We start from the raw sequence: 72089 nt of genomic DNA on the forward strand, positions 1-72089 counted from the left end.
TAGGCCTGTAGATAGAAATGTCATTGGATTTTCCTCCTTTGTGCAGAGGTAACTGACCTATTTATTTTTTACTTATGGGTAGAATTACTATAGCTTAATATATTCAGCTGGTATTTTATCTGAGACAAGGGTGGCAGGTTTGAGTTTAAGGAGTAGCTTCTCAATTGTAGCAGTAGATACTGGTTTAAGGTAAAGATCTTTGGCCACTTTGTGGTTTTGTGGGAGGAGTTGTGGTATGGTTGGGTGAGGTGTTAATAAGAGAGGCAACTCTTTAAAATGAATGGGGAATTGGTTAGCAATGCTATTTGTTAGGTTGCCTAAACATGGGGTAGGTTGTAATGATTGGCCTGGATTTAGGAGATGATTTATTTGCTGACCAGATGGATTTAGAGTTACTTTGGTTACTTTGGTTCTCAATTTGTAATCTAGTATGGTAGTTCTTTTTTTCAGTTCTGTACTTTTGATAGCATTTCTTAGTTACTTGTATAACCGAAGACAACAGAGGTTCCTGACCAGGAATAAACAGGGTCTCAAACACCTATCTTATACAGATAGGCTAAAACCCCTGTCCCTCTACTCAGTCTCGTACAAACTGCTCAGAGGTGACCTATGTCTGGCATACAAGGCCATTTCAGACCCTGCCTTGATGGAGTTACTGCATATCCATAAGTCAAACTCCACTCGAGCAACCTGCATGCAAGGCCTTAACCTGGTCTGTGACATTAATAGAACTTGTTGGTGGGATAGACTTGTGTCCCAAAGACTCCCCTATCTGTGGAATAGACTCCCTCTCCATGTCAAGCAGAGTACCTCATTAGCCCTGTTTAAGAGGAACCTGGATGACTGGATGTCCAGAAAATGCATCCCTGGGATCCCACCTGTGTCCCTGCTGGACAGGGGAAACAGGTGCTGACTTTGTGGGAACATAGGTGAAATTCTTGGCTAGGCTTATAAGGGCCTCTGGGCCAATAGCCAAGTATCATCCTATGAATCTATAGGTTCATAGGTTCATACTAGGCTATCTGCCCTAGGGCATTTATAAGCCTAGCCAGAATGTGTTTGGCTTTCGCCACCCATTTTAAATTTATTTTGCTATGCCCTTTTTCGAGGTTAGTATACTGTGCCTCTGTCTAACAGTGACACAGAAGTGATACCCGGGGTAAACCTACGATCTCCCATCCACTCATCAAGATTCCTCTTGAAGAGAGTCAGTGAGGGACTCTGCCTAACCTGGACTGGGATTTTATTCCAGAGTGAAGGGAGCCTCTGGGTCATGAATCTGTCCCTCCAGCATGTCCTATTTATTTCAGTGCTGAGGTTCAAGTCTCTCGAGCGCGTAGCTCAATGGGATTTGGATTTTCTGAGGTGCAGCATGTCCATTAATTCCGGGTTGGACATGGCTTTATACGTCAGGCACAGATCGCCTCTGAACAGGCGGTATGCCACTGAGTAGAGCTGGAGTTTCTTTAACCGGGCAGCATATGGCATCTGTTTGAGCCCTTTGATCCTCTTGGTGAGGTACTTTTTGGGTCTTTCCAGTTGCTGCAGGTGTCTGGTAAGGTACATCCCAAAAGGGGCATTGTACTCAATTATGGGCCTGATGAGGGATGAGGGATGAGTAAAGAGGCACGATGACCTCCCCTGATCTAGATGTGAATCCCTTCATTATTAGGTGGGCTATATAAAATGTTTTTCTAACCACTTTGGCCACGTGGTTGTCAAATGAGAGATTGCTATCAACTTGGGTCCCCAGGTCTCTAATTACTTCTTCTGTACTTAATGGATTACCACCTATGTGGTAATTTGTGGGCAGTTATGAAGCTATGAAGACTGGATTTAGTACTGTGCTTCCTCCATGTTTTCTATGCACTATCCCATTTTTTTCATTAACTGTTTAGCATCTTTAGACAGCAATGAAGCAGGGCTTGTCTTAATTATTTTAACTGGAACAGAAGTGTGACTGTTCAGTATATTCATTAATGTAGACTTAAATGGGGCTATGGCTTCATCCAGGTGTAAAGTTTGTAGTAACTTCCAGTTGATTGCTTTCAGGCTGGAGATAAATGAGTCAGGCTGGCAGGAGGAGATGCTGTGAGAATTATTGTATCAGTGCTGTTGCCCCTTATAGCACAGATGGGGAGATAATCACTTAGGACATCTGGAAGGGTATACGTTTTGATAATGTTTTGGGGTTGTTGGTTATTATTGAATCAATCATTATTGCTTTGTTTGTTGGTTTGTTGTATCAGGTAGGGGTTGAGATGAACTAAGTGAAGCCATATAGATTGATGGCATTTTTAGGGGTTTCATTATGTATGGTTAGCCAGTCAATGTTGAGACTGAGCATTATGATGGTTTCTTCCCAAATATTTGATGAGGCCCAGGACAGAAATTCTTCTATAGTGTCAATATTGTTACCGGATTGTATGTATATTCCTACGATACACAGGCTTTTATGTATATTTAGTTTAAGTAATGTTATTAGGATATCTGATTTTTTTTAATTTTTGGGGTACTGAGATGGGAGATAGGTTGAGTTGTGTGTGAGTTGTGTTTTATAGATGATGAATATGCCACCATATTTATTTCTACTCCCGTCTAATCTTACACCTTATCCTGGAGGAATAGTTGCCTCATCCTTGGTTTCTTGGGTTAGCCATATTTCAGTTATGACTAGAAGATCAGGGCAGTATTGATCTTTCCTGGCATGTACATCTGGCTATTTATTACAAATACTTCTAAGGTTGGTGGCATATAGGTGTAAGCCAGATGTATTATTTGTGGGTCCATGTGGATTGATGGTAATGTTATTTACGTTTGAGAGGCCTGAGTTAGGATGTATATTGCCACATAGGTGTAGGTGGTAGAGTATAAGGGAGTGTGTGTTGGGCCACTTATATTTCAGTTTTAAGCCTAGGCTTAGTCTGTTTGGTGGAAGTTTCTGGATACCAGTAAACATTTTGAAGAAGTGTGTGGTTTATGCTCGAAAGAGAAATGGAAATATACTAAAGTCAGAGTAGGATATATAAGGTAGATGAAAATCTGAGTAGTGGTTAGTTTTAAAAAGGTTAAATGCAAGATTTCTGATAGGAGGCAACATGGGCTAGTGATATGAGAGGTAATATTATAAGTATCAGTAAGAGTATCACCTTGGTAAGTATTTTTTTAATGAGAGGAGTACATGAAAAAGAAATAGAAAATAAGGAAATGTGTGTGTTTGTGTGTGTGTCTCTCTCTCTATATATATATATATATGTGTGTGTGTGTGTGTGTGTGTGTGTGTGTGTGTGTGTGTGTGTGTGTGTGTGTGTGTGTGTGTGTGTGTGAATTAACTATCATTACAGCTTTTGTATTTAGGCATTTTATAGATTCATACTAGGCCATTCTAAAGATTACCAGGGTCATTATAAGCCTAGCTGTGCAATCCAACCCAACTGTATCCCTATGTATCATGGGGACAGACCCAAGGTGACTTTGTGATTTCCCATCCATTGCTCAAGGTTACACTTAAATAGTGTTAGTGATGTACTCTACTTCTCGTGGATGGGGAGCCTTTTCCTGGGCATGGGGATCCTCTGAGAAAATGTCTGTCTCACTAACATGTCTTATTTATTTTACAAGGAAAATTTAATTCCTTGGATCTAGCAGTTCCGATGCTGTTTATTTTGTGGATGTGCAAAAGGTCAGTCAGAGTTGAATCTCAGGATGCCTTGAATGGAAGGCATAGATCAGCTCTCAGTAAGCTGTAGGAGACTGAGTATAAAGATAGGACTTTAAAGCAATGCGTATAGAATAATATGTTTATATTCTGGATTCTTATAGTAAGGAACCTTTATAAGCATTCCAACTGTTGCATATGTCTGGTCAGGTACATGCCGATGAAGGCATTATACTTAATGATAGGTCTGATAAGGGCTGAATAAAGGGGCACTATGATGTCCTTGGACCTGGATGCCATGCCCTACTTATAAGTTGGGAGACACAGAAGGATTTTCTTACTACCTTGGCCACATGTTGGGCAAAGGTCAGATCACTGTCTAAATGTGTTCTCAAATCCCTGACTACCAGGTCAACTCTTAGGGGTGTTTTATTGAAGAAGTAAATAGCCTGGGTGACAGTTTCCCAAAAAGGCACTATAATGCATTTCTTGGCATTAAGTTTTAATCCATGACTTTGGCACTAGTTATTTTTCTGTGTTAGACTTCTTGTTAAATGGTTGTGTCATGGGGTCTATATCACTTCGGTGAAAAACCTTTCGAGCAAATGGCTCTTTTTCAAATGCTAATTGTTGAAAGCTTGCTCCATCGAACAGCCATTTTAGCAAATTTTTTCCTAGGGGAAAAAACCCTTGGCCAGGGTAAGAAATGGAAAAAACTTCACAAAATTTAAAACCCGCCAAGGTGAGGGACTGAGGTCCCACACCCCCCAGTGTGGAAAGCTGTACACCCACACCACCAACTAAATATACCAACTTTGAGATCACACTACAGTGGGGAAAAGGGCAAATTCCTGATAATGGCCAAGCATTTTTCTCCTAGGAAAAAATTCGCTAAAACGGCCATTCAATGGAGCAAGCATTCAACAATTGGCATTCAACAAACAGCAGTTTGCTCAAAAGGTTTTTCGCTGAACTGAAGTAGACCCATGTCATGGGGAATCTATGATAGCTCCCAATTTGCAATCATCTGTGAATTTGGTAAGACAAAGACCCTTGACATTAGCCTTTACCTCTGAGATGTAGATGCCAAATTGGAGCAGTTCCAGCATGGAACCCTAAGGTACCTCGCTTCTGACCAGCTTTTTAAAGGAGGAGGTCTCACCAATCCTGACATCCCAGGTCCTGTCTGTGAGCCAGCTGGCAATCCAGTGAGTTTTGTAGGGGGTTATACACAGTTTGTTGAGCCTGTCATCTATACCCAAATGGGTTACAAACACCAAAAATACAAACTGACCAGTCGACACCTTTAACCAAGGAGACTATGTGAAGAATGACTCACTAATACAATTAGTACCTGAGTGGAGTATTGCATCAAATGCCTAAACCAGGTCCAGATAGGCAATATGCACTGTTTTTCCTTAATCCATTGCCTTGGTGACCTCGAAGAAGTCCACTAGATTTAGTAGGCATGACCTTCCCTTGACAAAGTCAAACTGGGTTGGGTCCAGTGTCTGAAGGTTACCTATGTCTTTGTTGATCATTGCCATGAGAATTCATTAAATGGCTTTGCATATTAGAGTAGCCAGACTAATAGGTCTGTATTTTCTGGGGTCAGTTGATGGTCCACCCTTGTAAAGTGTGATAACTGTTGCAGTCCACTATTCTCATGGTACAAAGCCTGTTTTGAGGCTGTAGTTGAAAAGTGACTCAAGTTGTCTTGATAGGTCATGTTTCAAGTTATATAGGAGTTATCCTGGGATACTGTTTGGATCCATTGAGGCTGTGTTTTTGACCTTAGCAAGTGCCACTAGGACCTGCCCCCTGCTAATAGATGGGGGAATTATGCTAGTAAGGATTTTATGGAAGGTGGCATGGAGGAATGGGGGGTGTGAAGTTTGAGCTGAATTTGTCAGTAAGCAAGTTTGCTATGTCACTCTGCTCAGTGAAGGTGGTACCACTGACCACCAGTTCAGGACACAGATGTGCACTGCCTCTGACATTTCAGACATAGCTGCCATTCGACTGAGCAAGATTTTGACAATTAGCTATGATGAGGCTATCTTGACTTGTAATTGGCCTTGTTAGACTTAATTAGTCCTCTTAGTTTCCTATTTATTTTAATTTGCGGGCTCCTATCATTATGGAATTTGCAGTTCCTGACTGCAAAGCTTAAAACTCTATTCCACCACTTAGCTGATTTGCACATCACCTGCCCCCCCCCCCCCCCCACAACTAACAGGAAGTTAAAAATAATTATCTCTTTACTTCCCCATGTCTAACCACCTCCCCATATCCCCGCTCCTCTCCTACCCACACAATTTGCATGTGGATAAATTCCAGGGGATTGTCTTGTTTAACCAACCTAGAGTTATGCTTGTTACCAATATATATTGAGAGTGCTCCAGCCTTTGTCCCTGTCCATGCATCTGATGGTGTAAATGTATGGAAGACATTGAAGTCTTGCACTGCTGGAGTACTTTCTGTGGATTTAAATTATGTATCTGTAATGGTACTGATGTCTATATTTATTGTCCATGGTAAGGAGAACTTGTAGGGTGTGGAGCTTCTTGTTTACATTTTTAGCACTGAGTAGTAACACCTTTAGGTTTCTTTAGGTTTTATTTGCTATACTGGTAGGCTTGTCAATTTGGCATTGCCTAAAAAAAGCTCTAATGGTGAGATAAAGTTTTAGCCAGTATTCAGTAGTCTAGGGGAGAAAGGTGCAGGTCATCATTTGCAAGGCAACATGGTTTGTTAACCATGTCATCCCATGCTGACAAATATTAAATCCCTCTGACAAGGCACCAGAAACTAATCCAATTATTGAAGTCAGTCATCTTTTGTTTATACTGTGACATCATCCTTGGTGAAGGTAGAATGCTGCTCAGTGCAAGGCACATACCTACCTGAGACACGTATTCAGAGAGATCAAGCATGTCTCTGTTCATATAGTCCAGAGAAGTACAGTGCAATGAAAAAGTATTTGCCCCCTTCCTGATTTCTTATTTTTTTGCATGTTTGTCACATTTAAATGTTTCAGATCATCAAACAAATGTAAATATTTGACAAAGTAAACACAAAATGCAGTTTTTTAGTGATGATGTTATTTATTAAGGTAAAAAAAAATATCTAAACCTACAGGGCCCTATGTGTAAAAGTAATTGCCCCCTAAGCCAACTGGTTGTGCCACCCTTAGCAGCAACAACTGCAATCAACTGTTTGCGATAAGTGGCAATGAGTCTTTCACATCGCTGTTGAGGAATTTTGGCCCACTCTTCTTTGCAGAATTGTTTAAATTCAGCCATATTGGAGGGTTTCCGAGCATGAACCGCCTTTTTAAGGTCATGCCACAGCATCTCAATTGGATTCAAGTCCAGACTTTGACAAGGCTACTCCAAAACCTTCATTTTGTTTTTTTTTAAGCCATTCAGAGGTGGACTTGTCGGTGTGTTTTGGATCATTGTCCTGCTGCAGAACCCAAGTGCACACCAGCATGGGATCATGAACTGATGGCTGGATATTCTCCTTCAGGATTTTTTGGTAGAGAGCAAATTTGTGGTTCCATCAATTACAGCAAGTTGTCCAGGTCCAGAAGCAGCAAAGCAGCCCCAGAACATCACACTACCACCACCATGTTTGACTGTTGGCATGATGTTCTTTTTCTGAAATGCTGTGTTACTTTTATGTTAGATGTAATGGGATGCACACCTCCCAAAAAAGTTCTACCTTTGTTTCGTCTGTCCACAGAATATTTTCCCAAAAGTCCTGGGGATCATCAAGATGTTTTTTGGCAAAAGTGAGATGAGCCTTTATGTTCTTTTTGGTCAGCAGTGGTTTTCGCCTTGGAACTCTGCCTTGCATGGTATTTTTGTCCAGTCTCTTTCTTATGGTTGAGTCATGAACACTGACCTTAACTGAGGAAAGTGAGGCCTGCAGTTCTTTAGATGTTGTTCTGGGTTCATTTGTGACCTCTTGGATGAGTCATCGCTGTGCTCTTGGGGTAATTTTTGTAGGATGGCCACTCCTGAGAAAATTCACCACTGTTCCATGTTTTCTCCAGTTGTGGATAATGGCTCTCACCATGGTTTGCTGGAGTCTCAAAGCTTTAGAAATGGCTTTGTAACCTTTTCCAGACTGATAGATGTCAATTACTTTGTTTCTCATCTGTTCCGGAATTTCTTTAGATCGCAGCATGATGTCTTCCTTTTTGGGATCTTTTGGCCTACTTCACTTTGTCTGACAGGTTCTATTTAAGTGATCTCTTGATTCAACAGGTCTGGCAATAATCAGGCCTGGGTGTGGCTAGTGAAATTGAACTCAGCTTTCCCAAAAATGTGATTAACCACAGTTACTTCATGATTTAACAAGGGGGCAATTACTTTTTCACATAGGGTCATGTAGATTTGGATAGCTTTTTTCCTTAATAAATAATATCATCACTTAAAAACTGCATTTTGTGTTTACTTGGGTTATCTTAGTCTAATATTTGTCTAATTTAAATTTGTTTGATGATCTGAAACATTTAAGTGTGACAAACATGCAAAAAAATAAGAAATCAGGAAGGGGCAAATACTTTTTCATTGCACTGTATATCTCAGGTCATTAATGCCTAAATGGACTTGTTAGAATCATACTGGTACATGTGGTGTAGTGACCTTAGTGTGTGCATAACTTGGCAAATCCTGGCTCCAGATAAGCAACAAACTTTTCTTCTTGTTCAGTTTGGTGATTGGGGCATCTATGTGCTGCACAGTGTAGTCCCCTATGCCAAGAGTCCTGGAGCAAAGTGTTTGCTTGCCTTATGGGCTTTGCTCTTGGGTTGTACGTGTACATGTGATGTTGCTTTTGGTGAGTGCTTTAGAGATTGCTTAGGATAGGTGTTGTCATTTATAGGCTTAGGAGGTCTTTGAGGTTTGGGAAGATTGCTCTTTAGTGCCTCAGCATAAGTTGGTCCATGTGAGTGGTGGACACTACGTGTGGCGGATGTAGTGCATGCTTTCTTGACAACCTTGTCCGTATGCCAGATTCATGCCTCCAGTGAAATTGTGTATAAACATCTTTTCCTTGTTTCTTTAAGGATTAAATGGTTGTTTGTGAATATGAGACCATTGTTACATTGTCTCAGGATGCCCATAGCTACCAAGCTGGCCACAGAGACATTTGGAAATTGCATGTCCATGTTGTCCAGACCTGTATTTGGGTGGGCTACTATAGGTCATGCACTAGGTTTTACAAGGTCCTTGGGTGGTCTCTGGGGTTTGGCACTAGACTAATTTAGATTGTGCTAAGATTTGACAGTAGTGCTATTTAGTGTGCAAACTTGCTGCACTAAACTTGTCTCCATGCAGTGGCTTTGTTTTAGCCACACTAAGTTACAGGTTTCAGTTCTAATTGCAGTTTTATGGATAAAATATTACTTTCTGTTTGTGTCTGTACAAGATACTGTTAACCTCTTGATGTAATACACCAAGAAAGATTGCTTGCAAGTGTAATGCTATAACAAAATTTAAATAAGACAATTTCATGTATTAAGGACCTTTAGAATGATTTAAAGTTGAAATAGCAAATAAAACAAAAATATAGCAATGGCACTCTAAACAGTTAATTAAAGTACAAAGCAAAAAAATAAATATACATACATACATACATACATGCATGCATAAATAAATAAATAAATCACTTATCTGCCAAGGATGAAGCAAGATTAACTCAGGACCCCATCAAAGTGTGACAAAGCCATGAAGCACATGTCATCTCTTCGCAGTCAAAATAGCAGCACCCTGTCAGAATAGATATATTTGACTGTGACAGATTGTCAATGTAAAGGGCTGAAACTTACAGCTATGATATTTTATGAATATAATGAAGACAGAACCGACAGTTTGAATTTCTGAGTGTTACTCTATTATCGTAATTTTATAGCATCATAGCATCATCAAACATGCATATTTGTTTTCTTCACTTACACAAGTAAACAGATATGACATAAGCTCATATCAAACACGTATTGGTGCAATCTAAAATTTTGTATTGTACCTGGCTTCCAGTGGGGGGGGGGGGTGACTTGACATCACTTTGCAAGTGAAGCTTCAGTCTGGAATATATGCATAGCAATTTGTCATTTATCAGAAATACAATTCATATATATTTCTCCACGTAAAATATATTTTAGTCACTAGATTTATGCTTCACCCCCCCAGATTTAAACTCATGTAGTGATACTATGTGAAGATAATCTAGACTATCCCCCGGATTCTCGAAAGCTTGCATGGCATGCAAGAACGGTGCAGGAGCTCAAGCAGGCAATATGTCTGCCGTACGATCCAGGAACAGCCTGCAGGGGCGTGCATGAGCGCTCCTACATTAATCCTGCACGGACGAAGCCCTTTTATGCAAATCACCCCATTTGCAAGAGAAATCTATGCAAATTAGGTGATTTTGCAATCCAGGACGCTTGCAACCGTCCGTGCAGAACTAGTGCTATCTGCAGAAATGTACTCGGTTAGTAACCAAGTACATTTCTGCAAAATCCAAAACAGAGCTGTGACAGCTCCAAATAAAGGCTGCATATCATGTAGTAAGCATGCCAGTAGCCAAGTATAAGGCCATTGGCATTGCAAACATTAAAAAAAAATACAAAAATCAACTTTTTTGTTTTTTTAGCCATTCTCGGCTGTTTAAGCGTAGGGCAGCAGCGTGCAAACGGGATCAGGGGGAAAATAACAAAATGAGCCTAAATTAATCATTCTGACTAAAATCAGTATTCTGCCATGCAAGTCAATGGCAGGCAGAAGACAACACGGCCAGTGAGTAGTGGTTGCTAAGGGGGGAGGCTCAGTGTGAGACATGTAACTATGCATTAGCAGGCAATCATATGCAAATGAGGGGAAGGGTAGTGAATCCCAGTTTTCCCTAGCTTGTGAGCCAGGTCCCAACAGTGTAAAAGTAGGAATAGCTTGGTGCAAGCCTAAGACTTAGGTGACATCATGGGGGGGGGGGGTCAGGCATACTGTAAGCGGATTGGAGCCCTGTGCTCGGGTTTGCGGGTGTGTCCAAACCTGCTTACCACTCTTTACAAAGCCTAAGCGGGTGTTTTACAGGAAGAAAAAAGAAGTTAAATCAGGAAATAGCAGCACTGTGCACATGTGAGCACTGTGTTTGTGTGGCGTGCACCTGGGCTTAAACAGGAAGGTAATGGGAAGGGAAAACAGCAGTAGGAAGGTAATCAAGGAGAACAAGCTTAGCTGGCAGGTGAAATGTATCAGAATCAGCCAATTACACAGGCAGCAGACCAGCCCAGCCCAGAACACTACTATAAACGATGCAAACACCTTCACCTCTGTTTTTTCCCACACTCTGCACAATTGGTGTATACAAGCGGGGAAATTTTAACAAACAAACCTACAAAATGAAAAGGGCTGCAGCAGACAACATAGAACAACATGTGCAAGAGGCTGAGGGTGTTGAGGATGTGAATGCTGCCAATCAACCCACAGTGAGGAGATGGAGAAGAGTGTACAGACCCAAGGTAACCTACCAGGGGCTACGAGCTGGAGATAGTGGAGCGCTATAGGGTGGACAGAGACCTCCAACAGCAAATTGTTGAGCTCTGCCGGCCACACCTGACACACCAAACTGACCGAGGGGAACCCATCCCAGTGGATACCAAGGTATGTTTAGGCCTATGAATACTAGCCACAGGTACCTCCCAAAGCTCAACTGGGGATATCATGATGATCTCACAGGCATCAGCATCCAGAGTATTTCACCAGTTCCTGGATGCCATGTCCGCACATGCCAGTGAGTACATATATTTCCTCAACACCCGTGAGGTGTTGGCCAGCAATATGCATCTCTTCCACCAAATAGCAGAATACCCGGAGGTAGTGGGTGCTATAGACTGCATGCACATATGCATCAAAGCATCACCTAGTGATCAGGGCAGGGTCTACATCAACTGCAGGGGCATCCCCTCCACCAACTGCTAGGTCATATGTGATGCCCAGGGCGTTATAATGAATGTGTGCTGGCTGCCCTGGAAGCTATGATGATTTCCACATATGGCATCTGACACAGTCACCTAGTGGGGGATGCTGGTTACACACTGGAGCCGTGGCTGATGACACCCATCAGAAATGCACACACAACTGAACAAGAATGCCATGATGAGGCACACGCACAGACCAGACTTATAATAGAGCATGTGCTTGGGATGGTCAGGTCACGGTTCCGGTGTCTGGACACATCCGGTGGAGCCTTGCAGTACTCACCAGCTACATTTACCCAAATTGTTATGGTATGTGTCATGCTACACAATATGATCCTGCAAAAATAGCTGCAGCAGGAACAGCATGGGGCAGGGCCACACAGCCCCCCACCAATGCCAAGGCCTGCACAGATACAGAGTGACTTGGAGGAGGAGCAATCTGAGCCTGCCCCATAGGCAGATGGAGGCATGCTCAGTATGCCGAGGCTGTGGCAAAGAGACAATGCATAGCACATACACTGACACAGTGGGGACCCAGGGAATGACACCTCTCTCTGACTCGCACATATAGTAAAAGGGATGCCAAACATGACACTACCTGTGCTCAATCACGTATAGGGAGTGCACTATGTGCATCTGACATAGGCAGCCCTCCAGCACCATCTGCAAGTCTGGCACACCCTCAAGGTAAGTCAATCAACCTACCAATTGCCAAATGGAGTAGAATGTGTCGTTACCTGTATCTATGGTATGGATGTGAGCATTCAAGGGAATAGGGGGGCTGAATGTTATGGCAGCAGACAGTAGACACCCATAGTGGCACCATGACATCTGTAACACATACTGGAGTCACCATAGTAGCCAGTACGACACAGGGTGACAAAAACCCACTGCAGGAAATGTGCTGAGCATCATGTGTCTCCATATGACCCACACAAGCCAGTCAGGGTGGTTCACATACCCAACAACAGTCTCAGCCAGCAGGACAGGTGTAGACAAACCCAAACAGAGCCTGTGCTATGGCCCCTGAATGATGGCTATGGTTAACCTCCCCCCAAGGCCTACAGAGAAAAACTACAGCAGGTCAGGCAGTGGGATATTAGTTCTGAAGGGTAGGAAGTCAGACACTAATATGTAGAGCATCCAAAGCTACGATCTGTAGTACACTGGTATGCCTCTAGTCAGCATGATAGGTAGGAATACAGAATGAAATGGAGTACCTGACATACCAGTACAGTCAAAGCAAATGTGTACAAGTGTCAGGTGTTCCCCCCATCCTATGTAGTAATGTAATAACAGTCAGGTGTGCCACCCCCAATCCTGTGTAGAAATGTAGAAATAGACAGGTGTACCTCCCCCATCCTACGTAGAAATGTAATAACAGTCAGGTGTGCCTCCCAACCCTGTGTAGAAATGTAGCAATAGATAGGTGTGCCCCCCCCATGTAGTCATGTAAGAACAGTCAGCCATGCCCCCCCATCCTGTGTAGAAATGTAGAAATAGTCAGGTGATCTCCCCCACCCTACGTAGTAATGTAATAACAGTCAGGTGTGCCCGCAACCCTGTGTAGAAATATAGAAATAGACAGGTTTACCCTCTCTATGTAGTAATGTAAGAGCAGTCAGATGTGCCCTCCATCCTGTGTAGAAATGTAGAAATAGTCAGGTGAGCCCCCCCATCCAATGTAGAAATGTAGTAACAGTCAGATGTGCCCCCATCAATCCTGTGTAGAAATGTAGAAATAGTCAGGTGAGCCCCCCATCCTATGCAAACATGTAGGAACAGTCAATGTCAAATGCTTGATGGATACCCTGCAGAAACAGCATGCCACCTGTTGGTGTACAACACAAAGGTCAGCACTGCAGTACAAACTACCTGGAATCAATCCACACATTAAATACAGATGGGCATACTGGGCATGTTCACACACTTAAACACATGAAGGCCATGTCTGCAAACACCAGTGGGCCAGACGTATCTGGCAGTCGCAGTTGTTAGTGCAGACACTCGTCAGTATGCACCACTCATCCCTTGCACACACAGTGGATAGGAATACAGACATATATGTAAGGACAACACACTATGATAAGCCAATGGTAGACATACATAGATGTGTGGAAGAGGGTGACTGTGACAAGGAGCCATCCAGGCTTGTCCCACCCAGCACACAGCCAAAGAGTCCCAACCACATGAGGGTCAGATGTCACTCACTGCAGATACTAGCCACCAGTATCTAAAAGTATTACAGACTATGAGGTGTGCATGCCAGCTGTGCAACATGACTGTACAAGGAAGTAGTCATCTAGCAGCTGTATACATGTACCTGTGAAATAGGACCCTGTGTGCATGCATGTGGCATGTCAACCTCTAGATGAATGGGTCATGGCCCATGCACACACACTGCCCTCCCTATAGCCCTACTATGACAAGCCTGCTGAGGTCATCCACTGTGAAATACACCTTTGGGAGAGTTGTAGCCCAGTAATCTCCATGGCGTGTCCCATAACTTCGTACTGCTGTAGTGTGATCAAATAAGTAGGAGTTCAAATCCCAGACATGGCAAGTGTGTGTGTGTGTGTGTGTGTGTGTGTGTGTGTGTGTGTGTGTGTGTGTGTGTGTGTGTATGTTTGTGTGTCTGCCTGTCTCTGTCTGTGTAGAGAGCAATGCTTTTTAGGGTAGTCACACTCCCTACAATTCAAATGCTCAACTTTCGCACGGCTGCTGATGTCATCCACCTAGAAATACACCTCTGGGAAGGTTGTAGCCCAGTAATCTCTGTAGTGCGTACTGCTGTAGTGTGATATATTAGTTAGGTAGCTGTTCTAATCACAGACTTGGAAAGTGTGTGTGTGTGTTTGTGTGTCTGACTCTGTCTGTGTAGAGAGCAATCCTTTTTAGGGTAGTCACACTCCCTACAATTCAAATGCTCAACTTTCGCAAGGCTGCTGATGTCACCCACCTAGAAATACACCTGTGGGAAGGTTGTAGCCCAGTAATCTCAGTAGTGCATCCTTTAACTGTGTACTGCTGTAGTGTGATATCTAACTCAGGTATGGTTCTATTCCCACACATGGCAGTTCTGGATGTTTCGTGTGTGTTTCAATGCCTGTGTAGGGAGCAATGCATTTTAGGCAATCCTGCTGATGTCATTCATTGTGAAATACACCTTTAGGGAAGGAGTTCTCCAGTAAGCCCTGTGGTGTGTCTTATAACAGTTCCATGCTGTAGTGTGATATACACCACTGTTAGAGGTTCTATACCCACACATGTCAGTTGTGGATACTTTGTGTGTGTGTCACTGTCTGTGTAGGAAGCAATGCATTTTAGCCTAGCCACACTCACTACAGTTCGACTGTCCTACTTTGCCAATCCTGCTGATGTCATTCAATGTGATATACACCTTTGGGGAAGGAGTACTCCAGTAATCTCCATGGCATGTACTATAACTGCGTAGTGCTGTAGTGTAATAAACTAGTTAGTTAGGGGTTCTACTCCCAGACATGATAGGTGTGTGGGTGTGTGTGTGTGTGTGTGTGTGTGTGTGTGTGACATCTGGGCCCAATGTGAAGTGGGTTTTGCAAATTTCTTATACGGTGGCCCTAGTATATATCATAATGTCCACCATACAGGGATAACAGATGTGAAATAGCCGAGAGGCTGGGGTGCAAATCCATTCCCATACTTGACATCAAGGCCAGGCAATCACAGTTAGCAACCCCAGTATTACCCAGAGCACTCTCTCAACCCATGTCTCATACACACACATGCCTAGGCAACAGCCAATATGTGGGTAGTACACTGCATATTGGCCACTGATAGTAACTATTGAGTGATTGCAGTGTGCTACAGAGGGCATGGCACCCTGTATATCTGTCTAATAGGCATGTACATGCAGACAGTGCACATTCCCCACTGGACACCTGCAACACCTGTGGTGCCATCACATGTGACCCACAAATGGCATACCATGCCTGAAAACATGCCCTGTATGGACAGATGCCACTGACACCAGGGAATGCCATTAGCATGCTATCAATGTACGTGCAGGGTAAACCTGCTGTCCATTACCAGTTCCCGCCACAGGTGGCCAAGACTGGCACATCTGATAATAATCTGTGTACACAACATGGGCCAGACATCCCAGGTACAGTTCCACATGTCACTGTACATGCATGTGGGAGGTGTGCTCATCTCAGACACCGTCCATGTCATGGACTAAGGAACACATACATGGCAAGCGATGCACAGCATTGGCCACACACAATAGTCACCCAGGTGACTGGATGGAGGATACAATACCCACCTGTGTGAGCAAATGCAGAAACTACAGCCCTGAGCCACAGTGATGACCATTGTCATGTGGCCTGATGCCAAGGTATACCCATCACCTAGCCTTGTATAGCAATCTGGCACAGTTGACCACCACACACCTGTGCAGAAATGCACCCATGCATGTCACTACTGGCACCCTGTGTGCTTGTGTGTGTGTTGTATGATGCGTATGATCACATCCACACTCACTACAACCCCCATTAGCGTATTGAAGCATGCTGTCTGATGTCAGACACCTCCCCATACCCTTTGCCCATATCACCTCTTTATGACCCCTGTGGTGCATGTGATACCTGCCCAGTAATGTGTTGTGGCAATATCACTAGTGATGGGTTGTATTCCTGGCCCTGCCAAGTGTGTCAATGTGTGTGTGTGTCCCTGTGAGAATGTGGCTGTGTTGACACTGACACCTGTTCATGCAGACAGGCACGTGTACTACACTTACCGTATAACTACCATGTCCCTGTTGCAGATGTCACTCATCATCACATATATGTTCTGAGGGCTCCACAACATGTAACCTATGTGGCGCATCGAATAACTGCATAGAAATGTGATAGCACTACATAGTTGTCAGGGGTTTGATACCCTGTGCTGGTAGGTGTGTGACACAAACATGCTTAAGTTTTACTCTCTCACCCCTCTCTGACTTGTCTTTGCCTCTGTATGCCTCTCTCACTCCCTCTCTGGTGGATATGGAGACCTACACCTTCTTTGCTTAGGCAGCAGCATGTGTATTTTAAGTGATGGTCATGATCAGCTGGTGGCCTCTGCACGAATTGCAGTTCTCCCCTAGCTGATTGCATGTGGAACAGCTGTGGTAACATTCCCATAGCCAGTTGCATGGAAACACACTCCAATATCTAGGAACATCTTGTTGGTGTTGGCCCTTTTCATTTACTGTGAGCAGGAACTAGATCTGTTGCTTGGCAAACAGCATCTCAGATGGATTGGGGATTTACGTCTAACAACATACACTGTGGAAACAGGGCAACACACAGGAGGGGGATGTGCCTGACCTGACTACAGACTGTAAGTGCTGCTAGCTTGCATTTGGAGTAATGCTGGTTTAACAGTGTGTGTGTGTGTGTGTGTGTGTGTGTGTGTGTGTGTGTGTGTGTGTGTGTGTGTGTGTGTGTGTGTGGATATGGCTGTCCTACATGTTTTAATACCTGCCATGTCAGTTCTATGTTTATGAGGAATCCCCATCTGTAGGGTCATTTTCAGACTGGGCAGTGTGTTGTGCCTTTGTTTCATGTGTTACCCACAGCGCATCTATGTGTGAACTACAGAAGGTAGTGTGAGGATTGCAGTTTGTAGATGGTGAAAGTTGTGACAGTTATTGACTTCATATCCCTCATAGGACATATGCTGCAACAAACCCTGTTACAACAGTAAATGTATGGGGTTATCACAGGAACATGTCAATACTGGCCCTGTGTATGTGCTTCCAGCCACAACTCTGTCAACCTTTGTACACATGTCGTGCATTAAGAAGTGCATATGTGCTGTACACCATCATTAGTGTCATCATATCTGATAACAAGCCAGTGAGATATCAGACTGCTACACATGTTATGTACAGTAGGGGTTATATTTGATGACATAACCTGGATATTCTGTGTTTGTTTGTACAGTACTGAGGTATGTGTACTTATGGTGAAAGTCGACAGTGTGTGTATTGTTAATATGTACTTTAGCCTGTATACAGACTGTGGTAGATGTCATTGTTCTAGGTCCCCTCCTATCTGATGTTACATGCTGCCCCATTGTATGTTACTGTAGTGGCTTACATGTTTGTAGGGCCATACACACACATGTCCCATACCACAGACAGCCATCAGACCAAACTGTGTAGTAGCCCAGTATATGTAGGGTTAGTCTGTGAGTGGCATATATGAAGATGGCGTTGAACAGATAGCCCATATACTGTAATATTATGCTAGCTTACCATATGTGGCTGTGGCTGTGTACACATTGGTTGTGGTTATGCAATTTCACACAGGTGTATCTTACCCTGTGCTGTGACATGCCTGTAGAGCCTGCTATATATGCAGGTACATGTGCATTCCCCCATAGGAGATGTAGGCCAGTGTTCAGCCAGTCTGCCTGTAGCCTGCATAGTGCATTGTTACATGCGTAGCAGCTTAGTGTACATACCCAGTGAGATGTCATGTGCAGATACATGCCAGATGTACTGCTGCCGGGCCTCCCTTAACAGTCACGTATGTCAGACTGAGCAGAGGGATGCTGTACAGATGTATGTCAATATCTAGTGGGTAGTATATGGCCATGGCACCCCTGTACCAGTGGTTATTATGTGCCAGACCAGACAGGAGTGTGTGAATGCATAACCTATGGTGGCATATGTATACCAGTCAATATGTGTTATACCGATCTACATGGCTGTTAACATCCATATTGTCAGGGATGGTGCACATGTTTTGCACTAAGGGGTTCTGTGTATACCTCTGGACTATACAGTGTGTCAGAATGTCCACATATATTGCCCAATATCTCTGCTGCAGTCCACAGGGGCATTACGTGCTAGCAGCAGTACTTTACTATGATGTCCTTAGGATGTCTGTCAGTAGCCAATGGCACACATGTGAAAAGCAGATGTGACCGCCCACACACACCATGTCTGTGATGACAATCCCAATTACAGTAGCAATAGTCTACTAATATACCTGCTATACATACCTGACATCCCCTTGCACTATGAAGTTGGGACCATAGGGGCTGGGGTAGGACTACACTCCATGTCCAGGACATATGGTGAAAATATATGTACATATAATTATCCAGATATCTATATATATGATTACACATATACATATCGACATATATAGGTGGGTATGTATATGTACATAGATATACATATACACACCCAGATATATACATATACAGAGCAATATATGTCTACACATGTACAGATAGTGATACATATGTACATATACGTATGGATATCTACAGATATAGTGACAGTAGTAGGTATATCAGAATAGATATGTATGCAGATATAGTTGTAGATCTCTCTCTCTCTCTCTCTATATATATATATATATATATATATACCAACATAACTAGGCATATATGTACGCATAGGATGTGCATACATATATAGCTATATACCCATATATCTATATGTACATATACGTGTACCTATATATATACACATATGTATATATACATATGTACATACGAAGAGATGTACACATGGCCATATATATATGTAGCACTATACAGATGTATATACAGACATATGTATGAGTATACATGTGTATGTACATGTAGACATATATACACCTATGATATGTATACAACCATATTCCTGTCATGAGTAAACGTCATGGTTGTGTATACTCTCCCACATGTATCTAAACGTATGTATCTGCTATGTGTACATTATGATAAAACAACATATGTGATGCAACAGTCATATTAATAACAAGGACTACACAATATAGAAAGTAAAGGCAATTGTTCAATACTACGCAATATGTGTATTGACAGCTATATTGGTAAAACAACAGCTGTCTCCACAGTGATCATGGTGTAGTGGCTAAGTGTTGTGACTTCAGAGTAAAGGGTCCTGGGTTCAAAATCTGCAAGGGTTGTTCATTTTGTTGCTGGGCAGAACAAGGACTGTCAGATACGGAGTGGTTAAGGCAGGTTTGAGCAGCTTTAAGCACATTTGCACAGGTTTGTGCAAAGCTAAGCAATGCTAGGCTATGGGTAAACGTACGTGCACTTACACAGTGTAGGCAGCGCTTACCAGTGTGCTAATCAGCTTAGCTGTTATATTGCAGTAATGTTGATATTGCTAAGCATAGCTTAGCCCTGGTAACCAGGACACACAACCCAGTCTGATAACCTGTAATAAGTGTATGCAATGCCATGTGTAATACTTGCACCTATATGCTGTTATTACAGTAGCAAGGGGTATGAGTGTCATGTGTGGGACACAGACATATATGAGGCCTGTACAGCACTAACTATGTGAATGTGTGACATACAGGTGTAGTAGCCCAGGGTATCTACTGTCACACTGGCATGTAATGTATCATGGCAGTACTACTGTTGACAGTGCTAACCCAAGCAAGAGCAGAGTGCTTAATGTAGTACTGACAACAGGCACACCTGCGAGCATGGTTGGACACCAACGACTCCCTGTCATATTCCTAGTGTGTGAGCTGTGTCACAGTATATACCCCTTACTGCTCTGTCAACGCACTCATGCTACTGCATAGCTAGCTGCCTGGCTGATGACTGTCAGCCCCTGTACAGATGTCCAGATGGCAGGTATCCTGCTGGGATATGTACAGGCAACCTATGCCTGATTGACACCCTACTATGCATGTGACATATGCATGAGTTGCATATCCCTGTAGTATCAATGTTGGAGTATACTATGGGTTGTATCGCAGTCACGGCCAATGTGTGATGGTGGGTATGGCAGAGTGTCATCATGGGTTTCAGGGAGTACAATATCCAGTGGGGGATGTGGGTGCTGTGTACATTGTTATTACACCAAGGTACACCAGCTGTATGTGCCATGTACCATGTTATGGTTACCACTGTCACCATCAATCATACAGGTAACTGTTACCACAATCCAAGCCAGTTATGCATGTGATGTGTGCAGCCTACCTGTAACACATTGGGGACACGGCCAAGGTAGTTAGCAGCGATAGGCCCTGGCATCTCAGATGTGTGTCTGGCTGTTATGTGTCTGTAAATATGTATATGACAGTATGCCACACTACATATCTTCCAAATACACACATTACATCCCCATTAGCATACTATACATGCCATGGGATGTTCTGCATGTACCATGTAACCTGGAACACACCTCACCCTAAATGCTGTGCAGTGTGTGCAATGTAAGCCACACACATCAGTATCACAACAGTTATAGGTAGGGCTCTAGTCCCAGTGTTGGCAAGTAACAATGTGCGTGTATGTGGATGGGTCTACATCAGGTTGCAGGGTATACATGCCTCAGTGGGCCACCTGTCTATGTGGCACAGGCAATAACCAATATATAAACCAGTGAAATGTGTTCAACTGTACCCCAGATATGTCACTGCCATGGTGTCAGCACAGTGACACACCCCATTGTGCAATATGACTGCAGACCATCCTCGTGCTGACACATGTACACCTACACCAAACTTAGATAACATTTTAGGGACCACAACCAACCTGTGTTGCTAACAGCTATAAGGCATCATTGCTGGATGGCTACACTACCTGTCAAATATGCCTCACACTCTATTCCCTACAACATGTTACACTGCAGGACTGGGGTACACTGTTGTACAGTCACTGTGTGCATCAGAACCATATCAGCCTGTCCTTGCATCGATGGTATGGATGACAGGGATGGGGCACAGGTATCATCATATGCACAGGGTGTGGTGTTGGTTTGCCAGAGGCCAAGGGTGGGCCATACATTTGACACCATGTGTGTGGGTGAGGGATGTACTCTGGGGAGCTGGCTGAGGTGATGTGGTGTGTGTAGGTATGGGATTGCCCTAGGTGTGGTTGCATAGTGTGTGGGTATGCATGCACACAGTTCTGCCATGTGACTGTCCTACACAGGTGTTTATGGACAGCTGCAGACCATACCTGGCAGGGTGTGCAGTTCTCTGCCTCCAGCCATGGACACATGGACTGTGCCTGCCAGGGGTACTGCGGGCACGTCCAAGTACAGGTGTTGATGTGCCACTGTCACCTGCTGATGACATTTGTACGCTGGTACCAGGTCCCTCCTGGGACTGGCCAGAACCACATGCACATGGCCTGCTGTGGTGTGGTGTGGACAGCACACCCCCCTGCACTGCCTGGGCTGCTACTGCCACTACGGGAGCCCATTGGTGTCCTAGCACATCCACGTTGACTGCCAGCTGTTGGTGTTGCTGGCCCACATCCACGTGGGTTCACCGCATCCCCACCAGATGTTGAAGCACGGACACACCACAGCCGATGAGGGCCATCATGCCATCTATCCACTTGCTCAGTAGAAGCATGGATGGCACTCGACAGTTCACGGAGGTTGTCACTTACAGATGTGAGAGCAGCCCTCTCCAGCCTAAGGCCCTGTCTGGTGTAATGCTCAGTACGTGCTGGCACTGCCATTACAGCCTGAAACATGGTTCTGCTGGTAGCAGCTATGTCACCTCTGCCAGGGGCATGATGTCCAGCGGACCTACCACGAACACCCTGGGACATCTGCCTATGTGGCAGCCTGCTAGACATCTGGCTATACCTGCTGCAACTGGACACAGTAGGCATGGTTACCACACTTGCTGTGCACTGCCACTGAATGGCAGCTGTCCCTCTGCTATGGCCACTGGTGATGGGGTGTGTATAGGCACTGAAACTGTGTGCGGGGGTGAGGCAGCTAAAAGGGGGATGTCAAATGTTGGTGCAGTGTCAGCCCCTGTCAACTCCACCTGTGCCTCAACATTATTATCATCATCATCATCGGTGTCTGTATGGACACCTACATCAGATTTCATGCAGGAGGGACCCTGACCCACTTCGCCACCTGTGGGGGAAAACAATAAACACACTTTAAAACCTGTACAGCATTGCCTAACAGTACACACGCACACACACACACACACACACACACACACACACACACACACACACACACACACACACACACACACACACACACACACACACCTCCATAATACCTACCTGTCCATGGCTTTATAGACAGTCCCACATATATGTCCATGTGTTACCCCATCCTGCATCACACTTGTTAGCATACACACATTGATACCACTCATTAACATCACAGTCCTCTAAATGCCCACACAAGCAGCCACAACACAAGGCCTGTTGCTACTTTACCTGCCTGACCTGTTTGTAGTGAATTTACAAGACCTCAGTGCTGTCATTCAGTGTGCACCCTCTGTATGGCTGGAATGATGTTCATGGCCCCTAATATGTGTGGGCTACTATGTTGTATCCATAATAACTCCCAATGGTGTGTCATGTATATGTAATGCTCAGTACATGCCAGATATGCTGCTCCGTCAGCCCATCATGTGACACCTGTAATATTTGGATACACTCCCTGGTGTTGACTATTACTTCCCAATGCATCTGTAGAGCTTCATACATGGGTTGTAGGTGACCTCTCTGCTGACTGCGATAGTAAGTGTGTACCTGGAATCTACCCTCCCTCTGGATGTCTGTTCCATGCTGTAGACCATATTATACTATTTGTTGTCCTGTGATTACACACATGACAAGTATTCCTGGTGTGTAATGCGGTAGTCCATGTCCATGTACTGCATGGTCCCAAAGGGGGGTACATGCCGTATGAACACCCCACAATCACACATGTACATACATGGCCACACACACAAACACACACATGCATTATACGTGCATCTAACTCCCACCACTTCACCAGAGTGACCCTGCAGGCAAACTAACTAACCACCAGGATGCACACACACACACACACACACACACACACACACACATGCAGGTGAGATTGCACAATGATCGTACAAACAGTCCTCCTATTACCCATCTACCAACATGCAGAACATATGGTACAGAAGAGCATGCAGTTCAGCTATAGTCAATCCATGCTAGCAACAGTATACATGTGTGTGATGCATGTGCTGTGACTAGGTGATGCCCTTCCCCTAGATACCACTGCATCCATGTACACAGTATTGCTGTGTACCTGTTCTGCACCCTGCCATGTACTGTGCACCACAACTCACAGGTGTACAACCCATTGTGGAATGTGTAGTACTGTGTCAGTTATGTCAGCTTTACTTCTCATAGCCCCTATATTTTTCAGCATCACATACCTGGGAGGATATGTGGACTGTTGTCATCGGTGAATGCCTGATGCCTGATTTACAGCTGTCAGCATCAAGAGACCATGTATGACCACTGCAGAAATGCTTACACTGAAAACCATCAGAGCATCCCATGGCTATGTGGGGTGTACACACCTTTATTGATTTTACACAAACATCCTTGATCTGCCATGGGACCACAGCACCACATATCTTAGCAGTACACAAGCCCTGTATGTGACACATGTCCTGGACTTTCACATGCAGTGTCTACAGTCTGTGTTAGGTGTGCGGCTGCTGACCGCAATGCATACACACCATGTGGGCATATGTGTGCACACCCTTATCATGATGGTTTATCACACCTTTTGTTGTGTGTACTACAGCAGTCACTGCTCATGGCAGGGTTATACCAGTGTGGGCCTTCTGCAATTGCCAGTGTATGTTCAGTCCACCCTACACATGTCCCCCTATTCTGCATGATTGCAAGGTCTACTCATGTGCACATCCCACGGTGTTCACACAATGCCATCACTATTGCAGTGTGGGTAGGGTTTTGGCTGCCACAGGTCCTGGACCTGACTATATGCAGATAGAGCCATTCCTGCCATCCTTAGGATCCCTGCTGTAGTGCACTGGTGTGCCATGCTAAGACCCCCCCTCAGCTTTTATGCAGATGCATGACAGGTATGCCCTACACATTTGTGTCACTTTGCAGTGTCCCATACACTGAACACCACATGTTGAAGCCTAGACCCAGCTAATAATGTGGACTACTGTAATGCCTTATGCCATAGTGTATCTCTGCAGCAGTTGGTATTGTCCTACAGGTATATACACTGGTGTTGCACTGTATATGGATGTTGTTCAGAACATGTCAATACTGAAGGCCATGTCTACCAACAATATGTTACTCCCTGTGGACACATTCCACAATGACAGGATGTTAGTTGTAATGCAGGTGTGTGACATACCCTTTCAATACCCCATCATGGGCACCCCTGTGAGACTGTGCATTTCACAGCAACAATGCATGCACATGTACAGCATGCATTCAGGGTAGGTGTGTTAGATGTGTGCATGGAATATACCATCACCATCACATGCCCGGTGTGTTGGCATGCATCTACATAAGACATACTCATCAGCTACAGGCTGCTGCCTAGTTGTTATCCCGGAGGGACCTACATAAGCGGGTGAGATATGCAATGTCAGTGGCCACACCTGTGGCAATGCAACAGGCTGGGTGCAGTACTACCATACATCAACGGTAAACTCCCACAATACTACCACATCTGGACATCTGTTTATCACTACAATGCAGCAACACAATATATCTATGACATGTCAGATATGCATGATCTACCTGTACCACTACAGATATTTATACAACAGTGGTCTGCTGATGTACCATGTGCCCTTACCTGCATGCTCCTCAGCTGGTGTGTGGGTAACACCCACCTCCACGAAGGGGTCTAGTTGTTGTTGATGTTCCGGACGAGCAGGTGCCACGAGGCTGGCCAGGAGCTCCCTCCACATGTGTCAGGGGGGATGGATGGCATGGCCCCCCCTGTAGCGAGGTGATCCCCCTGGACTGCAGCAGTACACTGATGGGCATTGCGAAGAAGGTCGCTGCAATGATGCCGGACCTGCTCATAACTGCGGTTATGCAGGCTGACATCATTGACCCTGTGGACTAGATCATTCCACAGGGTGGTCTGCTCCTGCTGCTCATGGGCTGTCCTGCCAAAGAGCACCTGGTAGTGCTGTACCAGGTGGTTGATGATGACCTCATTTTCATCCGCTGAATACACAGGTAACCTGCCATGTCATGTAACATCTTGCCTGAAAGACATAAAGATGGAAACAGGTCTGAGCAACTCATACAGCAAGGTTACCACAGTTCATAATACACATCTCTGTCAACCCCCACCATATCATCTTCAACAGACTGTACACACAACTCAGTATATATAGCTACACCTTAACTACCATTTTGGCAGAATTTGTATTGTACCACACCTTCTGTTGTGTGATTGTACCCACTATCATTGCTGGCCTGTTACAGACTATTCACCTCCATGCCATTTTCATGGCCACTATGGTTACATATATGTCAGTGGTATGGCTGCTCTGAGATTGCTGCACATCTGACAGTCTGTGATATTGGGGATATCTATGCATGTTGTTGGACATGTACCAGGGATTGTGTAGACTATCACTACCAACAAATGATCTATAACAGTGACACAATAACATGTATATGTTCTATTGGCCAGCTGATCCACCTCTCCACACCCATCTGCCCATGATACCTGGCCACATCACATGTGTGTGCCAACCTGGGGCCTCCTCGTGTACTGCTACAGCAGTACCATCAGGTGGAACCACCCAGGGGATGTTGCCCCCCCTCAGGGTACACACAGACATGTTCCTGTCCCTTGAGCTCAGGTCTAGGGTCTGTTCCATACCAAGCTCCACAGACACATGTGGGATGTGCTACATCAGTCTGAGGCACCCAGTACGCATTCACATGGCCAACATGCTCCTCCTGCTCAGCCTCCAGACTAGGCAACTTCAGGACGTGGACTGCTGTTGTGAGTGGCAGTGGGTGGGAGGCTTGTTCCCCATTGTGCCCATATTAGGGACCATGGAGCATCCACATCACAGACCACACACACCATTCTTGGTGTTTACCCACCACATGTGTCACATACCACCCCTCTAGACTGTCCTCTATATCTACCAATCCTGACCACCTCCACATGTGTACCCTGCCATACTTCCCCATATTCCCATTGCATACTTCACAGACAGGGGCAATGTGGTGCCAAGAAGGGACTAACATGTGACATACCCATCCATGGTGCACACACTGCCAGCTGTAGATATCTGTGTGTATTGCTATGTGTGCTGCTGCCTCACACATAGCACACTTTACTGTGGTAGTGATATAGGGGACATGCCTTTACATACATATATGTTTGTGTGTGTGTTTGCACATATGTAGACATGTGCATATAGGTATATATCTATATATGTGATGTCATATATATGTGCACATATATGTGTCTACACATGGGTATATGTATATTTCTGGACATACATGCTGATATACAAATATATCCTTATATATTATATATGTGACATATGTACACATATGCATACCTGAATGTGGGGTACATTCAGACATCATCTCCACAATCTCACAACACCTTCCTGCACAGCTGCACTGTTCTACCTTGCTACAACACAGACAGGTGCCACATATGGACACGGCCTGACATTAGTGGGGTATATGTGGGACCTGATTGCAGGTAACCCTATTACACACCTTTGGCATTCTGACATGCTACATTACAGATTCACCTGAGTATCCTGCCAGTGGTGGGCCATGGCTCCCACATGTCCATCATAATAGCATTACTTCTACCACCAGCTATTGGCCACATCATATACATGCTTCCCATTACACAACACACACCCTATGATGGCTTACATCTTGTCTGTCAGTGCTGACCTGCACAGTTAACAGCTATGGCCCACTACCCACAGGGACAGACACTATTGTCCACAGAAGTTGTTCAGTTGAACATCATCACAACAACACCTGATGGCACATATAACTCATTCCAAATCATCTATCCCATTATGATGGACCAGGTACTACATTCTAATACATGTACATATACTTCACATACCTGTTGTGGAAATGATGTATTTATGAATGGCAGCTACCTAAATGCCTGCATCTTCGGCTGTTAGTTTCCTCTTTTGATATATATATATATATATATATATATATATATATATATAGATATATATAGATATATATCGTGAATGGATTGAGCTGCTTTGAGTAGATTGCAGCCTGGCTTTAGTAGGTGATGGCCTCTGCACCAATCAGTGTCCTACACTTGCTAACTGCATGCAGCTTGCTGTGTAGTGCTTCCAATTACCACTGTCATGGCAACCACCTACTATAAATCCTTATATCATGTGGGCATGGTCCCTTTACATTTCCCGTGAGATGGACATCCTTCCTGTGTGTGGGCATCAGTGTTACAGACAGCAGATAGCAATAACTCTTACAGGAGAACTGGAACACTCAGGCCAGCTACATATTTGTAGGAGGTTCAGGAACTACAGACAGACTGCACATAGAGTTGTGTTATGCTTCGTATAGTACTGGTGTTACAGGGTGTGTGTGTGTACATACTAGTTTACCTTGGAATGCAGTCTGTCTGCATAGCTCTCAACTGTAGGCCTATCATCTTGGTGGCCAGAGGTGTGCCTATCATGTTTTGTCTGTCCACCACACAGGTCCTGTGTCAGATATTTTACTGGCAGTGTATGTGTTAAGTGCTATCAGTACATGGATCCATCCATTTATGTTTCTAACTTCAATTCCCTGACTAAGGGTATGTTGCAGACTATCCTGTAACACCAGCAACTTGCTTAGTGTATGGCAACAGTTTTCCACATATGTGCCTGAGTTCCAGCCTCTGTCCTCCACCTACATACCAAGTCTTGCACATATGACATGCTGTCAGGGGTTGTTCTGTAGTGGGCTGTGAGTATATCACACTGCCATTGCTGCCATCAGTCCACTGCTGTTGTATCTCCCACACATGCGGTGGGGCTGGGGCCATATATGTGTGGGCTTCACCTACACAATACATGTGTGCCCTTATGCACTCCAGAGGCCAGTGTATGTAAGAGTGATATATGGCCCTGTATTATTGACTCCTGGGGGGGTGCACCATAAATGACCTAGGCTGTTACAAAATGTGGGGGTATTAGGGGTGTGCTGCCTTGAGGTATCTAGATGTACAGTACCATATAATTCACCTATATTTACATTACTTACATAAATTGGGTTAATGCAGGCCTACTGCCTCCTGTCATACAGACTGTTCTGTTTGTCAGTGTGCTTGTGATGGTGTCAGTTATGCCCTGTTATGTAACAGTAACATCCCATTTGGTCAACTGAAGTCTTTACCACCTAGTAATTTTGTACAGAGTGTAGATAGAGGCTGCTGAACTATACACCTGCATTACACACTGTTGATTGTTTGGTATCCTGTGGCCCAGTTTGTCTTTACTATTGTACAATTTGAAGGGCTTGGCTTGGGCAGCAACAGTTTTGAACCTTTCCTGACTACTGTATTAGAATAACTGTTTCACATTTGCATTACTCTGTTTATATGGATGTCAGTGTCTGAACAGCTATATGACATGGCATATAGAACTGTAACAGTATTCAAATAAAGGTTTCCTATTTCTGCAAATCTGTGTGTGGTGTTTTTTCCTATGACCTCTCTGTGGGTATATGTTGCAGGTAACAATTCTCATTTGTATGGGTGGCCCATACAGTGTCCAGTTGTTTAGGTGCTAACTGTAGGCACAGTGGCTGTTCCATATTGTGTGCACCTTCTACATATGTATCTTACTGTACATATCTCTGCATGTGTATGTGTAGTCATATGTACATCTATCTGCATATATATGTCTGTGTATATATATCCTGGGGATGTTGATATCTTCCACATTTTGCATTTCCTATGGGAGGCAGACTGTACTGCATGATATGTTCCCAATACCAGCCTGACATCATACAGGTGGGATGTAGTACTGTTAACATCTTGTGCCCATGTCTTGTCAGGTCATGGTTATGGGATCTGCAACACTTGGTAGTGTATTCCAGGGCAGACGTGTTTGGCTGGGGGGGGTAATGCCTATTCGTACAAGATGTATATTGTTTGGGGCCTCTCTACCCCATTAACGGTGCATGTGGACATATTTGTTTTTGTTACTCTACCATTACAGATGTATGGCCATATATACCTATATATATATATATATATATATATATATATATATATATATATATATATATCTGCTTACATATATATAAAACTATGTCCATATAAATCTACATAGATAAATATCTGTGTACATATATGTAACTTGCTGTGTATATGTAGACATATAGGTGTAGACATATATATGTGTCGATGTAGGTATTTGTATGTATATATGTTCATATATACTTATACATATTTCTAAAAAAAATATATATATATATATATATATATATATATATATATATATATATATAGATAGATAGATATATGTTGTATCTGTTTAGATATTAATATATTTACACACACATATACATCTAGATGTTGGTACACATTCTCCGTACTGTTGCATGACTGGGCTGGATGATATGTTTCTGAAAACATCAGATTTTTCATATCTGGCATGGCTTAGTGGTAAATCACTTTGGCTATGGTGTGCAGGGTCCTGGGTTTGAGCCTTGCAGAAGCTGTTTATTTTGTTGCTGGGCAGAACATGGGCCATTGGATATAAAGTGATTAAGGCACTTTAAAGCAGTTGTAAGCGGGTTTGCACATGTTTGCTCTGAGGTAAGCACTGTTAACTTCCGGTTACAGTTTCTTATACTCAGGTAGCTTCTAAATTGCTTAATTTGTGTAGGCAGTGCTTACCCCTGCGTAAACAGGCTTAGACCTGCTTACTGCTGCTTAAAAGTGCTTACTCCTGCTTACCCCCGTGCTAATTTTTTTAAAAAGAAAAGAAAAAAAGGTTGATAGGAAAGTGGTAAAAAAGGGGCACAAAGAGGAAAAGACAGTAGGGAAAATAGCTAGGGATGTGCAGACAGGGTGGAGGGAAGGTCCATAGCTGCCCATTTCTTCTACAGCAACAGCTGTGCATATACACTGAATTTGGAGGTAGATTTGGACACTCAAACCCCTGGGAGAGGGGTAAGAACAACAATAATAAGTTGTGATGCCAATTAGACCAGTGGACATGTGTGTGAAATGGACAGCTATGTATGGGGCGAGATATTTTGTGGGTACAGACTGCCCTGTTTTTTTTTCAGGTGAGAGTGGGATGTTGGGGAGGGGTATTAGGTATATTTGGGGAGGTAGGTTGGGTAGGTTAACAGACAAAACACACAAGATGCATACAGGGGCAGTATATGACACATGTGGGGGTAAACACCTTGATGGGGTGGGGTGTTGGGATATCGGAAGCCTACAAGCCCCCTAGTGGTAACAGTGGGACTAAGGTCCCCACCTATGGGCAGTCACCACTGCACCTTCACTGCCCCGAAGGTGACTGTGCTGGGGGCTGAGCAGCAGAGCCAGGCTGACTCTCTAATCGCGACACACGGCCCTCGAGCTGGTGTAGAAGATCACTGAATTGCTCATTGATCGCTCTATGCACCACGACTCTGACCTGGCGATGGGTGACAGGTGCCTGTCTGCACCCACTGCCAGGGGGACAGCCCCATCCCCTGAGGCGGTTCCACCCAAAGGTGGTGCAGGACCAACAGACAGGGAGGTCCGGGGTTGGGTCCCAGACATGCTGGTGCCCGGTGCCTCTGCCAGCTGAGGTGGGACAGGCGGGACTGCTAGGACCGGCCTTCCCAAGCGTGCTATAGTGTTTAGAGTTCATCATCATATATGGGTTACTAATAGTCATCACATTCCAGGGTTAGGTATAACAGCATGCATAGATATTCCCATTAACCCAGACACCAGATATGGAAAAGTTGCATAGCAAGCAAAACACATGCATATATGGGACCACAGTGGTAATAAGAACAGCATGCAGGTACGTTGATGGCACCATGCCAATAATGTTGGAATAATTCAATATGGCACATGCATGGGAACCATTAAAATATTTATTAAACAATTGGACATTATCCGTCAGTACATACCAGTTGGGGTGTGTATGTTGATTATTGTTGGAGATAAGGTGGGGGGGAGATGTCAATTAACAAGTAGTATATTCCTGTACTCCACATTACTTTCCTAGTCAGTGCTGTTATCTGTACCTTACAAGTCTTATTACACTACACTATAGACTTATATTGGACACTGATATGGCTGTCAACATCATTACACATGAACTGGTATTACCTGCAGTATACACCTCTTACCTGGTATACCTGTGGAGGGAATGTTTGTCAACCCTGACTAACTGTTTATACACATACACCCAGATTCCAGGTTGATGTTTTGCACTATGCTATCCATCTCTTTCTGCACAGACTCTGGCCATGTGTTGACCACATGCTGGTATGCCTGGACATATCTAGAATATTGCACTCTTCCACCTTTAGTAACCTGACACACTTATATACATACTTTCCTACACAGTTATATTATGTAGCACAATGTGGGTAACAGTGACTTGTAATACTTTATTATTCAGAGAAACTGCAACACTCACAATTCCCTACAATACCAGGGTGGACGGTACCAGTACAGGTTATATTGGTCTGTATTTCTCAGCACAGTGTTCATATCCAACGTACCTGTGGGAGCAATGTTTGTTAGCACTACCTGACTGTTGCCACACAAGGTCACAAGGTTCCAGATTACACATTAGTATTATGCACATACATCTCACTCTGTTACTGTACACACTCTGGTCACAGTTTGACAACATGGGAGTGTAGATAGGACATACTTGAAATATTACTCTCCTAACAGTTTCGGGGGTTGCTACAGTGACAGGTGTGTTCTCATGATAGTTGACAATCACTTGTATTCCCTGTTTGCTGGCTACACATCTGGGATCATCCCACAGACTTACCAGGGGGACAGGCAGCAAATATGGGCACATATACTGGACATCCTGGCATCATGTGTACAGTTGTGGGGTATGAATCTGTATGCAGTCTAATTCCACTCCCAGGAGTCAGATCATGACTGTGTCTGCTACAACTTACACACGGTCCATCACAGTTGTGTCTGCTATATTGATATTGCTGTATATCTCCAATCTGCTTTCTGTCTTATTAATCCCCTGTGCTTATACAGTCTGACCTTGTATAACAACACTCTCATACAGATTTCCTAGACAGTTATATGTTGTGGAACAGTGTGGGTGGCAGTGATGTGTAATACCTCATTATTCAGAGCAACTGCATATCATTCTTGTATTTCTGGGCACAGTGTTGGTATCTGATAGACCTGTGTGAGGAATGTTTATTAGCACTACCTGAATGTTTCCACACACAGTACCAGGTTCCATATTACTATTATGCACATACATCTCACTCTGTTACTGTACACACTCTGACCACAGTTTAACAAGTTAGGGTGTAAATGGGACATACGTGGCTTCTTAGTCACACAAGGTATTGGGGAGTTGCTAATGTGCCAGGTTTGTTGTCATAGATGTGTGTCAATCAGTTGTATTACCTGTTTGCTGCCTATACGTCTGGGATCATCCCACTGATTTCCCAGGGGAACAGTTTGATAGGTAATAGATATGGGCCACATTAATATACATTCTGGAGACATCTGTACAGTTATGGGGTATGATTTTGTATGCAGACTACTACCACTGGCAGGATTCAAACCGTGGCTGTGTGTGCTAAAAAAACAACAGTTCTCATCTCAGTTGCATGTGCTATTCGGCTTTTGCTGTCTGTATTTTCCCTGTTTACTGTCTGTGTCTCTTAGTTGTACTAAATGGCCTCTGGGGATTACACCTGTCATATACAGGCATTCCTACACATTCAATTTATGGTGCATGGTGTGGGTAACAGTGCTTAATACCAAAGTACTATTACATGATTGCAAATCTAGAGTACCATATGATACCAGAATATACACATGCAGTCCAGCAGTTAGACTTGTTTTGTCAGGATATTACACTTTTATTGCCATACAAACAATATGAGACTTTTCCTGCCATATTCTCTAGTGTATGCAGTACTCGTCTTGAACAATACAGGTTTTATACTAGCAACTAGTTTACTGCTACTTTTATTTTTATTTCCTATGACAGTAAAAGCATGAGTTTTACTGACCTACCTCGCGACGCAACCACGCCAGGTGGCAGATGTGGGCCTCCTGGTTCACGGCCCACTCCATTGCAGCTGTGGGGGACATAAGAGGAATATTTAGTCATACCTATCCATGATATACCTGAGCTGGCACTTATTACACACATACTGGGGTGATACTTACATCTGGAACATCCCCTGATGCTCTAGCCTCTTGGAGCCACTCCTCCAAGAGGTCCCCCTTCCGCCGCTTCAGGTCGGCATAGTGGTGCCTGACCTGCTCACCAGTTCGGGGAATGCCAGTGGCACTGGTGAGGTCTCGGGCGAGATGGTCCCAGGCCTCCAGCTTATATTGGGAGCCCTGGTACTGGCCCTGCAGCAGTCTCTGTGCATGGTCTTTAACTAGGAGTCTTGCCATGACCTTGGACTCCTGCATGTATCAGTGCTGCACCTGGAAGCACACTCCTTCTCCCCTTACTGCCATAGTGCATGGAAGGGGAAGCTACAACCAGTTATGAGCTGTATTCCCTCCTCTTGGGTTTAAGTAGGGCCGATTTCCTGTACGTTTCTGTGACTGGCCGGTTTTGAAAAGGCTAAGCTATGGGCAAACCTGCTTACCTAAGGTTGGCATTGTTTAAAGGGGTATACCACTGGGCACAAAGAGTTAGCTGGTCTACACATTGCTCACACCTCCTAAGCTGGCCTGTGCAATGCTTAGCATTGCTTACATTAGACCTTCATTATAATGCCTTTTTTGGCATTGTGTTATTATTCATTACATCTTATATGTATGCCTGGTATCCTTGATTGATGTGTATGTGCACTCTGTGGGGTCCTTGTGTTTTATTGGGGACTTCAACACTCTATTACAATTACACCTCACTTCTGGGCTTACTGCTGTACTCCAGTTCACATATTTATGTTATGTAGTGGGTTATGGCACATATGGGCGGCACAGTGGTGCAGTGGTTAACATTGTTGCCTCACAGCAAGAGGTTCTCCGGTTCGATTCTCGGCTGGGGTGCCTTCTGTGTGGAGGTTGCATGTTCTCCCTGTGTTCGCGTGGGTTTCTTCCGGGTACTCTGGTTTCCTCCCACATTCCAAAGACATGCATCTGGAGCATTTCTCCCCGGGCCTCCGCTGAAAACAGGCTCTGTGGAACCTAGTCGGACATTCCTGGTCAACAAATGTTAAATAAATAAATGACTGTATACTGATGCCTTTCACAGGTTCAGTTTGGTTATACTATGGTGGCGACATGTTTACTACTACCTCATTCTTCTGTACTTCTGTGATGGCTTGGTGGATAACTACTGGGGCAATGGTGTATAGGGTCCTGGGCTCGAGACCTGCACGGCTGTTTATTTTGTTGGTGGGCAGAACAAGGCCATTGGATACAGAGTGATTAAGGCACTTTTGAGCAGTTGTAAGCAGGTTTGTGCAGCTGTAAGCACTGCTAACCTGACATTACATCTGCTTACAGAGAGTTAGCTTTGGAATTGCTTAGCTAGTGTAGGCATTGCTTACCACTGTGCAAACAGGCTTATGCCCGCTAACTAGTGTTTAATTATGCTTACTACTACTTATCTGTGCTTAGACTTGCTTACTAGTGCTTTATTCATTATGATACTGACACCTCACATGTGCATTTACTGCAGTACTCCATTTCATATGTTATTTAGTGGGTTATGCAACAAAAATATTGGTCATAATATGCTTTGTCATGTAAAACAGAATGTGCTGCAGTGGGACTTGAACTGGGAATGCCTGCACATTAGGCAAATGCTCTGCCCACTACACTATTGCTGTGCTGCTTCATTTGCATATATCCTCCTTGTTATCCTCTTCAGCCTTTTAAGCTGCTTTAACTGTAGCTAAGCGATGGGCACACCCGCGCACCTACGGTTAGCTTCAGTCAGATTTTTATTTAAAAAATTAGGGTTTCTTCATTTTATTACTACATTGTGTTGCTGTTATACACAAGGGGGACTGTTGGTGGGGATATGCAGACACCTGTGAGTGGTCTCGCTCATTGCATACCCCTTTCTACTGTTCTACATTGCAGGGACGTATTTATTCTGAGAGCTCTGCTTTCAGACATGCCCCCTGCACTCTTACACGCTCCGTGTAAGCCTAGGAGCTCAGGCAGCACGCCTTATTAATATGCATGGCGCACTGCTGTCCTGGTCCTAAACGGTCACTTCCGTGCAGGACTAAGATAGTCCTGCACGGAAGTTTAGTAAATCCAGGGGAATGTGTCTTCATGTCTGAAATCATCCACATGTATGCTGTAGGTAATCAAGATAACCTACTTCTCCGATACATTTACTAAAACATTTCAGACCATTTCAGTCTTCACAACAAATATGTACATTTTTCATACTTTTCAGGTTAAAAAAAAATATATATATATATATATATATATATATATATATATATTTGTGTGTGTGTGTGTGTGTGTGTGTGGTATGAATAATCATATCATTAGCATGTTTCTATGAAATTATAACTACACATATTTCTATAAAAACTGATATCACTATCATTTCAAATGTATAACAGAAAACATTTTTACACACACAGAGTGACATCCAAATATTTGAGATGCTGCCATTAGTGCTGTTCACTCATATTATGTGTTGTCTAAAGCTGACTGCATACCTTTCTTATGCAGAAAATTTATGAAGCAATTCAAATATACTGACATTCACAGGTAGGGTCAAATTCAGGTCTTAATGACCATCAACAATTGACAAACTGCAACATTTATAACACAGTTTACAAAAAAAAGTGTTGCTACCTTACGTCTTCAGACTCACTAGTGTCAAAATACAAGTATACATTCCTTTGGCTTCATTAAGAAAAAGAGAATGTGTATTTTTATATAAAGACAGTAGTTTATTTTATATGTTGTGATATAAGATAACATTAAAATTATTTGTTTCATTAAAATTCAAGATAAAGATGTTCTGCAACATTTTTGAGAAGAACGCAATCTAAGGATTTTATTGCCAACCTTAGGGCGCCATCTTTAAATCCCTGCTCTCCCATGCGGCTGCTGTGAGCCCCTGCTCTGAGTCACTTCCACCTACCTCCCTGCCTAACGCAGACAGTAACTTCAACCTACTGGAAGTGGTTAAGAAGTCAAGTTTATTCTGCCAAGGCCCTACAAAGCCTACCCCCTGAAAGAATTACCTCTATAGCTTCAAGGGAAACCTTTCCAAACCTCCCTGCCTAATGCAGACAATAACTTCAACCTACTGGAAGTGGTTAAGAAGCCAAGTTTATTCTGCCAAGGTTCTACAAAGCCTACACCCTGAAAGAATTACCTCTACAGCTTCAAGGGAAACCTTTCCTAACCTCCCTGCCTAACGCAGACAATAACTTCAACCTACTGGAAGTGGTTAAGAAACCAAGTTTATTCTGCCAAGGTCCTACAAAGCCTACCCCCTGAAAGAATTACCACTACAGCTTCAAGGGAAACCTTTCCAAATCTCTCTGCCTAATGCAGACAATAACTTCAACCTACTGGAAGTGGTTAAGAAGCCAAATTTATTCTGCCAAGGTCCTACAAAGCCTACCCCCTGAAAGAATTACTTCTACAGCTTCAAGGGAAACCTTTCCAAACCTCCCTGCCTAATGCAGACAATAACTTCAACCTACTGGAAGTGGTTAAGAAGCCAAGTTTATTCTGCCAAGGTCCTACAAAGCCTACCCCCTGAAATAATTACCTCTACAGCTTCAAGGGAAACCTCTTCAAACCTCCCTGCCTAACGCAGACAATAGTGTCAACCTACTGGAAGTGGTTAAGAAGCCAAGTTTATTCTGCCAAGGTCCTACAAATCCTACTCCCCTGAAAGAATTACCTCTACAGCTTCAAGGGAAACCTTTCCAAACCTCCCTGCCTAACGCAGACAGTAACTTCAACCTACTGGAAATGGTTAAGAAGCCAAGTTTATTCTGCCAAGGTACTACAAAGCCTACCCCTGAAAGAATTACCTCAACAGCTTCAAGGGAAACCTTTCAAAACCTCCCTGCCTAACACAGACAATAACTTCAACCTACTGGAAGTAGTTAAGAAGCCAAGTTTATTCTGCTAAGGTCCTACAAATCCTACCCCCTGAAAGAATTACCTCTACAGCTTCAGGGGAAACCTTTCCAAAGTATGTCTGTATACTCTTGAGATGTGTTAAAACCTAAAAGCTATTCCCACAACCCTACCAGGTGGTAAGAACTCACTGCAATTCAGACTCTGTAGCAGCCACCCTTCCCTTTCTCTACACCCACTTATCTAGCCTTTTCTGCCCTTCCCAATGCCACGATAAGACCACAGTTCATAGGCTTCCCAGCCTCTGGCCCTGTAAGGAACCTTGTTGTACTTACAAAGTTTGGCCACTAGAGAGAGGACAGTATCCATCTATTATCCCCTGCCTTACAATCAGCTCCTAATCGACCGTCCACAGCATTGTACTCTTTACTTTTGCCTACTACCCCTCCCCCCCACAACCATCTCAGCTTCCCCACCTCTAGTACTCTTAGCCTATATTCTCTCTGTGTGCACACTGGCCTACTTGCCCAATTATCTACACAGCTGATTGTTCCCAACCCAACCTGTCCTGACACTCATCTTTCTTGGCTCTCTCTCCATCCTGTTCCTCCCCCACTACTTTCCCTTTCTGCCATCTGTATGCTCCCCTCTGTGTAACTATACTCTACTGTAACTCTCTATCTCTCTTGTCTTTAACTCCTTCGGTCACCTTCTGCACCCGACAGCTTACCTGCCGACCTGTTTGTCATCAGTAGCTACTGCCCCTCCCCCTCTTTTCCTGGAGCTCAAAGCCTCACATCTGAACTATCTCATTACTCTACCTGCTACTAACTCCTCCCCCAGACATATATCCACCCCTAAGGTAACAAATACATACTGAACCTTAGGGCGCCATCTTTAAATCCCTGCTCTCCCACTCGGCTGCTGTGAGCCCCGCTCTGAGTCTCTCCCACCTAGTAAGTACTCATGTGTTTTGCTGATGCCTATAACAATGTTTTAGCCTAGAATTAATAATTGTTATGTGCATTTGCTGTTCGTCTGCATAAACGCTTTAATATTAAATCACTACAAGGGATTAGATAACTTATCCTGTTATCCTTGAGCAACATAGGAAAGGTACTGTGACTGTTGTTAAAGAGTGTTGTTGTTTGTCTGTGATGTCTCTACGGTAAATCTAATTCTCCCTGTGGTTTGCCTAGATTGCATGCTAAGTACATGGTCTTATCTGTTTTAATCTCTATGATAGATCTAAATGCTCCTATGGTTAGTCTAGACTGTATGCTATGTATATGAGTTTTATCTGGAGATTACTATCAGTGCACTACCTCCCTACCTGCCTAGGTAGGACATCGAAGTCTAGGACAGAATTAATGTTTTTGTATAACCAACACAGCTCTGTACTGTTGGTTCCCACTCTGCATTCTGTGCTCATTAATTGGAGGTGTATGTTTTTGTATCCACCAACGGAGCTATGTGCTATTAACCGTTAGCATTCCAGTACTAGGCTGCTGTGTTTAGATGCATTTACCAGAAGTTTGAGGGCTTAAATCAGATATTAATCTGTAGAGAAAGTTTCCCTTACCAACTAACGACTGCATATAGTAAACGCTGACTCTACAATACTCGCACGGACTTGTGCGGAATTGGCGCCATTCTTTAGAGCCCCATATCACTCCATAGCAAACTAGCATCCCAGTGATTGCAGCTAAGCACAATAGAACTATCATTTTGGGCTAATCACAACTATATCCTATTGAATTCCACCCTATTTTAGCTCTACTTAAGTGAGTTGTGTGTGTTCCTGAAACACGCTACTAAGGTATATACTTCCTATTACTCACAGAGGCTGTATACCTCGGCCATTATCTTTAAAGGCATAATATCAAGGGAAAAAGGGTATACTACAAGAATTAAGCCTGAACAATCAGTATACCTGTCTTACACAGGCTGCAAACAGAAAACACCGGCCCTGCTGTACCTGCTCAGACACGTGTGGGCTTGGCGTTACATATAGATGCTGTTTAAATTAGTAGTGTACCCAAACTGGTTAGCAGATAATTTACTGAACAAGGCTACCTATTATCAAACGTTACAGTGTATTTGTGACTGCTACATCATAGTAAGGATAAGGCAGCCTCTTAGGGTGAATCCACCTTGGTTCTGATCAATGGAAGGGTTCTAATGAAAAAGTATGAACTGAACAAGAAAGTAGCTGTATTATACACTAGTGACCATTAATTTGGACATTAAAATAAGCCGCTGAACTGAAAGGTAGTGTCTACAGTTGTACTATACACTAGCAACCATTAATTTGGACATTGAAATAAGCTGCTGAACTGAAAGGTAGTGTCTATAATTGCTAACATATCTACCATTAGATTTCCTACCTGTAAAATCACCATGGCACTAAACGCATTAGTACTTTAGATAACTATACATTTTGCTCCCAGTGCTGACGCTTGTATTATACTGTTTGTAATGCTACACATCTGTGTATAAAACAGAACATTTCTAAAGTATGTTGTACACTGCCTATTGTTTTAACCTTGTAACAGTTTTTTAACAGTGTTTCTTAAGGATAAACATCCCTGCTTAAATTGCATGTTTCTTCAGTAGTCTGTATGCTGCCTAGAGATTTTGTAAAAAAATATTAACACTTTTTAAAATATGTTTGATAGCTACAAATCCCTGTATAACAATGCATATTTGTAAAGTATTATCTACTCTGCCTATTTGGTATCTGTAACTGTCCTTTTCCTCATTGCCTCACCTCTTCACATTCTCTCTAGATTCCCTGCCTAACGCAGACAATAACTTCAGCCTACTGGAAGTGGTTAAGAAGCCATGTTTATTATGCCAAGGTCCTACAAAGCCTACCCCCTGAAAGAATTACCTCTACAGCTTCAAGGGAAATCTTTCCAAAGTATGTCTATATACTCTTGAGATGTGTTAAACCTAAAAGCTATTCCCACAACTCTACCAGGTGGTTAGAACTCACTGCAATTCAGACTCTGTAGCAGCCACCATTCCCTTTCTCTACACCCACTTATCTAGCTTTTTCTGCCCTTCCCATGGCTATGATAAGACCACAGTTTATAGGCTTCCCAGCCTCTGGCTCTGTAAGGAACCTTGCTGTACTTACAAAGTTTGGACACTAGAGGGCGGACGGTATCCATCTATTATCCCCAGCCTTACTATCAGCTCCTAATCGACCATCCACAGCATTGTACTCTTTACTTTTACCTACTACCATTCCCCCCACAACCATATCAGCTTCCCCACCTTTAGTACTCTTAGCCTATATTCTCTCTCTGTGCACACTGGCCTACTTGCCCAACTATCTACACAGCTGATTGTTCCCAACCCAACCTGTCCTGACACTCACCTTTCTTGGATCTACCCGCTCCGTTTGCCCTGCGGGCTCACTCCACTCCCCCACCCTGCCCCCAAATTCCACCCGCCCCCCAGTACTCCTAGATTTATACTCACCTAACTACACCCCTTCCTTAACCCCCACCCCCACATATCACAACCAGCCAACCAAACACAATCTATCTTTACACCCTAACCCACACTCCATTACCCACCACTCCCCCATACCTCACTCTCTTGCATCTATCCACCCACACTCCCTAACACCAACATTACTTACCCCACAATGTCTCCACCAACTCCCATCTCATCTCCAAAATCTAGACCATTCTGCTACCTCATACCCCCACTTGTCATACTTTATCTCCTCACATCCTATGAACACAGCCTACCTACTTCTCAATATCCTACATCCAGTACCACTGCTAGCTTCCACAACCACTATCCCACACCATTACAACCCCACCTTTTGTCTAATTCCACTACCCCAAAACCTCTATATCCCCTAAGAGCTACCTACACTAACCCTAACAGTAAATACTATCATCAACTCCTACTAAAAATCCAAAAGCTACTAAGGAAGTCTCAACCAACACTTATAGTAGATGGGGATATCCACCATAACTCAGGCCCAACCTTACCTGATACCACTAGCTCCACAAATATCAATGTCTCCAATCTACGGCACTCATATAATGCCCATAACTCACTACTAGTCTGCCACCTTAACATTAGAAGTATAAATAATAAAATCCACTATATACATGCCCTTCTGGATATGCACTCCCCTGACCTATTATGTCTTACTGAAACCTGGTTCAAACCCTCTATCCCTGATAATGAAATTATACCCCCTAACTACAATATAATAAGACTTGACCAGCAAGGCAGAAAAGGTGGTGGAGTACCCATCATGTACAAATGTACTCTACAGGTATCCACTATCTGTATCCCACAATGCCTGTTAACTAAGAACTCTGAAACACTCATAATAAATGCCCAACTTAACAAATTCAAAACTATCAACATAGGTTGTATCTACATTCCCCCAGGTGACAACATAGTGACCCTAGAAAGTACCATCCAATGGCTATCCACTACCCACCCCCAAGATACTATTATTCTAGGAGACTTCAATATTGATTGGAAAACCTGTTCATCAAACTTCCCCACCACCCACATTAACTTAAATGGCTTCTCCCAAATTATAACTTCCCCTACCAGAATCAATAAGCCCAACAAAAAAGAAAGCATCCTAGATTGGATACTAATAAACAACAAACCTCAGTTATATAACTCAGGCACCCTACCAGAGGACATGAGTGACCACTTCCTAACCTATATAATCAGAAAAAGGAATGATATGCCTCAGCAAAATACCCTTAAAACCATTAGAAGCACAAAAAACTTTAACCTCACTAATTTCCAGATTGAACTTAAGTCATGCAATTGGTCCAAACTAAAGCTAATTCCCCTTGACGAAGCAGTCTCACACTTCAATGTTACATTCCTAGCCATCTTAGACAGGCATACTCCCAAAAGAAATATCAGAACCAAAAGCAAAATAGCTCCATGGTTAACCAAAGGTACTAAACAAAAACTAACTGCAAGGAACATAGCATGGACCTCCTGGAGAGCCACAAAGTCCTGTCAGGACCACATTAGATACAAACAATTGAGAAACGAGGCAAAAAAATCCACCATGCTAGACAAACCAACCTACTATTTCAACTTACAGAAAAAGCACGAGAATCAGCCACAAAAATTCTGGTCAGGCCTTAATAAACTGCTCCATCCAGGTAAATCCACAACCTCCACCCCTTCAGCTACCTTACATCTACCCCCTAAAAGTGTAGCAGAGGCCTTCAATACTTTCTTTACAGAAACAGTTCAGTCCCTAGCTAATAACCTACCTCCCAACTCCTCAAACACCACCTCACCCACTGCTGATAATTTACTTCCCTTTAAATTTGATCCTATCCCCACAGACTATATTAAATCCCTACTTAAGAAACTCAAACCTACCACCCTTGCAGCAGACTTGCTCCCTGCAGAATTTCTACAAAAGGCCACTAATGAAATAGCTTACCCTATCTCCATTTTAATCAATCGTACTATCTGCGAATCCTATGTCCCTTCCATCTGGAAAATCTCCCACATTATTCCACTTCATAAAGGGGGCAATTCCACTGAACTCTCTAACTATAGACCTATAGCCATCCTATCTCCCATAGCCAAAATAATGGAAAAATGTATACATAAGCAAATTCTGACTCACCTTATCCAGAACAATCTCCTAGCCCCATCCCAGCATGGATTTAGACCTGCCCATAGTACCACAACAGCACTTCTGTCCTTTTCCCACACAATAAATCAAAACTGTAATCGCAACATCCTCTCCTCTGCCCTCTTTCTCGACCTATCCAAAGCATTCGATATGGTGAATCACCATCTACTCCTAGACACACTAAAATCACTCAGCCTAAACAACCTAGTAATCAATTGGTTCAACTCTTACCTGCAAGGCAGACAACAAGCAATATTATGGAAAGACAATCTATCCCCCCTTCTTCCAGTCACCATTGGTATCCCCCAAGGACCCATATTAGGCCCCCTCCTTTTTTCCATATTCATCAATGACCTAACCAAAGTTATCCAAGAAGCAATCTGTATTCAGCATGCAGATGACTCTACCCTTATCTCTTCTGCCACCACCCCCTCAGAACTACAAGCCCTATCCCAAATCACCTTCAACAAAGTGGAGGACTAGCTCAACTATCACCGTCTCCTATTGAATCCTAACAAAATCAAACTATTACTTTTCTTCCCCACCCATAAACCCACATCACCAAATATTACAATCTCATCTAACAATGGCACCATTATCTCCCCAGACCCATCCACAAAACTTCCTGGTGTAATAATAGACAATAACCTAACATTTGACACTCATAGATCTGCGATGGTGGTGCTGCGGTAGCGTTGTCGCCTCGCAGTTAGACGTTGCCCGTTTGATTCTCAGTTAGAGCGTCTTCTGTGTGGCGACATGCGTGAATGGGCGTTCCTTTGTTGAAGGTTGTGCATTAGGGCCCGGCAAGCCAGTACGTAAAAATCTACTGCCAATCATTAGCGAACTGGAGTTCCGCTGTGGTGACCCCTAACCGAGAAAAGCCGAAAGACACAACATAGACAAAACCATTAAAACAATTAACAAAAACTAGGCTCCTTGTATAGGATTAAATCATTCCTAGCCCCACCTGCCAGAACAGCCATAGCTCATACCCATCTCCTATCAACCCTTCTCTATGCCTCACACATCTTCATAAACCTACGGAAATCAAATCTAAACAAATTAGATAGCTGCTATAACAAAAAAACAATCAGCAGCAAACCAGTAAAATAGTCCAATGCAGCTCCAAGTAATGACCAGTCAAAAGCTTCAGCACGAATACGAACAGACTGAAAACTTTTTATTCAAGTGACAAAATAAAGTAAAAAAATAAAAATAAAGTAAACCACGGTTTACGCTATTTTTTACTTTATTTTTTACTTTATTTTGTCACTTGAGTAAAAAGTTTTTAGCCTGTTCATATTTGTGCTGGAGTTTCTGACTGGCCATTACTTGGAGCTGCATTGAGCTGCTATAACAATATAGCTAGATTTGCCACAGCTACAGCCTACAGAACCCATCACTGTCTAAATCTTAAAACACTAGACTGGCTAGAACTACCCAATCAACTACAGTACAACCAACTCATAGTTATTCATAAAATCCTCCACCAACCTAACAGTACACCCATTCTGACAAACATTATCACCCACTACAGCAACCTAGCATCCCTCCGCTCATCCAACAAAATGCATGTGCAATCTGCCAAAGCCAACAGCTGAGCTGGAGAATCATTATTCTCCAACTCAGCTGGCAAAAAAATGGAACATGCTCCCTCCAGATCTTAACACTATAGCCTCCTTACCCCAATTCAAAATATCCCTAAAGAATCACCTAAACAAGCATTGGCTATGTCCATGTCTAAACCCAGACTAACCCAATATACATACAACCCTAGTAGGTAAACTATGCAATATAAACAACTTCCTTATCCTGTTTGAATCAACTTTCTAAACCAAACCCACCCGATTATTTATAATACTCAACAACCTTTAGAACAATACTAACTAAATCTAACCTAACTTCCAATCCTATCCTTTCTTATGCTTTGTTTCTAACTCCCTATCCTAACCATGCTCATACCTTTTTTTAACTCTTCTATATCGACCTGTTTTCCTAGACATTCCAAGCACATGCTTTTTAACCTACTACATCTAATTTCCAATAACTCTCCTTCTTAACTAACCACCTTTTTTCTCCTGGTTGTCATTCATGACGTTTATCTAAGTATCATGTCATTCTATACTCTCACAACCTGTCCAATAATTTCTGTACATACTTCATACTATAAACCTATAAAGATCTTAAAACTTCAATGTTACCATGTATATATTTAATCACCTTTTAAAATGTTTACATTTTTTTTCAATGTAACCATGAATATTGATTGTCATCTTTTGTACATGTGGAGCTTTTCTCCCTGGGCCTCCACTGAAAATGGACATGTATCCAGTCAGACACTCCCGGTTAACAAATGTAAAATAAAATAAAAATAAATTAAAAAGTACTGCTTGGTACATTACAGACATGGAATATAGGGATGAAAAATACTCCAAAATATACCACAGAGTGTATAAGACCCCATATCTTCTCCAAGCTAATTTAATTATTTCCTCCATCAAATTAACAATTTCTTTTGGAGGGGGACATACCCTGGCTGACCCCACAAGAGGTTTGAAGATTTTGCTCCCATTAAAAATTTATAACTGCATAGCAATCTTGCTGCATCATTTTAAATGCTAACTATTGTTGTCTAATTTTTGTTTTACCCCACGATGGCTGCACTGGTGTGTCATTCTATGTGTGTGAGGTGAGATCCTATAATGTGGAAATATCACTCCACTCATTTAGAGAGAGACTGCACTACTTTTTTTAGTTATTTTTAACCCCCAATGCCTGCCAACCATCAGGCCACTTTCACTTGAAAGCCTATTTATTCCCAATAACACCTTTTAGCTGTGGGTGAGAACAGATTGATGTAAAACCGTTACCTAGGAATCCATGAAGGATGAATGTTTTTTTGCTTTGGCTTCCCTGCTAGTCCACACGGTAGTCATACACCAGCAGACACCAACAATCCCATCCTTGTGCTGCATACATAGTCCTCCGTGCCTGCTGAATATAGATATTGTATGGCTGTTGTGCTACATAAACCTTGCTAGTCAATGACATCTTAACCCATCTGCTGTTTACAACATCTCATGCCTATCCTAGAAGACAGGCATTCAGGAAAACAGTCTGGCTGCCTTGATTCAGGATAGGGGAGACAGCTTCAACTACTCACTCCAGCCTACCTTTTCTGTCACCCCCAGAGCCTGAATTGCTAAATGATCCCAGGTTACCTTGGTAATAGTTAGGGCTTCATCATTGTTTCACTGAGAGTGCCTTTTATTTCCTTTTTGTACTCTTTTTCTCCATGGCAACACTGTCAATTTCAAAAAGAAAAGCAAGGTGCATGGCACTTACTGAAATAAAAAAATGGAAAAAAATGTACTCTACATGCAGAAATACATAGTGCAGTGGTGGTGCAGTGGTTAGCATTGTCACCCACGCCAAGAGGTCCTCCGGTTTAATTCTCAGCTGGGGTGCCTTCTGTGCAGAGTCGGCATGCCCTTCCTGCAGTCATGTGGGTTTCCTTGTGATACTCCGCTTTTCTCCCACATTCCAAAGATATGCAGTAGGTGGAATGGACACTCTAAACTGGCTGTAGGTGAGAGTGTGTGTACGCGTGAGTGGTGTGAATGAACTACCGTGGCAGAGCTAGCCACCTGGCAGTGTAAACCTTAGCTCAAGATGATTGTCACTGTGGAGGTGACACCCTGACCCCATGTGCAAAATGGGAAAAAGGGGTTGAGGATTAATGGATGGCTGCAGCAACACAACAACTTTATTAAACCTGGTTAAGTGGGTTTCCCCTCTATTTATAGACGGGGAGACTTCTTCAGAATAGGTAAAATGAGCTATCACATGTATTATTAAATAACATATTGAAGTACTTACAAAGGCCTTCAACACCATACCACACTCGAGTATTGAAGACAAACTCTCTTAGCTAAATGCCCATCCCTATGTAATTTGTTGGATAGCAAAATGCCTCACAGATAGAACACAGGAATTTAGGTCGGGTGGCTCTACCTCCAAAAGGCCTATCACTAGTGGTGAACCACGGGGTTGAGTGCTTAAGCCACTCCTCTTTGGACTTTACTTCTCATATGTCAGAGTTAATGTTAATGGCTGTGTCTGACCAAGTTTGTAGATGACTGTAAACAATTGGTATCCTCATAAACTCCCCAAAGAACACAAAGATCCTTCAATAGCGTATGTGCCAAACAAATATCTGATGTCAAAACCATGGATTAAACTAAATGCCATTGAAGTATGTAACTGTATCCTTTGACAAGCATGACCCCCCCCTCCACCCTTGTAACTATCACACTGACAACTCACTCTTGAAAATTTATCTCGTAGTTAGGGATCTAGGAACCTATGTTGACAATAAACTGTCCTTTGATTACCATGTATCCACTGTTGTAAGGGTGTCCCTGCAAACATTTGTCACAAGTGGAATGACCACAAAGCCTTCTCAAAAAAAAATCAGTAGCCTGTATCATAAAAACTATGTAGACCATCTCAATGTCTATCCCTTTTGCAAGTCCACTGATATCATAAACACTCACTCAAGGGATATCAATCTCGTTTGCAAAATAAATAGAACATATGGGTTTGTGTCACAGAGTATGCCACTTCTATGGAACTGTGTTCCTACAGACCTGTCAACCAATCGGGAACAAATTTCAACAGATTCAGGGACAAGTCATGAAAAAATCAGGGTCAATCAGGGACACTTTTAAAAATATTAATGCTATTAACTTGAAACATTGACAGAATCAGAGCATATGAATTAATACACATTTTCTGAAGTAAAAGAAGTTTATAACTCTTAATTATTGTCATTATTCATTAAGTGTAATTCACCACATTTCCTCCAAAAGTCACTAGATTTAGAAGGGATTAAGAGGGACAGAGTCAAACTTTGAGTCAAAATCAGGGACATCCCTGAAAATCAGGGACAGTTGAGAGGTACACTACACATAAAGAAGTACTTCTCTTAATCTATTCAAACATAATTTGGATGAATGCATGGGTAACCACAAAATCCCCAGGATTAGCACTCCTGTCCCTTGTGGATACAGTAAACATGTAAATGCCCCAACATATCCTTATTTTGCCCATCTCTGTGTTATTTGTATGCAAAATTCAAGGGCTAAAAACTACCATGGGAATGTGAGGCTAGGCTTCTTAAGATCCTCACAGATCAGTTTACTAATATGTATCTATGAACCTATGAGCATTTCCATACATATGACCAACTTCTTGTTCCAGTCCAAAGCAGAAACTTTTAAAAGTATGGACACAGAATTATTGTAAAATGCCACAGCAACACATTAAAAACAATTAGGTACCAAATAATATATGTACATTTTTTTTAAAAAAATGGATATTGGAAGATATTACTCAATCTGTTTCTGTTGATCCAAATAACTGTTTAATATTTTTGCAAATATGAAAACATCTATTAGCTTGAAGAGAAGCAATAATGTATGCAAACAGAGTTGTGCTTATTTTATAGTGTGCAGCCTTAGTATACTTTTTATATTGACTTTTTATAATACATTTTTTTTATATTTTTAATTGTAACCATGAGGGTGACTGGAATCCAAACAAAGTTGCCACTACGGCTCATTTTACTCCAGGATGCTATGAAAGTTACCCCACTGGGACATATTCAAAAATCGTCTACAACAAAGAATGTAGATGTTTTGAAACCTGCAGCAACAGAACCAGAATTATAGGTTAGCATATAATATAGTGAATGCAGCCTCAAAATCTTACCAGTTTCTGTGGGTTAACCAAAAGCTTACATTATTCATACTTCTTCAGCCTGCTTCATAAATGTAACGCTGTTCTTTTTTAGTTTCAGTATGGAATGTTTTATTTTGCTTTGCTAGCCAGAATAATTCATATTGTTCTCTGTGTAAACGGTCTTCTGCCCAAGATGTGAAAATGTTGCTGTTTTTACTCAGGATATAGAGTCATAACAAGACTGTGTAAAATAATAGAACAAATCTGTAAAAATATTTTACACTCATACAAGTGACTTGCTGGTAGAGAAATATGTTTGCCTTAGTCAGTCTGATTGTTACAAGCATCGCACTGTGGCTGCCCAACCCCAGTGCTCTCCATTCCTCTCCACCTGTCCAAGGCCCTTTTGAATCATTCTGATATTACGCAGCTTCCCACTGTGGAAGCTCGTGTCACCTAATCACCACTCTTTGTCTGTGAACTAATATATCTGGATACCTAAAACACCTCAATGAGCAAAAGCAACCAGACTACATGTTCAGTGACCCTGCAGTTGATGGAGGCAAATCTGCAGCATTGGAACATCAGTCCCAAATATAGTGCAGATAGAAAAGTGTAGACATAAGTATATATATATATATATATATATATATATATATATATATATATATATATATATGCAATAAATGCATAAATATTTATTTATCCCTTTTCTTAACTGGGTTACTCTCACTAATCTAGTGACCTCTTTCCAAGGGAGACATCCTGGTATTTATACTACTGGGAGAAATTTGTCCAGGGCAGTGGGGAACATCTACTCTTTGTAACGTGTCACAGCATCTTTTACATCAACCTGAGCTGCCACAAATTCAGACAGATGGAACATCGGTTTAATATCTCATTTGAAGGATGGCAGACTCAAAGGAGTGCAACATCCCCCTGATATTGTACCACAGTGCCAGCAATTCAGTCACCTTGAGGGGGAATAAAATTCCAGATATGCTACCTGTTGAGCCACTGACAATATATAGTAAACATAATAAGTATAATAAATGAATAGAGAAGCACTAAATAAATAAATTACTAGCATATAAATCAGGATAGACAGATGAATAAAGAAAGAAAGTACCATGATCTTGTTATCAAATGGGTCTGCTTGGTGTAGTGCAAATAAAGTTTCCCTTTATTTTTCAAAGACTGCATTATCAAACAACATTTGTCGATTTAGTTTTGGTCGAATGTTTGAGATCAGCATTTAGTGGGGAAAGGGAGACACTTCTTTTCCCCACTGTTATGTGATCTTGGAGTTGGTAAATGTAAGTAGTTGGGGGGGTGGGAGGGTGCAGAGAGACTTGTGCTATGCAAACTGATGTTGTGTGTGTGTGTGTGTGTGTGTGTGTGTGTGTGTGTGTGTGTGTGTGTGTGTGTGTGTGTGTGTGTGTGTGTGTTTTGACAAGTTAGTTAAACCCATGTTGGTTTGATTTTTCTGCGTTTTATATGACTTAAACTAGATCCTACAAATAAAATCATACAAGCAAATCAGGTTTCTAGAGACTATGAAAGGTTTAGAATTTTCTGTGATACCATATCTGGTTCTCATGGAGCCTTTTTAATAGCAGTCATTTCACACAAGGACAAACAAGAATAGTTCAATGGAGATGTGAATTATTAGATAGTAGCACCAATATGTGTCTAGACTGAGCACTGGTTTTCTAACAAGTAAAAAACTAGGTTTTCCTTTTCTGTAGACTTGTGTATCAAAGCAATGAGTTGTGTTTTGCCAGCCTCCTCAACTGTTGTGCATCAGCATGTCCTGTAATGTACCACACGGTTCCAAGACTACTGCAGTGGGAGAACTGTACTTTTTTCCATGAGATGCATCAACTGCATTAGTTTAAAAAGGAATGCCCTTGCTATGACCCAGATGACCTCAGTTTAATTAATAACTCAAATGTCTGATGGATCTGGGAGGGGAGGGACAGGAATAAAGGGAATGTGCCTGCTAGAGGGAGGGAAGAATGTGGGGAATGCCTGGAGCACACAAAGTACACTGATCTTCCTGGTGAAGATCAGGGGAATGTAAATGATTGCTTGTTACAGGAGACAGAGTCATAACAGGCTTACATTGTTCAGACGGGTGAACTGCAATCTCATGTAACAACTATTGCATGCATTTCTGTAGATCACTAACTGGGCATGCACAGGGTATTGAGTTATACGTGGAAGAAGCTCTGCACATGCAAACAATATAATGCTGTAGGTGGCCCAGCCTCTTGCCCTTCCCCTTCTACAGGTTCTCCATTCCCCTTCCCAGCTCACCAAGGTATCCCACCTAAGGGATAGTACCAGGTGAGGACAGTCACTTCCTTCTCTATAAGTTCCCTAATCCCATCTCACCATGCCAAGGTGACTCCATTCAAGAGCAGTGGTGCAGACTGGATTTTTTTTTTATTTCCTCTAGTAGTTTATTAACTACTTAGGGCAGGCAATACCAGTACTGGCATATCTAGTAAAACTTTGATTAAGCATGTGCCTACATTGTTCTAGTGGGCATGACACAATAGCATTTTCAGGCTTAGACAATGCAAAGGAATACTTGATCAAATGTGTCTTATATACAACACAGCAACATAACAAAAAAATAAGTGGGCTCTAAAACACAAATGTTCATAATCCTGCCACTTCAAGCACCTCTTATAGGTTAGGTTCATAGGTTAGTATGAGGCTAACTGCCCTTGTAGGCCATTTTAAGCCTAACCAATTATCCCATGTGAGAATCAAACCCTGCACTTGTGTCTGTAAGGCAAGCACCTTAACCATTACACTAACCCTTAAAGGCTTATGCAGTCCCAAACAGTGCTTATAGTGTCTGTCCTGTAATTCCTTTGTCCTTTATTCCTCTACACAGTGACATTTTTATGAAAACTAACATTGTCTACCTACAGGCCTCTACCTGCATATTACTTGCCTTTCCATATTTATCCATCTCTGTAGTAGTCTTGCAGTTTGGAAAGTATCTTACACCTACTGTAACTACTTCAATGTCTCTAATTAAAAAAAAATCCTTGGTAGCTAGTAACCACTGAAATGTAGAAACCCATCCTGGCATCCTCTAGTATCACTTTCTTAATTGTCTGGATCTGCAGCTTTTGAGTGGCATATTCATAGTCCCAGGCAGGTGAACATCTCAATTTCAGCAAGTTGTTTGCCTTATCTGAATAGTCCATGACCCTCCAGTGTTCGGACTTTTTTTTCAGTTAATGCTAACAGTTTACTGCAGTGCTGATCTATGAAGTGAATATATTTATTCACAAGCAATGTTATTAACAAGGTAATATCCTAAAGAATATATAACAGGTAATATACAAGCAGCAGTTCTGCTACATATGCACAATACTGGGGATGGTTTGTACAACAGAGGTACACAAGGAGCTGTAATAGATTACTAGTTGGGTAGGTGTTTTGCAGGTAACACATAAGCATCAGTATTGGAAAACTACCTGACAGATCACAAGTGATGTACAAGCATCAATTGTAATGGAATAACTGGAAAGATGGAGTAGAACTAATATACAAACAACAGTACTGGTTTATTGGTTGGGCAGGTAGAATAAAGGTAATATGAAAACAGGATACTTGTCAGGATGAAAAGTATTTATAACTAAGAAAAGGACGTATAACATATAAACCTACCTTGTTCCAACTAAAAAAATTACCATCACAACTTTCAATTGTGGGATTTTCACAGAATGTCCAGAATTTTACCTCTTATTTTTAGTCTGATTCTTAGAAAATTTTTGTTTTTTTTCGCAAATCACTTAGATTTGAAGTCACTAAATAAATGACACACATTTGAGTCTCCTTTATAATATGCATGCTAACACAAAACCTCTTCTAGCAACTTTTTAAGTTCATAAGAACAATATTTAGTATCTGTCCCTTCATAAGAACAATATTTAGTATCTGTCCCTGTTTATGGCCCTTTGTCCCTCCATTTCTCTAGTCTATTCTTTGTACCAATAAGTTAAGAGGAATGTAATGTCATTGAGTGCAGTTACTACCTTATCTCTTTACAGACAGTAAAGCTAATATCTAATCACTAAAAACTAAAGCAGGAACTTATACACACACTAAGCAATCAGATAGGAAATTGCTCCCACATTAAGGCATTTTAATGAGATGCATTGTGAATAGTAAACATTAGTACAATCCTTGTCCTATAGTACTGTTTACTTATAATACAAAATGTCCAGTTTTAATAATCAAAGAAAGGCACCAGGTGTTCAACATGCTGGCAGGAATTTATTTCTGGAGTAAGGCAATTAATTTTGTTTTTAAGATGGTCTATGAATTAGGAAGAATAATAAATAAGTACTGGGACGTAGTCACGCAGTTATAGCTGTCATCATGCCTAGCTAATTAAAATCATCTTTTGACCTTAACTTATGAGGTAATTTTAACTACCTAGCAACCCCTCAAATTAGAAATCCTGTTGTTACATTCCATTCCCATCTACTTACGGTTTATTTATTCATCTCTTCATTCATTCCCAATACCCAGTTTATTAAATTCTGTACCTGTTGAACAGGGTCTATGTTAAATGTTCGAGCATCCAAAATGTCGAAAATTACATGGTCAAGACCAAATGTTTGACATTTGGATGTTCGAACATAAAAAGAAAACACAGAAAAAAAAACTTTAACAGTGTAGGCAGGGGAGCAAGCCACCCTACACCCCCCACACCCCCCTTACTTAAATATACCAACTCGGAGACCGCACTTCAGTGCAGAAAAGGGAAATTCTCCCTATCTGCACCGTACAGTGCCATTGAAAGTCTGTCTTCGTGCACTCAAAATTACGAACGTTTCGTCTCGACCATGTAACATTAGAAATTTTGAGCGTTCGAAGATTTGACAGGTACCCTGTTGAACATATATGTTATGTTTATGTCTTTATATCATCTGCTTTTCCCTTCCAAATACTGACAATGTTAAAAATTTTCTTAAACATATTGCATTTAATTTGCTTACTCTTTCACATTTTTTTTTTGCTTAGCATTTTTCACTTTATTCTTCTGGAAATGGAATGTTCTGGAATTACTGACCTGTTTTATTATGTGCCACGTATACTACTATTGTTGCTTTATTTCATGCAGGCTGTCCTGAAAATGGTTCACAGAGATTTATTTATTTATTGACATTTGTTTACCAGGAAAGTCCACTGGGCCAAGAGCCCATTTTCAGTGGAGGCCTGGGGAGAAAAGCTCTATTACAATGAAAAACAATATATTAATAAAAAATACAGGTTTACAAGGTATAAAAATATGAACAGCAAAAAAAAAAATGGCAAAGAGACAAACCAGGGTCTCCGTACAAAGTAAATGATATAATCCAAAAGATAAAAAGAGGTTAAAATTAACCAAAGGAGCAAATTACGAATGAGTATAATACACCTAAGCAGGTAGATAAAAGGTACAAAAATTGTGCCTCTAGAAATTAAATTCTGGGAGGTGTAGGAATAGGAGCAGAGAGAGTGCAGATTATCAGTAGCAAATTAGAGAATGAGGGGATGAATAAGGTGTGCTTTACTATAGATAAGAAATTTAAGCAAATAAAGTAAAACTAAAAAATGCAAGATCGTGTGAGATTTCAGTTCTTCTCTTAGCAAACGAGGTGTAAAGCAAGGAACCAATCTTGGATATGACATTAGCTCTTTACATAATACACACACATTCACACATTCACATTCCTACAAGAAACTTTGAATATCAGCGATTTACTTATCAGCATGTCTTTCTGATGTGGGATTAATTGTGAAACCCTGGTGAAAATCAGTGTGGGCACAGGGAAGAAATGCAATCTCTGCACAGAAGGCACACCAGCCAGGAATCAATGAGGAAAACTAAGCACTGTAAGGCAGCAATGCTAACCAATGCTCTGCCACCATACAAAAAAGGCAAATGCTGAACAGGTAAAGTTATGCTGATAGATGATGACCCAATCACCAAAGGAATCAGGTAGAGGAAAGGTAAGAATAGAGATGCCATGTGATTATAAAAATGTTCTCAAGGCTGATCCTTATGAGAAAAGGCCATCTATTGACACAGGTCATTTCATGTATGCTGTGGTATTTTGTATTTCAAGTAGCAGGACCACCCACATGTTGAGGTACATCTGGACATAAATGACCTGTCTGAAGTGTCAGTCAGTAAGGCAAAGAAATGAGCAAGAAATGTCACAGTTCCTTGTAAAAAGAGGAGAGCCAAAAGGCATTTTCGTAAGTTATAAATGTCACAGTTGCCAGTTTACTATGGAAAAAAATGACCAATGGGCTCAAATTTTGGCTTGGGGAGTGGACAGAGAAACAATGGTAGGGGTTCCTGTGAGGTAAGAAGGAACAGATGACATGTGAAGGAGTTCTATGCCATGGACAAATTGCTGACTAGCCTAGAAGAAACTGACTTCATGAAGTCCAGACTGCAAAAGCACTTCTGCACAGTTCTCTCTTTAAACTGAGTTGGGGGAGGGGTGCATAGTGAATCATTATCTGGATAGAAGATTTGTAGGACTTTACAAGAACAAAGCTGAGGCACAGGAATGTGAGATTAGAGAAAATTAAATAAAAGGAGGTAGGGGCTGGAAAGAACTGATATACAACAATAAGTACCTTGAGGAACAAGATTTGAGAGCTTAGGAGTATGAGAGACAGATAACACTGCAACAACAGAGAACTAATTTGGTGAAAACAGGTGGAAGATGGCATTCAGGATGGGTATAGTAATAGGAAGTGAGGAAGGAGTAAGACTGATGAGTCAAACACAGAGCAGCAGAACTGGAGAAGCATAGACAAGAGAGTGAAGTCATACAAAGGACTGAAGAAAGGGAGCAGTATGGACAGAGAGTGACCAAACAGGAACTATCCAAAGTAAGTGCACTGACTGCTAAAGTAGTTTATAGCAATGTCTAGGGTAGAAAGGGAAAAACAAAATGACAGAGATTGTGGAAGAGAATGATTCACCCAACTTTGTAATATTTCAGTAGGAACTATAGAATCCTACAGCCTATACTGTACAAGTCTGATGGCATGAGAGAGACAGAGGCTGAAGTTAAGGTGTCCCTGGCAAATAGCAGTTGTACTTCTGTATGGTTACCATGGGAGGCAGGCTAAAGAAACTGCATGCTGAAAAACAAGTATGGGATTATAGGGAGAAACAATAAAAAGATGGGACAATCATAGAGAAGACAGGGACTGGCAAGTGAGAATATGAAGGAACAAATTGTGGGTGAAGATCCTAATTAGCTCATCATCAAAAATCAAAACATGATTATGGAAAAAAGAGCGAGAGAGAGAGAGAGAGAGTGTTTCTAGTGTCACTACAAGGGGATCCAATATCTATCAGCCTGGGAAGACGGGATCGACAAACCACAATGTTTTGCCAGAGATGGTTTGCACTTGTCACCACTTGGCTTCCAAGTACTGGCAAAAACTTTATTTATCTATCCCCATAGTGCCTTTTTTGGGCTGTGCCAAGTTGTTAAATTCTCCAACATAACAAAAGTCAGTCATGACCACCTAAAGTTACTGCTGCTCAGCTCTGGAGTTTAAATAAAAAAACTGCAGTCTCTGGAAGCACTCCTCACCCTGGAGAATGCAGACATGTGCAGTCACAGAAACATGGTTCTGAACCATGAAGAGCACCCTGGCTATCAAACACTACAATGCCTTTCATACATGTCAATTCCCCCCTCAACTCAGAATAAAACAAAGGAAGGAGGTGTCTCAGTGTTCATAAGGGACAAGTACACTGCTAGACTGGCCCAGCAACATGACCTGCTTGAGTTGCTCCATGTCAAACTAACCATAGGTAGGACAACACTATCATATCCTTGCAAGCTACAGATCCCCTAACATGAGTCTGGAAAACCACACCTCCTACCTAAACCTACTGAAATACCTTAACATTCAGCCTAGCACCATTCCTATGGGTGACTTCAACTACTCTTCCATAAACTGGAAGACTTATATGACCCATAATTCTTTTCCTTAGAAGCCTTTAGACTTCATTAACACAAACACTCTGGAGCAACTAGTTAACTCCCTGACTAGAGGTACAAATATCCTAGACCTAATACTCGCAAACATGGGGCGATGCCACTCCCTCCCATGCATTAATGCCTCCCTGGTAAGATCTGACCACAAAATTATCTTCTTTAGTATTAAAACTAACCAAGATCCCCCATCAAACTCCAAATCTGTTAGGAACTTTGCTAAGGCCACTTACGTCAAACTAACTGACAGCTTATTAAACTTCCAAGCCCCTCTAAACCTGGATGACACAGAGTACAACCATATTCATAGCTGCATAGAGGGGGCAGTACTTGTCTAAGTCAAACGTATGATTACGGGCAAAAATTAATCATCCTGGAGGATTCCTAGCATAAATACGTTATTCAACAAAAGGAAAAAAAATCCCCTCCAAAGCCAAGAAGGAACAGACAATCAGTCTAAAAGATACTCACCAGTCTAAACAAACAAATTAGAGAGCTGGTCAAATATATCAAAGCAAACTACAAGGCAAAGATAGCCTTCCAGGTGAAAGATAACCAGAAGGCTTTTTAAATTATGTTTGTAACCTCAGGAGAAATGTTCAGCAATATGCTGAGTTAATCATGAACAGCAGCACTTACACCCATCCTGAAACTATAGCAAACCTGCTAGCTGACAAGTTCACTTCAAACTTCTCACCCCCATCACTTTCTGCAACACACAAAGAAATACCCACAACCAATCACCTACCAATCATTATGAGAGAACAGGTCCTTACTGCGCTCTCTAAAGCCAAGAAAACACAGCCTCCATGAGTCCCAACAACATTCCAGGATTCTTCTTAAATAGCTTAAAGCAGAATGTATTAAGGCCACTAGAAACCCTCTTTAAACACAGCCTCTGGACGGGCTTTGTCCAAGAGGAATGGAGGCATGTAACAGTCATTCCTCCACACAAGGTGGGCCCATTAACTGATCCAGGGAACTATAGACCCATAAGCTTGACCTGTCTAATCTGCAAGGCCATGGAGAGAATTATCATGGATCTGATCAATAACGTAGAAAATCTCCAAACACTGGTCCAGACCTAATATGACTTTGTCAAAGAGAAGTCTTGCCTGCTCAGTCTGGTAGACTTTTTTGAGAAAGTCACCAGGGCCATGGATAGGGTAAAACGGTACACACTGCTTATCTAGACCAGGCCAAAGCTTTCAGCACTATCTCCCATCATAGATAAACTTACTGAGTTAGGCATAAACCCCTACATCATCAGGTGCATAGCAAACTGGCTCACTGACAGGACACATGTTGTCCAGATAGGTGAATCCACTTCTGATAAGAAACCTGTTACTAGCACTGTCTCATAGGGCTCAGTGCTGGAACCCTCCTGTTTGGTATACACTTCTCTAAACTGAAGACCTATGTTGGGGGCCTCTGGCTCACCAAGTTCGCCAATGACTGTAAGCTGGGAGCAATCACTGAATCTTCAAACAATGTTGATATCCCACAAACAGGCCTAAAAATGACAAACAACTTTTGCCAAAACCAAGGTCTGAGGCTAAATGCTAAAAAATGCATAATCATACCCTTTGGTAAAGTTGGATATCCTTGCAAATTATAATATTGCTAACACACCCCTAAAAGTAGACCCAACTGTAAGGGACCTAGGAGCACAGATATATACTAGCCTAAACTTTGGCCACCAGGTAGCTACGATCGTGAGGAAATCCTTCTGTGTGGCTCAACTTATAAGTAAAGGCATGGCATCAAGGACAAAGGAAGTCATGATGCCATTGTACTTGGCCCTCATCAGGCCCATAATCAAGTACAGTGCTCTCTTCTGCATATACTTAACCAGGCACTTACGCCGACTGGAATGGCCCCAGAGGTTTCTCACTAAAAAAAAATAGAAAAGTATAAAACACATGTCTTATGCAGTTCGACTAGAGGCCCTATCCCTTTACTCTGTCTCATATCATTTATTTAGAACTTAATTATGCCTGACCTACAAGGTATTCTTTGATCCAGCTCTGATGAAAATGTTACAAGTTCACAAGAAAAATTATACAATGATTATGAATTCCATGGACCTAAACTTTATTTTTAACTCTAACAGAACTTGCTGGTAAGACAGAATTGTGTCCCAAGGGCTGCCTCATCTATGGAATAAACTTCCATTCTTTGTAAAGTAAAGCCCATCCCTCATTTTCTTCAAAAAGAATTTGGACAAATGTATGGGGAATCATAAATTCACTCCCAGGGTACTGTCCATGTCCATTATGGACAGAGGCAGTCTGTAAAACGGGGTCTATATTATAAGATTGAAAGTGCATATGTGCAACTATGTAAAAGTCGACACATAATGCACGAAACCTAAAAATAGTGAACGGCCACGTAAGTAAATTTTTCCCTAGGGAAAAACTTACACGGCTGTTCGCTAAAAAAAAAAAATTAACACCATAAACAGATGGGGGGGCTTCGCCCACCACACCCCCCAATGTGGGGAGTTCTGCCCCCACACCCCCTAATGAAATATACCAACTCCAAGATTGCACTATAGGGAAGAAAAGGGCGAATCCATGAATTTGGCTAACTATCTCCTTGCCCTATGACATATTCATCAAATCGCTTAAATGCGATTCGATGAACATGTGTCGCTGCTTCCATATTCACTCAGAAGCATTTTCATGCTTCTAATATAGACCCGTAAAATGACTCAGGGCTCCAACAACCAAAGACCCACTACCCCGATACTACCCCATCCCATATCTGGGGAGTTAAGATATAATATTGTCATAACCTGGGTATTATTAGCTAGCTTGTCAAGGCTCTTGTGCCATTTGCCTAGTAATCATGTGTGAATCTATGAATCTAGCTTATCAGAAGAGTCATAGAGGTAATAAAGGAAAGCAAAGTAAATACAAAAGAGACAAGCAAAAGTAAAAAGATGAAGGAAGGTATACAGTGGAGCTAGAAAACAGAGAGAAAAGGAGATTAGGTAGTGACAGCTATCACAGAATAGTAGATACCAGTCAGAATAAAATGAGGGAATAAATGTTTCTTCAGATGTGTAACTGTAATGTAAAATTCAGTAACGTTAAGCTTATTTATACAACTGAGCATGATTGCGGCATGCTGTGTAGTTCTGTCTTCCTTCTCAGTTGCTGCCTTGTTAGTGAAGAGTGTGGGTGCACTTAGATTGACTCCCAAGTACCTATATTTTCCCACAACTTATTAAGACTACACACACCAAAAAAAACTTCCATAGCAACATATCAAATCAGAATATGACATTTACTGAAGAATTCAACTTACTGAGACTCTGATAAGTGTGTCGTTCAAATAAATTTCAGGCAGAGACTGGTGGAGCTCCACTCTAAATGCTTACTGACAGAACAACTTAAATAACTTGAAAGAACTGAAAATATTATTAGCAAACAGATGCCGTGTCAGTGGTGCAACAGTTCGCACACTGGACTTTTATGCTGGAAGACCAGAAAGCTGTGGGTTCTATTCCCACTCCAGGAGACTGGATGAGTGACACTGCAGTGTAACATTAGAAGGATACTGCACTCCTGAGTGTGTCATCCTTTGGATGAGATGTTAAACTGTGGTCCCATCTGCATGAGTTCATGTTAGCTGACGTGGATGTAAAAGAACCTGCAGTCCCTATAGAAAGAGTGGAGCAAATTTACTGATGCCTTGGCCAAATATCTGATAGTATTTGAAATGCCACATCAGGTCTCTCATGAATAGAGGCTGTTAGCCTAGTGGGACTAACCTGGTCAACAAAGGATAACTAAAAAAAGCCCCCTGCCAACATTACTAAAATCTTATGACCTGGACTCTACCCCTAAACCTAATTCTGCACCTTACTTTAGAAAAACTCTTTCTGTACCATTAGTTAATCAGACAAATCTGGTCTGTTAGTGATTATGGACTTATTCTTGTAAGACTGCAAATGCAAAGTGTTTTCCTTTTGCAATCTTTTTGTTTTTCAGTATATCTGTTGTTTGGGAAATTTGTCTTTTAAATGTTGGCATCACTGGGGACAGAGTCAATTATTCATTATTTTAATTACTAGTCAATGTTATAGAGAGAGATAGAAATGTGTGTGTGTCTATCTATCTATGAATTTATGTCTCTCTCTCTCTCTATATATATATATATATATATATATATATATATATATATGTGTGTGTATATATGTATACACATATACATGAAGAGAGACATGGAAGAGCTCTCTAATCACGTAGCCCAGGCCGGTATGACCCTGCCCCTGAGTAGCATCCTGCCCTCACCAAGAATGATACCACAGCATAAAGAAAAAATTCTCGATTTCAACAATTGGCTAAGTTTCTGGTGTCATTCAAAGGGGATCCAGAGTCTGTCCACCTGGGATGACGTGCTCGACAAGCCACGCTGCTTCGCTAGAAACAGCTTGCTTAGGTTTTTGAATACTGGCCAAGGTTCTTGCCACCCCCATAGTGCCTTTTTTAAGCAAGGCTCAAAAGACAAACCCACCGCTGTAAATAGCACAAGTAACAAAAAAAACTGAAGGTAATGCTACTCAATGCCAGAAGTCTAAACCTCAAAATGCACGCACTCAAGACATTCCTCAGTATGGAGAAAATCAGTATATGTGCAGTAACAGAAACATGGTTTACGACTCCAGAGAGCACCCCAGCACTACCAGGCTACAACTCATACCATACATTTCGGCCACAGAACCTAAACCAAAATACAAAAGACCTCCAGGTTAGTGGCACAGCACGATACTTCAGAGATCATCCACATGCAATTAACAATGGGCAAAACTGCAATTCAAATTGTAGCTTGCTACAGATCACCCACCATGTCCCAGGACCCCCATTCCACATTTCTGGAAACACTAGGAAACATAAAGGTCCTACCAAACACCCTAATATTGGGTAATTTCAATTACCCAAACATTAACTTGGAGAACTACTCAAGTACTAACTCCCTTGCCCAACTTTTTCTAGAATTTATAAACTCAAATGCCTTGGTTCAACTGCTCAACACTCCCATCAGAGGTGACAACATACTGGACCTGGTCACCACCAACATGGACGACTGGTGTTCCACACCAGAGGTCAACCCCTCGCTGGTTAGATCTGACCATAAACAAATCACTTTGGATATCCATATTCTGCCCCCACCCCCGGACAAGAAAACCACTGTGAAAAACTTTTCAAAAGTAAATTTCACGTTACTTAAGACCGAGGTGGAAAGTTTCAAAGCCCCCATGTCGAAGGATAACACTGTCCAAGCTGCAAAATCCTTTACTAATGCATTCTAAGGGCAGCTACAAGAATGCATGGATCGTGCCATTCCCAAGCAAAACCAAGACTCACTCCTCCAGGAAGAGGAAACCAGCCTAGTGGACTCCTGCCATAAACAAGCTATACAATAGAAGGAGGAAACTAGTACAGAAAAGAGTAAAATCCCAAGAAGGGAAGACATCCCTGATCAGTATCAGCAAGAAACTACCATCCCTCATAAAATCATCCAAAGCGAGCTTTGAAAGAAAAATTGCCAAGGACTCCAAAGATAACCACAAGACATTCTTTAGCTATGTCAAGACTCTAAGTGGCAATGCTCAGATCTGCTCAGAGTTAATGCAGAATGGCACAAAATACACTGAACCGGCTGATATCACCAACATCCTGGCAAACAGGTTCAGAGCAAACTTCATCCCCTCTCACTCTCAAAAGGGCCCATAACCATACCAGAAGATTGTAGAGTCCCGGAAATCACAGACACTCAGGTTAAAACAGCCCTCTCCAAAGCCAAAAACACAGCATCAATGGAACTGGACAGTGTCTCAGGCTGCGTCCTACATGAGCTCAAAGAAGAACTAACCCCTCACCTAAACACACTGTCCAAACTCAGCCTCTCCACAGGCTACATACCCATAGAGTGGCACACAGCAACGGTTATTCCACTCCACAAAGGTGGAGCCACAACAGACCCTGGAAACTATCCTATAAGCCTGACTAGCTTAGTCTGCAATGCTATGGAGCACATCATCATGGAACTCATTAACAGAGACATTGGGAACCTCCAAACACTGGACCCTACCCAGTTTGACTTTGTTAAGGGCAGATCATGCCTCCTAAACCTGGTGGACTTCTTTGAGACAGTTACCAAGGCTATAGATGAGGGAAAGGTGGTACACCGCCTACCTAGACCTCGCTAAGGCCTTCAACACCATTCCCCATTCTGGTATTATAGACAAGCTCACCAGACTGAACATAAAACCCTACATCACAAGATGGGTTGCCAACTGGCTCACGGACAGAACCCACATGGTGAGAGTTGCAGAAGCTAGGTCAGACTCTAAACCGATTACAAGTGGCATTCCCCAGGGCTCAGTCCTAGGACCCCTCCTGTTCGGCATATACTTTTCAGAGGTACAGGCAAGCACAGGAGGACTATGGCTGACCAAGTTCACAGACGACTGCAAACTAGGGGCTATAACTGACACAGGCATCCTCTAAAATGGTCTCACTGAGACAGATACCTGGTGTCAAAATGATGGCCTCAAGCTAAATGCCAAAAAGTGCATAGTCATCCCCTTTGGAAAAAACAAAGTATCCACAAACTATCACATAGGTGGTAGTCCTCTAAATATGGAAGATGTAATAAGGGATATGGGGACCCAAGTAGATAGTAATCACACCTTTAATAATCACATTGCCAAAGTGGTTAGAAAATCCTTCTATGTGGACCACCTAATCACAAAAGGGTTCACATCCAGATCAAAAGAGGTCATTGTGCCCCTCTACTCATCAATCATCAGACCCATCATAGAGTACAATGCCCCATTTGGGATGTACCTTACAAGACACTTGCAACAGCTGGAAAGACCACAGAAGTACCCCGCCAAGAGGATTACTAACCTCAAACAGATGCCCTATGCAGCTCGATTGAAGAAACTCCAGTTGTACTCGGTTGCATACCGCCTACTCAGAGGTGATCTCTGCCTGACATACAAGGCCATGTCCAACCCAGAATTGATGGACATGTTCCACCTAAAGAAAACCTTATCCCCTCGAGCCACACACTCTAGGGAGCTAAACCTCACCACAACAATAAATAGGATCTGCTGGAGGGATAGATTCCTGTCCCAGAGACTTCCCATGCTTTGGAACAAGATCTCAGTCTACATTAGGCAGAGCTCCTCACTAACACTCTTCTAAAGAAACCTTGACGAGTGGATGGTAAACAGAAAGTTTACGTCGGGAATCATTTTAGTGGATTTGTTGGACAGAGGCACAGGGAACTAATCTAAGGGGGTGGCGAAAGCCAACACATTATGGCTAGGCTTATAAATGTCTTTGGGCAGATAGCCTAGTACCAACCTATGAACCTATGAACCTATATGTCTCTCTCTCTCTCTCTCTCTATATATATATATATATATATATATATATATATATATGGGTCCCTGTTGTTTTGTCGACAGTACGTTTCATCAAACCGTACTTTGTCAAAATCACTTTAGCCAAAGTGCATTTTTTCAAAAATTCACTTTTGCTAAAGAAAACAAAAAACAAAACATGCCGTTAGCATGTGCCTTTAGTTGTACATCAACGTATTCTGTTGATGTACAATTAAGGAAACTCTTGTTGAGATCGTAGTACATTGGGGATAAGGGAATATTCCCTTTTCCCCACTGTAGTGCGATCTCGGAGTGAGAATATTAAAGTAGGGGGAGTTTGGGGGGTGCAGGGGGGCTTGCCCCCCTGCATATTAGTGTTTACTGTGTTGTTTTTTGTTTTTATGTTTAGCTTTCTTTATTTGTCCGCGAAAGTGCATTTTCAATAATAAAATAGAAGTGCAGTTTGATGAACAATACTTTTGATTAAAGAACATAGACCCATATATATATCTGTATCTTAAGAAGCTGGAGGATTCGATCACATGTGTTATTTATGTATCTATCTATCTATCTATCTATCTATCTATCTATCTATCTATCTATCTATCTATCTATCCTTTGTTGACTGCAACCAGATTAATTCCACTAGGTTAGTGGCCTCTTTATATGTGTGTGTGTGTGTGTGTGTGTGTGTGTGTGTGTGTGTGTGTGTGTGTGTGTGTATCTATATCTATATATATATATATATATATATATATATATATATATATATATATAGAGAGAGAGAGATTTTATATATATATATATATATATATATATATATATATATATATATATATATACATATATAGACACAGGTACAGATAATATATATGTATATACATTATATACATATCGCTACAGATATATATAACCAAACCAAAGGGTAGAAAGATCAAACAGACAAATCATTAAGTAAATAATACAAGAAAAACACAGCCAAGCTAGAGACTTCACTGTGTAATACCTTAAACCTCCTTTAATGGAGGCCCATGGAATATATGCAAATGAATCCTTAAGGACATACAGTGCTTCAACTACGTGGCTTCTGAATGTCCATTAATGTTTACTTTTTAAGTCTTTATGAGTATATTCAGGCCAAAAAAAACATACCCCACTAGCTGCGGACATGCATGTTTCTGCCTTGTAATGACCTCATCAGCATACCATAAGTGGATTGTTTGGCTATACTTTAGAAAAACAGGGCTTTAATTCCAGCTGATTCCCAAAGACATTAAGGTGCCTGCAAAATATCCATATTAACATTCAAATTATATATGTACACACACACATGAGAGCTAGATATATTAATTATTTATCCTTTGTTGGCCAGGTTAAATCCATTACACAAGTGGCCTCTTTTCAGAGTAAATTTGGCCAGGGCTGCACAGTAATTCCCTACTCTTTTCAATAAGTGGCATGGGATTTTTTTGATGGATATAAGCACTGATGCACATAACATTAAAAGTAAACAGTGAAATTAAAAAATCCTGAAGTGAAACAATCTTAAATCTGCAGTAATCGAAAAAGGAATGCAAATGCTTTTGGTTTCCAATCAGTAAAACAAAAATAACCAGACAGAACCTTCAGAGGTACTTTGACTAAAGATACTGTTTGAAAAGTTTTTTTTCTAAGGTAATATGAAGGTTTGTGGTTAGGGGCAGTGGCACAGTTAGGGTTGATGTAGATCGGGTGTAGTGTGTGTGCACTATGTCTTTAAGGAAGCATGTGAGGCTGTGCATGCACGACTATATTTCAGACACATGCAATCCCTAGTGCCATTTTGAAGCAGCAGCCAGTGTGTAAGCATGTATGATCACAACAGTTAGTTTGTATATAAGTTACTTAGTCATAGTCAAATAAGCTTTACAGTAATGTGTTTGTATAGAATAAAGCTTCTTAAACAGAACCCATGAAGACTTGTTTATTTGTGTACCAACATGAAAGCGACATGGTGTCAGAACCGGGATGGGAAAGAACAAAACATTTAGAGCCATGAGATGTAAGGGTGACAGCGGAGGTAAAACCAAGAGAAAGCAGTGTGTATATAACCAGAAGCAATCAAAGGTAGTGAAAAGCAACACAAATTATTTACTCAATGCAAAGAGCAAGAAAAGGGATTACAAGGGCATAAACTGTATTATCAGGCAAGCGGAAAGCTCAAAAGTTTGTTAAGTAAAGAAAATATTTAAGATAAAAGTGTTTGACAAAATGAGCATGTTAAAGTACTAAACTAGCACGTTAAATTATAAAATGAGCATGTTTAAGGCAGAAAGAGTGTGTTTAAGAGAACTGGGCACGTTTAGAGTAAAGCAAGCACAAAAGAAAGTACACTGGGCATAAAAAAAGAAAAGGGTTTTAATCAGTACAAAGAATAATAAAAAAATAAAAGAGGCACAGGAGATAAAAAATAAAGCAAGGCAATTGCTGTGTTTGTGCATTACTACAACTTCATTTGCTATTAAAAAAGTAACTAAAGTCATTTGAAGTATCTCAGAGTGTGTATAAGTGCTTAATGTGTGTGCTTATTACTATGCATGTATTTCAAAGAGTTCACTGGGTGTAAAGTGTAACTATCTCGTGTAAATCAATTAAAGCATGGTTGTTCGAAGAAAAGTTCTTGTGCTGGATGTGGCTGTTCGCAAAGTGTCACCATTACAAAGTGCTTCTTGCACTGTAAAGAGTTGCCTGGCAAGGTGCTGCCATTTTTGGAACATTTCAGTGTATTGCATCTAGTCATATACAAAGTGCTCATACCTCAAAAGACATTGAATTTGAGCAACCAAAATCTGATTATTCACATCGTGCAATTGCTTAACAAATTTCTTGTATTAAAGAAGGGTGTTTCTTACAAAAGATTACAGGAGTATTACAGTGCTTGTGAATTCCTCAGTTGCATTACAAAGTTCTTGAATGTTTCTCAAAACGACGACTTTAATAAGTGATAATGCATGACTGTTCCATGCCTGCCTTTATCGATAAATTTCCAAGCAACTACTTTAACATTTTTGCCTTTACCAATTCCGAAAGCCAATGATTTTGGCATTTCTGCCTTTACTTATCAAAAATTTCACAAAAGCATTGCAAAGTCCAAGAAAGTATTCCATTAAGCTCCATAAAGCAGTAAATCAGTTAAAAAGCTATTTTGTAAAGCACAGTGAAGCATTAATAAATTTAAAAAGGAATTTCACAAAGTGCAATAAAGCATTGAGAAGCCTGAGAGGTTTATTTTGCAAAGTCTACTTAACTGAAAGCACTGAGTGGTTATTCATTCGCACAATACCGATAACCACAAAGAAGGATAAGCACAAAGAAAGAAAGTGGAGATATAAAGCAGAAGAGAATTAGCCAAACTGAATGTTCATGCCAATTACTTATGCCCATATGTGTGTGTATATTTGTACGTATTTGCAACACCCTTCACTAAAATGTGTTAATATGGCAAATGGATTTTGAAAACCACAACCACTTGTGTTTGACCAGAATATTGCAGAGAACTGGAGAATATTTGAACAGGAGTGTGATATTTTTATAAAAGCAGCTTATGCAGATAGAGATGCATGTATAAGGGCATTTATTTTGTTAAATCTAGCAGGATCTGATGCTATAGAAAGAGAGCGATCATTTGTATATACACCAGCAGTGTATGAAGATGAAGGCGCAGACCACCATATTGTTGTGCAAGCTGAATCCAGAGAAGACCCAGAGTGTTTAAAGTGTAAGTTCAGAGAAATGTGCAATCCTCAGACAAACATTACATTAGAGAAGCATTTGTTTTACACAAGAAATAAGAAGCCAGAGGAAACATTTGCAGCTTATATAATTGACTTGAGGAGGCCAAAATGTGTTGGTTTGGTGACTTGAAAGATGAGCTGATAAAAGATAAACTTGTATACGGTATTAATAGTGCTGCAGTGAGGAAGATTTTGCTTCATGACAGTGATTTGACATTAAACAAAGCAACAGAGATTTGTCTGATCCATGAGGTGACAGAAAGGTTCACAAACATGCCTACAAGAGACAAAAGTGTGGTTTCATAAGCTCCAGAGCAAATGTAGATAGTATGCAACACATGGCAAGCAGAAACAGGCCTAAGCAAAGAGCGACTATAGGAATTCCAAAGAAGTTGGCAAGTTTTCCAGAAAGTTCTAGAAGTGCAAGCTCCACTGCCATCTCAGTACCATACAAGTGTGAGTCAGCAAAACCCAAGTCTAGTTTTATTGTTAACTGTTGAAACTGCGGTGCAAACCATGAGTCTAAAAGAGAGAAATGTTTAGCATATGCTCTGCAGTGCCATACGTGTAAGAAATGGAACCACTTTCAAAAGTTTTGCAAATCAAGTAAGCCTCACACAGTTGTAAAGAAAAGTCATACAAGAAAACAAGTTGATCAAGTAGAGCCAAAACAATCAGCTTTCTACGTAGATAGTCTATCAGTGCTGCGAGAAAGAGTTGATGCAGCAAACTTATTGACAAGGAGTTAAGTGTTTTGCACAGTTCGGATCAATGGAAAATTCACAGAACTCAAAGTAGACACCACATCAAAGTACATTGTTATATCAGAAGATACATTTGCAAAAGTGAGAACCAATGAACAACTCAATGTTACCAGCAGTGCGAGACGTGTTGCGTATGTAGGTGAAGAAATTCAAACCGAAGGTTGTGTAATACTTTCCTGTTATTTGGCTGAGAACTGTTACAACTTATTATTCTATGTAGTCAGATGACCAGTGCAATCTTTACTAGGTCTCAAAGATAGATTGAGAATGAATCTGCTTTCTTTTGCTAAAGAAGTTCATCGTGTGAGTGTGGTTCCAAGTTCAAGTTTGGCAGAAGCCATTTTCTTCTACGACAAGTTGGGCAAGCTTCCAGTTGTGTATTCTATGAAATTAGACCTCTAAGTCACTCCAGTGGTCATTCCAGCAAGAAGAGTTGCAATAGCTATGCAAGATAAAGTCAAAGTTCAGTTGGATAAGATGGTGCAGCAAGCTGTGACTTGTCCAGCCACAGAACCAACTGAATGGATGTCATCCATTGTAGCCACTCACAAGAAAGGCTCAGGTGAAATCAGAATATGCATTGACCCTAGAGATTTGAACAAAGCATTAAAGAGGCAATATCATCCAATGTGTGCAGTTGAGGAAGTCGCAGATCTAATACCAAATATCATTGTATTTTCTGTTTCGGATGCAAAGAGTTCATTTTGGCAAGTGATGCTTGATTGTAAATCCTCATTTTTAACTACTTTTAGTACCCCATTTGGCAGATGCAGATTTCTGAGGATGCCATTTGGAATGAATTCTGCAAGTGAAGTTTTTCAGCATGCAATGGAACAAATTTTTTTAGGTTATCCTTGTGCCATAATAATAGCCGATCTACTAGTAGGAGGCAATAGCGAAGCATAGCATTACATAAACCTCAAGAAAGTTCTAGACAGAGCATGTGAAGTAAATCTGAAGCTCAATCCTCTGAAGTGAAAATTCAGACTTCCAGAAGTAACCTATGTAGGATATTTGTTTCAAGTACAGACTTAAAACCTGATCCACCCAAACAAACAACTATTTTGGAGATGGCAACACCAAATAATGTGCAGAGTTTACAGCATTTTCTGGGTATGGTCAACTATTTGAGCAAGTTTTTACCAGATGTCAGCGAGTTGATGGCACCGTTAAGAGAGCTAACATGAAACAAATGTTGTATGGTCATAGTTATATCATTATAAGGCATTTGATGACCTTAAGCAGAAAATTGCGACCCCCCCCCCCGATATTAAGGTATTATGATGTGACTAAACCAGCTGTCCTATCTGTGATGCTTCTAATTTTGGTCTTGGTGCAGTTATTCTACAAGAGGGCAGACCAGTAGCCTATGCATCTAGGACACTTACTCAAACTGAGATGCATTATGCTCAAATTGAGAAAGAGCTTCTAGCAATAGTTTTTGCTTGTTCCAAGGTTCATAATTATATTTATGTTGAGCTATTCAAATTGAAACTGATCATCAGCCTCTAGTTACTATTCTATAGAAGCCTATGCATTCTGCTCTGGCGTGATTGCAAAGAATGATGCTCAAATTGCAAAAGTACAATTTCCAAAATGATCTGCACTAAAGGTAAATTGCTGTATCTGGCTGATACTTTATCCAAATCACCTAGAAGTACAACAGAACTGCTTGATGCTGAAAAATTTCACTTTGATATAATGTCAATGCATAATTTTTCCACCACTAGATTTAATGAGTTGAGAAATTACACTATGGCTGATCAAACTTCACAAAAGCTCAATAACTACATCAATGTTGGATGGCCGTTAAAACAATCTAATGTATCACCTGAGGTGCAATCATATTTTCACTACAGAGATGAATTGTTGATGGAAGATGGTATTATTTTCAAATGTCCAAAAATTGATGTTCCTGCCTCATTACAGCATGAATATATTCAGATTTTGCGTTGTGGCCATCCAGGTTTATTATCCACTAAGAGAAGGGCAAGAGAACTAGTATTTTGGCCTTCATTATCAAAAGATATTGATAGTGTTCTTTCTTTTGTTCGATATGTAATAGTATGACAGCACATTTTCAAAAGGAACCACTTCATCTAAATCCAGTACCTAACTGCACTTGGTCTACTGTTGCAACCGATATCTGTGAATGGAATAATCAACACAGTTTGGTTTTGCTAGACTCTTACTCAAACTGGTTTGAGATTGATCAAACTTAACCTCAACAGCAGTTATCACTAAGCTTAAATGTCATTTTTCAGTTCATGGTAGTACAAAGTTTATTCTGACAATGGTACTCAATTTACTAGCCAGTTGTTTCAGAAATTTGCAAGAGAATGGGACTTTATACATGTTACAGGCAGTCCTGAATACCCACAGTCAAATGGGCTAGCTGAACGTGCAGTGCAGAGTGCAAAGCAATTACTTGAAAGGTCAAAGCGTGACAATATCGATGTATTCTTGAATTTACTTAAACATACCTCGTGATGATATAATTGAGGTAAAGAGCGCACCTTCCCCTTGAAGTTGGTCAGCCACAAAAAAGCCAATAGTAGTAAGGAAGAAGTAGACCAACACCACGATTGATGCAAAAGCTTTAATTCATATAAAAATCCAGGATGTGAGCGCTTTCGCGTGCTGCCAGGTGCACGCTTCTTCAGACAAGTTTAAAACACTCTAAAATACTGCTAACTTATATATCATTCAACTATATCCTTTAATTAGTTAATTGATCCTTAAATGAATCAATTAGGATCTTAAAGTCAGAATGTTTCTTGGAAGTAAAAAATATATATTCCTTGCAACTACAGCACATCAGCCCAATTCAAAACAAAACGAACCAAGATGTGCTGATATATATATATACAGTTAACATACATTCATAATAAAACACTTGCATAAGATGTGAAATTTGCATTTTGTTTTTCATTTCCTGATATTATTTAGTAAAAAAACTACCATAAATAATTAAATTTCATCTCAAAC

The sequence above is a fragment of the Protopterus annectens genome, chromosome 9.part0 (assembly GCF_019279795.1).
Source record: "Protopterus annectens isolate FY-2018-M chromosome 9.part0, PAN1.0, whole genome shotgun sequence".
Lineage (NCBI taxonomy): Eukaryota > Metazoa > Chordata > Ceratodontiformes > Protopteridae > Protopterus > Protopterus annectens.